Source organism: Phasianus colchicus, chromosome 27 (assembly GCF_987193195.1).
Source record: "Phasianus colchicus chromosome 27, bPhaCol1.hap1.1, whole genome shotgun sequence".
NCBI lineage: Eukaryota > Metazoa > Chordata > Aves > Galliformes > Phasianidae > Phasianus > Phasianus colchicus.
This window is the reverse complement of record NC_143462.1, coordinates 2,650,396-2,707,018: the sequence shown is the minus strand read 5'-3', so window position 1 is coordinate 2,707,018 and position 56,623 is coordinate 2,650,396. Positions and strand designations below refer to the sequence as shown.

Genomic DNA, 56,623 nt, shown 5'->3' with positions numbered 1-56,623 from the left:
GACAGGCGGACTGTTGGACCGGATGATCTTGGAGGTCTTTTCCAACCGCGGTGATCCTGCGATTCCCTGCAGCCGCGCAGCTCGGCGCTCTGCTGCCGCCCGGCGGTGCCGGGGCTGAAGGCGGGCAGCGCAGCTCCCGGCGGGCGGCGGAACGAACGCGGTTGACAAAACGCAGCGGCTGCACTTCGCTGAAGCTTCGGGCGGCTCTCGCGGAGAGGAACACAGAGGGAACCACGCCGCCAGGACAGAGATCAGTAACGGAGCTCGGTGCTCAAATGGAAGGAAAATAATAATAATAATAATCCACGTGCACAACAGACATCCAAAATGGCTCAACATAATTTATTTTTTATGTTAAAATGTACAGAGTTCTTTTGAAAGTACTTGCTAGAAAGGGGAAAAAAAAGTGATATTACATACAAGTAGAGGAAGGGAGACCATCCAGCCAGGAGCATGACATGGAGAATTACAAAGGCATCTAGGCACCCCTTCCCCTTAGCTTACAAGTCACCATGAACGAAGTACAAAGAGATTACAAAACAGGAAAAGCAAATATAAACAGACAGGAATAAACTCAGCTTCATTTGTACATGCGGCTTTTAGAGGCATCTGGAGCTCCTATTCACACACTCTAGAGATCTCTTTAAAGAGAATTTTTTTTTTTTTCTTTCTTAAAATAGTTTTTAATATTCTACAACAAAGATAAAAAATTTTGAAGATGGAATGAAATGAAAAAGCTCTTATTTTAAAAGGCATCAAAGTCACTAACAGTGAGATTTTTTTTTTAATTTCTTTTAGAAGATTACCCAAGTTATCTTGCTAAAAATACATTTATTTATTTTCTTTTTAAACAGAAGTGAAAAAATGGTAGGTACCAATATTACTGTGTTGGATAATTTCTTTTTATATATAGAAAAGAACTTCTTTTTCTACAATAGTTCTACAGTCACAAAGGCTTGTGGAAAAGGGAGCTGCCCAATTGATTAAAAAATAAAATAAAATAAAATACAAAACCAAACCAAACGTAACAGCAAACAAACTAAATTCATGGCCCTCATCTCAACAGCTTCTCCTCCTGTCTCAGACCCATTCCACCCCACCACCCAACCCCAGCAACCAGGAAGCAGCGACGCAGCTGAAGATCTAGGAAGGAGAGGGCAGCACAGTGTGTGCTTCCTACCTGGGTTATTTGGAACTGGAATAGTATATACAGAGAAATGGAGTCCTACACAGCCTTGTACATGCTCAAAACTAAAGAGGAAAAAAACAAACAAACAAACAAACAAGGAAGTCCTTTGAATTCTGCCTTTTATGGTTAGCAGTTATTGGAAGAAAGTCCATTTTAGTGCATACGAAGAAACCCAACTTGTAGATTCTTTTGGTTTTTTTTTTTTTTTTTTTTTAAAGAAATAAGAAATTAGTCTTATTAATGTGTATTTCTGCTTCATATACAATAATAATAATAAAAAAAAAGATCTCTACATTAAGGGGTGTCCCTTTTTGAACTGGGTGACGTGCCAGCAGGTGCTGTCTCTATCACAGAGCAGTATAGCCAAAAAAGAACACAAACTGGATTATGCAGTAATAAAACAGCAAAATCCTGCCACCTGCATCCTACTGCGGTGCTTGGACTGTTTCACTCCTGTAAAACAGGCTGACTCCCTTCGTTTCCCACACTAGATCAGAAGCGTGGCTGACAAAACGGTCTTAAATAGTGGAAGAATCAGGGAAATGTTCAACGTGAGTGAATCCCCCTAACAGTGGCACATTCAGCAACTGCCCGTGCCACACCAGGAATGGAAGAGCGACAAGGACACCACAAGGCTCTCACCAAGTCACTTAAAACATACATTTTATCTTGCAAGATAATTGAAGTATAGAGACTAAGAGGCAGATCACTGCAAACAGATGCTTTTGAGCTCAGACCGCTCAAAGGTTCAGAACAAGACCCTCAGCATTTCCAAGTACACACTAAAGCAGAGTTTGGGATCTCAGAGTTGTGGTTGACTTGCAGTTCACCAGAAGAGCCTGCAACCCTTTTGTTTTTTTGTCCAATAATCATCCTACCCTCCTCATGACTGCACGATGGTTACGAACAGCTCATAGATGCTTCCAGTAGTTGAGAGTGACGTGTGCACGTGCAGACGTGCATGCCTGGGTTGTAAATGGGATCATTTTAAAAGTACATTATACTTTCAGAATGAAACATACAATTTCAATTAACTCATCTACAAAAACACCAATGTGAATAGTTTGTTTACATGTGTCTCCAAATTTTACTGAAGGCGAGAGTCAGGAAAAGCTCCAAGCTAAACTGTTTTTCCTGACTTGCAGAAATAAACAGCTTCATTTATCCTCTGTGTCCCCTTCCACTTCTCCCAATAAGTGCCTCCTGCTTGAAGTAGAAAATTCTAAGTGGGGTTTGGAGGGACGGGTTGTTACTCTTTGAGATGTCAGACATTTTACATTACTGCAGCGCTAAAAAAATGCATACGGAGGGACACAGGGGGAGGGAGGAGGACATACATTTGAAAAAAAAAAAAAGTTAGAAAGATGATTTCACCATTACACATATTCTGTCCACATGGTCAGCAAAGTAAGGCTCTTTTTAAATTATGAAAACATTTTGTGCATGTTTTCCCTCTAAAAAACATCTGTAAATGATTTCAGCTGTAAAATGTTTCAGGATTGTGAAGAAAACAACCCCTCTTTCCCTCCCCCACCCCATCCCCAGAAAAAAAAAAAAAACACAAACAAAAACAAACAAAAAAACCCAGAAAACCAACAACAACAACAAAAACCACCAAGCTTTCTAAAAAATAAAATAAACCAAAGAAAATCCCTCTAAATCTACAGCAATATTTTAACTGGAAAAAGGTCCGTTTTCTCTGGTTCGTCAGTATAAAAGGTTCCTTTATTTATATATTTAAGTTTTTTGGATGCAAGCTCATCTTGCTCATCTTCTCATGTACGGTCCATTGAGAGACTGCTTGGGCACCCCAGCAGCATTCATGTAGCTGTGATGGGAGGGGCCAGTGTACATCATATTTCCATGAGGATTTGGCTGCATAGGCTGCTGGGTATAGGCCTGGCTCCCCATCATTCCCATCTGCATCTGCATAGGATACTGTGCTGTCTGGTTCATGTAGGCAGGGTTACTATGGTAACTGCTGTTCATCATGGGTTGTGTCATTCTGTAGCTGTTCATGGCATTAAGGGTGTTCATATTCATGGAATTAACATTGTATGGGGTGGTTGGCATTAGGTTGACCCCCATGTTCATACCTCGCTGAACAGCCAACGTACGAGGGCCAGCCTGCATGGCAACAGCAGGAGGGCTGCGGCCATAGAGTTGCTGCTGGTGTGCAGTTGCAGAGGGCAGGGGTGCTGATTTAGAGCGAATGGAAATATGCCCCTTGACTGGCATTTGCCCCTGCAACCTCTGTGTATGTGGAATGCCAATATTGGTAGCAGACATATTACACTGAAGCAGAGGTGACGTGAGGTTCATGGTAGTGGATGCCAGGTTTGGTGGGGGCGTCATGGTGGCTTGTGCTTGTGGTGTGCCTGCTAACGGGTGAGAGGGAGCTAGCTGAGCCAATCCTGTGTTGGACAGAGAAACACTGGTTGCATAGGAAGTCACAGCAGGAGAATGGCTATAAGGCATGGCATGAGGGTCCATAATGGTGTTCGTCAGCTGCTGCAACTTGGCTAAACTGAATGTGGCCGATGGTTGTGAATAGCTCCCAGCCCCAAAATCCCCTGGAATCCTCTCATAGATACTTATGTTACCAGTGGTTCCCGACTCAGGTATTTCCATGATCATAGGTGCTGGGGTGAAGCTGTTGTTCATACTGCACTGGGACAGTGAAGGTTGCTGCTGGGGTGGAGGTGGAGGCTGTGGCTGCTGTGACTGAGGCTGCTGCTGTTGTGGCTGCGCTGCTGGCTGCTGGTTACTTGGAGGTCTTTCTATGACACAGCTCTGAGGTGACTTGATATTACAGTTTGCTGCAGGCTGGACAGTGCTTTGCTGCATCATGCTGCAACTGCTGCCAATGTTTGCCATTTGCTGAGTGACAACACAACTGTTCTGCGTGAGGCTGCTGGAAGAAGACAGTCCCCCATAGGAACAGCTGCTCTGAGAAGAGTTATTTCCACAAATGCTGCCTCCCATAGTGGAGTCATAGCTGCTCGGGTTTTCGTAATTCTCTGTGGTGCTCTCAATGCTGCCAAGGTCACTGAAGCCACTATCCACCACCTGCTGAGAGTGGTCTGATACTGAAGGCACATCCATCATGGGGCTGGTCTCCATGTTCTGCATAGAGGGTGCGGACAGGGATCCTTGTTCAGGGCTTATCTGGGTGTAACTGCTCTCCAGAGCAGGCACATTTGGGCTGCTGACAGAACGAACAGACTGGCTGGGGTGGGACTGAACAGAGGATATTGGACTGTTGTGTTCTGAGGCCTGGCAATCTTCAACCATTGATATCTGAGGATCCTCTTCAGTCTGGGTGTAACTCTGCAGAGTTTGACAAGCCGCAAGAGTCTCTTCACAGTCCTGGTAAGCTACATCATGTTCATTGCCTTCCTCCTGTGTCAAGGACTGGACTGCTTGAACAGTTTCAAGATCTAGTTCACTGTGAGGAATCTCTTCCTCTTCTTTTAATTCAATTAAACCTTCTTTATTACTTGGATCTTCTTCACGATCATCTTCAGACCCAGGAACATGCTCTGAGCCTGCTGATGTTTCATTGGAAGCCTGCTCTTCCTCAGAATCTGCCTCTGCTTCATCTTTTCCTTTTGCATCTTCTCTACTGCTTGGTATATTTGTTTCTAAAAAACATTCCTGAACATCAGGTTCCTCCTTCACCCCTTCTCTTACAGGCTGTTCCTCCAATTCTTTTTTCTTCACAGACTCCAGATGACCATCATCTTCGTCATCAGCATCATGGTCTTCATTCTGATTTGCCACTACTGCAATTTCATCATCTTCCTCGTGGTCCTGCTCAGGTTCATCCAGCTCTTGCTGCTCTTCTTCTGATTGCCTTTGCTCTTCTAATACTTGTGGTTTCTCCTCCACCTCCTCTTCTATTTCAGGTTCTTTAACTTCTGGCACTGGACTACTGCTGCTGTCCACTGGAGAAACTGCTCTTACTTCACTGCTGGCTGCATCTTCCTCTTCTCCTTCTCCAACCTCTTCTGCTTCCATATTCGCATCTTCCTCTTTCCTTTCCTCATTAAGAGGCAGCTCTTCTTTTTGCTCAACATTTTCCTCTTTATCTGAAATTTTGGACTTACGCCCTGTTTTTGAATTAGCTATCACTGCATCAATTCCCTCTCCCTGAACTGATGGTGGCACTTTATCCCGGTTCAGTTTAAATCCTGGTTTTCGACCGGGTCTTTTCTTCCAATGGACTGGTTTTCGGCTTTTGCCTTTTGGCCATCCCTTCTTCTTTTTCATGGGTGTAGAAGTATCTGGATCAAGTGAAGAATCATTTGCTTCACACTTTCTCAGCATAGATAATGGTTTCAAAGTTGGAGTATCTAAAAACACAAACAGAAAAATGCTGTTCACGCCGAGCATTCATGGAAACTTTCCCAAGCATTCTACCATGCTTAGGAACTTAGATATCTAGCTTAGCATTTTATTGTTTAGAGTAGCAAGAAAGATCAAGGTCTGCTCATCAATTGCAAAGCATACTGCATTTTCAAAGAGCAATGCTTTCAGGATGTTGCATGGTCAAAGATCTGAGCCTTCAATAAACAAGTCAAATTAAACACTAGGCTACAATAAAAGTTATGTTTCCATTTGGATCTGTATTTTGTGCATCTGCTGCAGAAATAAGATATTTTTACTTTGTCCTGGCTTACATTTCTGAATGCCTACAGAAATACACAGATGACTGAACTAGGCTGTTTTTAACCTAGGAAAACACTTAAAAGGAATCTAAATTCCTCTCTCATCTGACTTTTATTTGATGAACTATTATTTTGCATTTCAGTAACTTTCCAAGTACTATAATAATTCCACAGCCTATACTATCAGAAATAGATGCTTAATGAATTTACCGAATACTGTAAGGCCTCCCCCTTAGTAATTCTGTTTTGAACTTGTCCATTACAATAGTCAGTGGCATTTCATACAACTGCTGAAAAACTCTTGCACGGACACTAGTCAATATTCACACTTTATCATCTGATTTTTGGTTTTCAGACACTCAATCTTCTTAATCTGCTTTTGTGTTAGTTTTTATTTTGTCTGCTGGACAGAGAATCATTCTTACCAATTAACAGTTCTCACATAGGTAAACAAAAGTAGTAAGTTGCTCTTGCCTCTGCTTATAATCCAAGGTGACTGAATTCTTTGAATCTATCGTAATAGAAAATTTGTTTCAGTGCCTTTATCAACCCACGACTGTTCTTTGAAATATTTCAATTTATTGATACTCTTATCAAGTGTGAATAAAAGTAAAGACAGCAGTAGTAGCTTCACCAAAGATGACAAGATGTCTCTGCTCCACTTGAGATTTCCCCATTTATATACTTAAGGATCATCCAAATCTTTGAGCCATGCTCACTTTGATACCATGCTCACTTGATTACTAGATGTGAACTTCAAATGCTTTCTCATACACTATGTATGCCACCGTGATGTCCTTCACTTCATTTACCAAATCCTTTCTTTTCTTGTCAGCTGCAACACTGTTTCTTTAATATTTACCCATAAAATAGTAAACAAAGCAGACTCGACAGCCCAACTCAATTCCAGTCTAGGCATTTTCCAAAGAGAGCTGTTGTAAATCCACAGTTATTCCAAGAATTCAAAAGGTAACACTAAAAGTGTTCCTAGTAATAAAAAAATTCATCTTAAGCACCAATAATTTGTCAGCTGACTTATTCTTGCCCTTTGTTCAACTTTAACCCTGCAATTCTGTGAACTGGATGTGAACAGTGTTTGGTGTCCCCAGAAGTTACTCAGTCTGTTTACAAACAAATTAATCCATGGTGAGCCACATTTTTTTTTTTTTTTTTTTAAGTTTCAAAGATGCTATTTATTCCAAGTTAGATATCCACTAAAAACTACATAAAAGAAATTCTGACAGGTATTTATCTTCAATACCTCACACCAGAAGCATACTAGAAAAAATTCTGAATATGAAGAATGAGCTTAAACACTGAGTTCAAAGTTTAACAATGCCTTGAAGTCATCCATTAAAAAATATTTTGAATGTGAATAAAAGAAAGAAAGGATTTGCCAGATGAGATGAGGTAGGAAGAAGAAAATGCTGCTTTCATGGTATTTGTTAAAGCATTAACATTCAAAAATTTCCAAATAAATAAATAAATAGATCCATGTCTTTAAAAAAAAACATAGAATCTATTTCTCTTCTTCTTTGCTTCCTATTTACTACAGGAGATTAGCTTTTACTAGTTCTTTAGTAAAATCCTGTACTTTTATCTGTACTGTCGTTGATTTAACAACATTAAGGAGGAAAAAAAAGTAAATGATTTTATGATGGTTGGCTTTCTGTAGAGTAATTTCATATTAAATGTGTCCTGTTCTAGTCTCCCTCATACATGAAAGATATGGACATACTGGAGAGCGCCCAGCAAACAGCTACAGAAATGACTAAGATGGAAGCATCTCTCCTGTAAGGAAAGTTTGAAAGAATAGGGACTGCAGAAGGCTCAGGAGGATCTTAATATGCACAGATACCTGAAGAGGGGCAATAAAGAACATGGAACAAGACTCTTTTCAGTGGTGCCTAACCAGACTTTTGAAGCTTACCACCAAACATACCATTATTGTCATCAGACTCCTCCTCATCTTTGGACTTCCTCTTTGAAGAGGGTCTGTTCCTGAGGGTGTCTTGTGGGGTTAAGTGCTGAAAGTATCCACTGGACAAAAGTTCATTCTCCTCATCTTCCTCGTCCTCTTCTTCCTCTTCCTCCTCCTCAATTTCAAATGTAGGCTCTAATCGGGGCATTGGTCGTTCAGCATCTGAGTCCTCAAATGGTTCATCCAGCACTTCTGTGGTCTCCGAGATTGTTTCAGTAACAACACTGCTGTTGTGGTGCTTACGCTTACGTACTCTCCTCTTCCGATGAAGAATTGGTTTCTGAGAGAAGATGGAGGGAGAAGATGTTTTATTGACTGCAGAAATAACACACTTAAAACAAAAAACACAAACAGCTGAGTTTTACTTCTTAATGCAGCATCCCATGAGGATTTTATTTGTGTTGACAGGATTGACCTCTCTATGGTTAATCACTTCAAAGACTTCATGCTGCCATTTTATTTGTTTAGATAGTATTTGTATTTTGAAAGCTTCTTTTAAAAGTAGGAGCATACCTGTTTTTATTTTGACTGAATATAACTTCAATAACCAAGCCAGAAAACATCACAAGGAAAAAATGGGAAAAAATTACCTCTGATGCAACAAAAAAGACCACTAACTGTAAGATAACAGCACTCTCTGGAGTTCTAGAACACTGAGCAGATGCTACCTGTACATTTAATACCTATCTCGTGAATTGCAATGACCCTCAAAACAACACCAGCATACTGACAAAACAGGCTGCATAATATAATCAGAGACAACAAGAAGAAATAAAAAAAGCACAGACCTTTCGTTTTAATGTTGGTTTGGTAAGAACAGGTGGAGAGCTTGATCGGGGACTCACAGGGTCATCATCTTCCTCTTCGCTGCTCTCACTAAAACACCTCAGAAGTGTCCTATCACTATCGCTGTAGCAGTGGGGTAATCTTTCACAGTCCTCTGGGAACCTATTCTTCAGTGGCTCCGTGTTCTTTTTCAGCTGTCCTCTCCACCTTTCCACACCTTCACTATAATGCTGATGGGGAACTGCAGATTTTTCATTTTTGCCATACTGCACTTGGGAAACCACAGATTTTTCCTCATCTTCAGCATAATGGCCTCTTGGGGTTGGAGACTTCTCTTCACATTCACACCTTTCCTGCAAGGCTGATGACTTCTCCTCACATTCACTGCACCGGCCTCGTGAAGCTACTGATTTCTCCTCGCATTCGCTGCATCGTTCACTGGGAATGGCTATTTTGTCCTCAATGGGCAACGTTGGTTCCTTCTCACAAAAGGGTTCTCGAAGTTTTTTGCCCTTGCGGTTCCATCGACCTCTTCGTGATGTTTGACTGTTTGCTGGAAGACTGTCCAGTGAAAAAACGTGCTTGTTCGGCCGCGTGGAATTGACGGGAGCGATGACATCTGGCTTTTTTTCATTCTTTGTTGGTGAATAGGGTTCTTGTTCTTTCTTCTCCCATGACACAGATTTTACCATCTAATAGAAATAAAAACAAACAGATTTCATTCTTTCTATTTGACGCAGTGGAAACTTTTAAACAAGAAATCATTGAACTGTAACAAGGACAACCTTACAGAATCTGAGAACAATTGAATTGACCTGTACAAGGTTGTCACAGCACCCACGGCCACTCCTTCCCCCTACTACACAGAAGTAACAGATTCACTCTTACACTGGACTCTGAGTCTTTATCATGTTGTTGCTCTTCATTTTCCCCATCCTCTGTCTCCTCTTCCTCATCCTCAGAGACAACAGAGTTGGAAACTATAACAGGTGTCCAACGCAGACACTCTGCATCCACATCTATTGGTCGCACATTATTTCTAAGCTTTGCCATATGTTCTTGGATAAGCTTCTCTCGACGAATGATGACAAATCTAAACAATAATGATACTGATTAACAACAGGCTACACAATATACATGTTGTCATGTGGCACAGGTACTTTCAATCAATGTAATCTCAATGTGAGTAACTTTAGAGAGTTAAATTCTTAAATTCTTTCCGCTTCTTGTTAATGGTGAAGTCATTATCCTTACATGGGTAACATTCAGTTGGAGAGCACCACTTTTAACATGTGTTAAATTGGCAGAGGGTAAGCTACTTCGCTAAAAGGCAAAATGAAACACACACAAAAAAATAGGCTGCTTTGAAAAGTTACATTCCACTACCAGTGTGGATTTTATTCAGCTGTCTGGGAGTAACATCACTAATTATTTTTGTATCAAAGTAGAAAGTATCATAATAATACTCTAAAGTTTAACACAAACTAAGACTGAATATTATCCCACTTCCAAAACAGCAACTGTCTGAATTAAGAGTAATTCCCAGAATTTCATTTGACTGGTACACAGTACTGGCCAAGCAAACTACCTCTACTCTATATCCAAACACAGTGATCTAGCCCATTATCTAAACAAGTTAATGACACCTTGGATAAACATTGAAAAAGGGGAAACAACTAATCAGTGTCAGGAAAATGAAACATACTTCCCTCTAGAGATCTTCTTTTGCTCCATTCCAGAGGTTACTGATTTCTTAGAAGGACTTCAAGAGAACATGGCCAAGAGACCAGCTTGCTTTCTTTCAAAGATGCAGATTACTTGGAAGTTTCACAGCTGCAGAACTCTACAGACAGTAATCTGGTACAGCTTTGGCACTGAACAAGTCTTCCATCACAAGAAAGCATCATAGATCTCAACAGACAATATTTGGACAACTAAACTTTTAAATAAAATTAAGCTTATTAGATGTAATTTGCCTCCAGACACTATTTAACTTCCTTCGAATACATATGAGTCTACCTGGAAATGGAACAGAACAATTGTACTCACTGATCACTACGGAAGTCAAGCATTCGGAGGTGATGCAGAGTGGAAGTGATATCTTGAGGGCAGATTCCAGTCAGCTTACTCAATTTCTTGATGCTTAACTGCTTGTCATGTTGATGATAAAGGCACTCCAATATTACGCTTTTCCAATAAGCCATATATGAGAGCCGCCCCAGGTCTGACAGGGGCTTCTCTGGTGATCCTGCTTGGCCCTCACGCTTTGAAAGCAGATAGCCTAAGGAAGAGCAAGAAAAAAGCATTGATTTCTCAAGACAATTCACTGAGCTGCTTTGTTTCAGCAATATTTTCAGGAGAACAACAGATTATACACACAAGGATTTTTTTAATTCTAAAACTATTCTACTATAATTAGATAAGGAAGATTTTTCCTCAGGACATTAACTCAACCATTAGCATATCCATACAGAGGTCTATGTCAGCAAAATGAGAGGTACAGTTAGAGCAGCAAGTTTTCCAGTGAACATGTGGATTTACGTAAGAATATAAGAACATTCAGAGAACATCCACTGCTCAAAATCAGCCATTTTCATTGCTCTTAAAGCTGAATTAAAACTTAACTATGACTACATTCATTTAATCAAGCTGCTAAAGTTTCGACAGACTGCAGTTTTACAGTTTGCTTTCTGTATAAATAACTACATACACAAGGTAAGCTTCTGCAAAAACTCTATCTATACTGACATGTGCCTGCAGTTTCCACAATAAGCTGCTTACAAAGGACACGAGATAGAAAAAAAATCATTTTTTCCTTCAGAATTTAAGCCTTTCAATGAAGAGAGTGAGTTAAGTTCAGATGACTGTGAACTTCAGTATCCCTCTCCTGAGATTTTTTTTCAATTAAAAACAGATAAATATCCTCTTCCTGAGATAAGCTTCTATTTAAAATGTGAAAGGAAAAAAGAGTTAAAAAGCAAAACAAAGAAAATTCCTTACTGAAATCAATGAGGAACCTGCCATAGCCCTTACGCTGGTACTGTGGAAGAATCATGATACAGGAAACATTGTATTTCTGTTGGCAGTGTTTTTCCTGTTGAGATTTAAAAAAAAAATAAATAAAAAAATAGTAGTACATTTTAAAAATAAAAGAGCAGACATAAATACCAGATGTTATTCCGCACAACTTCATAATTACTTTTAATGAAAACTGAGATAGCTACGAAGCTTCTTCCAAGTCTGAAGTATTAAAATACTTGCCTTGGAAAAGTAACCAACAAGGTGACAACCCTTGACATCGTTCTGTGTCAGCACATAGAAAAGAAATGGTTCCACATCATAATAAAGAGTCTTGTGGTCCAGGAAGAGTTTGGCTAACAAGCACAAATTCTGGCAGTAGATAGTGCTGACATTGCCATCGACCTACAAAAATGAGGAAAAGTTATGTCACTCCATATGCTGGCATACAAGGAAATGCTTCATGTGGGTACCCCCATACATTTGAAACACCTAACACAAAATGAAAACTTCAATGCCACAGGTAGAATCTTATGAGATTTCAAATTTTACAGCATAAGGGCCCTGGCCAAGTATTAGATTCATTAATTTAAAAGAGAACTTAAAATTCTTTTCTCTAAAATGAATACGCCTTCTCTTATTACAGACTGTTTATCCATTAAAAAAAGGTCAGCAACTGCTGCTGGCTTATACCTCTTCACTCTTTGCATGTGAGTGTTTAACAAAATGAAGATTTTGAGAGCTACAGAACACTTATCACACCACTGGGTACTAAAAACTGCTTTAGAGATAACAGTGAGAGGCTTAGTTTCTTAACTTACCTCAAAGACTGAAATATTGTTTTTTCTATAAATTTCATTGGCTGGAGGATGGAACCAGCCACATTTTTTCATATGCTGTTGGAGAATAGTTCTGCTTTTCATATACTTTAGACAGAATTCACAAAGGTACAGCTTGGGTAGCCTATAAGCAAAGGTAAAGAAAATCAAAGATTGAAGAAAAAGCCTTTCATACAATATTCCTCACTCCTGAAGATAAAAAACTTGATGAAAACAAAACCTGTATATATAATCACAGTTCTATGACAGAGCAAACTTTTGTGTTCTACTTGTACAAAAAAGAAACAAAAAAACACAAAACAAACACCCATACCGTGCTTAAAGTCACAGCATTTACTTATTCTATAGTAAATACATATTAAAAAAATAAGTACTTAATATCCTACCTAACTAGTTTTACATTATAGCAAATGGTATGGCAGTGGTATACACTCCTGGGAAATGGATTATAATGTCATCAAGCTCTTTTAACGTCATTTTTCATATTATATTAGCACAAATAATTTGAATGCAAGTATCCTGATATTACTGTGATTTAATTCCATTTATAAACACTAGCTTGGGCAGATCTACTCTTCTCAGTTACCCCCAATGCCTTTTGGAAAGCTAGAAGAATTCCTGATGACAGACCACACATTCTCATTATTCTACCATTTCTACCACAGTTTTCTTCCATTTTCTCTCTCTAGCTATGGCCCTTGAAAGTTATTCTTTACGTCCCAACTTTATGTTGGGAGAATTTACTGTTAAGACAAGCTTGCGAAGTTATTCATCAAAAGAACATCAAAACATCACAGCAACAACCTTTGAGACACCAAAACGTAAAACATTTATAGTTTAGATGTACTGAACACCAAACAGCATAAAAATAATACATCAAAAGTGATTCATATTAAATTTCAATTTATTTTTTCTCTTTCAAGTCCTGAATGGCATACAGCTCTTCTTAACGAGCTCATTTAATAAGCAGTTAACATCTTATTACCTCAACAATTTTATTATTTTATATCATGATGATGTCACGTGTAAAGAACTACTGTAGTCAAATCAAGATACTCTATCATGTAGCTGAGGTTGCTCTCTCTGCAGGGCAGTAAATCAAACTTTTGAGAATCCATGTAATTTGTACACTCCTATGGCTCATAGTACATACAGGTTGTTAGAGAGTTTAAAGCCTTTCTGACTCTGTCTAAAAAACCATTAAGACAACTACCAGCTAACATGAAAAGTATCTGTATTATGTATACTTTTCCTCTGTCCTACACAGACTCTTACTAAGAGTTCCACATCTGCTGGAATACAGCTTTCCCATAAACACTGAAGCAGAACAAAGGAGAACATTCAGTCATACCTCGAATATTCTTGTGGATATGGGGAAGAGTACCAGGTCTGAATTTCATACTTGCCAAATTCGATGACAGAGGGGCATCGAACTTGTGGATCAGGAGGTCCAGTCACCCCTACTTTCTATGCAAGAAGGAAAAAAAATAAATAAATTTTGTGATTTGCCAAGTGAAAGATTTCTAAGCTAAAACAAATTACAACACTTATATAGCTTCAATGCAAACTGTCTCATCTGAACTCCATATTCCTCAGTATAATTTTACCTCTTTTACAAGTAAGATCCTTTCCACCAAATCCTGAAAAAGTAACTTTACCTGCAGTGCTTGCTCCTGAATATCTCTAAACAATTCCATATCTTTTTCAGTTAAGACATCCTGGCTTCCAAAAAAGCGCTCTTCATTTTCCTGCTTTCCATCCCAGCCATCCTGATTGTCTGTAAATAAAACAAAAAAGAAAAAATTGCCATCACCTGTAGTTACAAAGGAACACATGCTTTTTAGTGCAGCATGAAGCAACCTCTATCTGCATTCAGTCACTTTGTTGAGTTTCATAACAAGGTTTTCCACTCAGACTTGGAACCACATAGGAATAACCATTTCTGGATTTCTGACCACGTGAGAAGGAATGTCAGACATTTAACCAAAACTCATCACTTACGATTTCATGTTACAAATGTCATCATGGAACTAAAGAGACCATTGTGGATAAATGGCTTACCACTTCTCCTCTCACAAACAAGAATCAGTATTATTTAAATGCTATATTTGCTACAACTAAAATCAGGATGCTTATCACTCAAGCAACACCCTCCCACAAAAAAAAAACAACAATCAAAAAACAACAACAAACAAACCCCCAAGCCAACAACCCCAGCAAACAGAATAAAAAAAACCAAACAAGCAAAGTAGAACTATGTTCAAGGAAGGGATGCTCTCCAGCAGAAAGACAAACATTACATGAAACAAGCTCCTCTACGGGAGGAAAAATCAAGAAACATTTGCACGCAAACCTGATCAGAAAAAAGTCTTTCAGACATGTTTTCACTATATGTTTCCCATTTCATACTTCTACCATGCTGATCTTAATTGCATTGATTACACCCTATGTTATTTCTTTCAAACATGACGTTATTTAGCAATTTTATTTGGGTTATCAGTCAGCTCCTCATTATCAAAAGGGTATTTTATCTGATGGTAATCATTTAGTCCCTAATCACATCTTGTCATCATAAAGTGGCAAAGGTCTCCTCTTCCCTTTTCCAGCTGCTACAATGCACCAAAGATGACTGCATTTGAGTAACTTTCCAGCCTCCAACAACTCTCATCACTTCAGCATCCTAGCTTTTGTGAACATCTTCCTCAAGTACAAAGTACCTGCATTGGCAGAGTGAAAAATCTTTACCTGTGGGCCACTCTGAAGTGCTAGATTTTCTGGTACCCTTTTTCCTGATCCTATACTGCTGAGAATAGTCTACCACTTCCCCTCGAGCTTTCCGTCCATCAGGGGAGGGAGTGAAGAATTTAGTAAGGCCATCTATAAGCCCTTTGGTTTTCTTGTTAAACTTCAAGGTAGCACTGCCTTCTCTGCAGTAGTCCAACATATCTGTCTGCTCCAGGTATCCTCCTTCTGATGATGCTGACTGGCTGGACAGAGTTATCTTACGCTTCCGACCCCGACCAGGGCCAGTTCGAACTTTGCTGAAGGTTCCTTTTGATCTAAAGAAACAAAAGGAAACATATGGTAAGAACTGGTAAAGTGGTTTGGTGGTGGTGGCTAACAGAGTAGATTAGTATCTTTCCTATTTATTTATCTATCACACAGAAATTAAATGTGAACTAGTTCTAAGCACCTCAGTTCTGCATGCTGAACAGTATGAGCAATTAGTTTGAATATCAATAACAGATATTCATTGAATAAACGAAATTACAGAAGACAGTAGACAGAATGAATACACAGAAAGTTTCAATTGATATTTTCCAATTTATGTTTCTCTAAGCATCAGAAACAATGCAAAGCAAAGCTATTTTATCAGAAGAAGTAGCCATTCAGAATAACAGATCTGACACAAACAGCAAAATAAATTAATGACTATAAGGAACAGTTCGTTAGAAAATGGGAGCTATTACAAAGAATAATAATAATTAAAAAAAAAAATCAAGGCACAAATAAACTCTGTGAAATTACTTCATTCTTTTACATAACTCTTCAGAAATTCTGTATTAAAGAAAAATGAAAAACTCTTCATTGTAAAAAAAAATCTCACAAAGTAGACATGACACTTCAAAAACGCTCACTGTACAGAATCATACACTTCATTCCTTTTTATAGAGAAACTTACGTTGCATTTTGATTCTTTAACCTGTTTTTGGGACGTCCTATTGGATTAGCATAGCGCCGTTTTATCTGTGCTGCTTTCTTGTGTAAAAGTTTTCTTCCTTTCTTACGTGGCCGACATATCTGACATATCCACATACCTATAAAACACACAGTCTCCACTACTGAATGCAAGGAACATCTACATTGAAGAAAGGTAGAACAAAAGGCCCCAGGCTTTCCAAAAGAAAGGGTAAGGATTGGATCAAAGGTCCTCTCCACAGATACACATATAAGAAAAGTTATGCATAAACCAGCAATCTAAATTCATATTTGGTTAATTCCCACTCCCTCATACCCCACTATGATATATTTCCCACACCCATTTAGGAAACCTCTTTAACTGGTAGCATTGTCAGAAAAATGTAAAAAAGTAACATTTAATTATCACACATTCTGATCACAAATAAACTAATTCCAGTCATCTTTTATAGGATTTTTTTTTTCAATTATCAAAAAGAACCTTCCACAGGTAACCTGTTCTCTGGTGGAAATGAGAAGAAATGAGAAGTTTGGTTGTTTGGAAGTTTGAACAGTCTATTGTCTAAACAAATATCATTTCAGAAATGTACAAGATAACCATACACAACTATTCACTCAAATCAAAGCTGATCACTTTAATCTGCATGGATCAATTTTATTCCCTCAGTTCTTGAAGACTTTTTTTTAAATACCTGAAAAGCAATAATGTAAAGATCAAGTTAAAAGCAACTAAAAAAAAATAAAGTGTGTGGAAACACTTTCTAACCACTGATCTTTTCTTACACATTAAATCACACCTTTCATCACAAACTCCTCACCTTTTGGCATCCTGGTAAGAGGGGGATCACAGCACTCCATGTGAAAGCCACGGTCACATGAGTCACAAAATAGCATGTTATCCTGTTGAAGACAGATAAATTTAATCTCTCTTTAACGTGCATCAATCCCTCCATTAAAATTTGTCACCATCTGCGAGAATACACACATAGTTCTCAAACTACTGACACTGTATTTGACAGGTGTCAGAAAAACTATAAAACAGAAGCTGCAAATATTTAACTCAAGAATTGTTTTATGTTATATTTTAACAGAACATTCACAAGGCTGCTGTCATACTAAATCAGTCCATACTCCACTGTACTCACAGCATTTTTGCCCTGATCTCGACAGGAACTGCAGGTTTTGCACTCAATACATTGCCACCGCAAGGCTTTGACTCGAACTGTCAGCTCTGGTGAGAACTTCAAACAGGAAGGATGACCTGCAAGAAATGGAGAATGTGACACCAGTAAAACCACCCTACTGCTGCTAATGATCACAGATAGCTCACAGAGAGTTAGCTTTGTTAGTCACATATTTCCATGAAGAAATGTGATTATCCAGGTACTCCTGTTTTTAGGTGCCTCTATCCTTATCCACTCATACACAGCATCCTAGAAAGTAGATGGCAGGGCCATGTTCAAAAGCACACCAAGGTATTTTTTCATAACTTAATTGAGTTACGCTAGTAATCATTACTAGATTTTTCAAGAAACTTCCAGGCAGTAAATGAACTGCTTGTGTGTTAGGTTAATTTAAGTGTCTCCTCCTAGAACCAAAAGATTCAGTTCAGCTAACCATATCATGTCACACAAGCATACCCCCAGTACGTATGGATCAGTATCAGTCACTACACTAAATTTTTCTGTCTCAGGTGACTGTATTATTACCAGCAGCATTGGAAGTGGTCACCTACCACTGTTGCCACAGTCAGCACAAGAGATGAGCTCTTCAGGTTTCTTCTCCCGATTTTGCTCTTTTGTACCAAGGCAGAAACTGCAGATTGGAATTGGTTCAGCAACCGGCTGTGTGGGAAAAACAGACAATAAAGTCACTCAGTATTATCAAAGCAGCACATTATATAATACACCTAATCATGCAGGCATTTATATCACATGTAAATAGAATGTACTGCACATTGTGTTGCTTCTCACCTCACAGTAAATACTGCATTAACACTGTAACCCAAAGAGAAATGAGAACACTGAAGATAGGAGAAATAATCCCAGGCACAAAGGGAAAAGAGAATGGAATTCCAAGACTAGAGGAAACTTGGAAAAATAAGAGCAGCAAATTAATACGTAAGAGAAAGAAAACTAGAGCATGTTGATGTCTTAATTTGTCACCGAATGAATGAGCTATGAGGTGACACACATATGATCCTAGAACAGAGTAATCTTAGAAATTCCCATCACGTATCCAGAGAGCCATCATGTCAGAAGTGTTTGTGATACATTAACTGAAAGAAAATATTTCTTATGGAACAATGACAACTACTGCAATATCATTAACATGTTTATGAAAAGTGAAAATAAAAGGAAATTCTCGCACAAGAAATTATGCAAGTGTCCTATTTAGCACTCAGAAGCAGCACACAAAAAGGTCTGTCCACTCAGGAAAAGTTCAGGTTAATTAAACATTCCCTAGAGAAAAAGATATTTAAGATAAGGAACAACACTTGCAAAACCATAGCTAGCTATTAATTACTCAGCAATACTTTTAATTTGTAGAGTTTTTATGCCACAGGATTGGCATTATGTAACAGCTTCCTCAAAGAAGTAATGAGCACAGTAAACTGGCTGGTTTAAATTAAAGATATTTGATCAGCTAATGAGAGGGAAAGTATACCTTACCTCCAGTAACACTTAGTGCTGGATTAGGAATTTCTTTCTAATCCAATTCTGCATTTTCCAAGAAAAGTCTGTGAGTTACAGTTTTAAGAGCAAAGATACAAGTCCAATTGTGACTTGTGTGAGCACACAAAATAAAACCATTTGTTAGAAACACATTTAAAACAACAGAAACATGAAAAAAGTTAGATTATGGCACGTTTCCAGGCACATAAATTTCACTGCTGTATCACGTTACAGATTATAGCAAAAGCTACATCCAGAATGGCTTCCTAGAGAATCAGCTTGTTTTATATTGCTCCCCATTTACACAGAAATGGGAAGTTTCAAGCTGGATCCTTACACTGCTACAGATCCAGCATTCTTACAGGCTGAGGTGTGCACCTTACAACAGCCACTAGGTGGAAGCAACCTGAATAAATTCACTGTCAGATCAAAGCCACACAGCAAGGAATACAGAGAGAGTGGTCAGGTACTGGAACAGGCTGCCCAGAGAGGTTGAGGATGCCCCATCCCTGGAGGTGCTCAAGGCCAGATTAGATGGGGCCCTGGGCAGCCTGGTGTAGCATTAGGTGGGAAGGTTGATGGCCCTGCATGTGGCAGGGGGGTTGGAGCTTCATGATCCTTGAGGTCCCTTCCAACCCTGGCAATTCTGTGATTCTGTGAATGACTACTTGGAAATGAAAGCCTAACATCCCACACCCTGAATACCAGTATTTACCCTAACCTTTGGTAAGTCACAGAAGGTGTTTATATGTATATTATTATGAAAACACCTGACAAACTCTTTCAATCTGAAACACGTTCATAGGTTTAGTTAGTAGAGAGATCACAGTTTCTGCTGAGAAAGAGAAAACCAAACACTGTAGATAGTTATGCAGGGCATAGAGTCTTCAAGTGGGTGAGGAAAAGACAGCATCTTCACTTCCACAGAAAGTCAGGAAAGGATTCTCCAGCCATAGTCATCTCAGAAAACATTGACCAAAGCCTCCTGTTTAGGGGTCCTTCATCTTTTGACACAGAAGTGTCTCAGTTACTCTGTGCTTGTATTTGCAAATGACTTAGTATCATTAATCAGTGCTTAATTTCACTTCTACTCACACTGTGCAAGCTCCTATCCAACACCACTGATACAAACTTTATATAGCCATACATAACATACATAAACAGCAATGTTTACAGCAGCCAGAAGAAAACCTAATTTGATTAATTACAAATAAAGTTCATTCAAATGATCAAGTAGCCAAACCTTCATGATACTTTCAGATTGCCACTCTGGAAATGCAATCATGCACTTCCACACTGCAGCAAGGTGATTGTTAGAACACTTCCAGTAGCTGTAATATAAAATACTTTGCTCCTGGATTAAAAAAAACAGCCCTACGATGGTCTGCAGACTTGCATGTAAGTTATTAAGAATTTGCTGTACTACCAGTTCACATCTGAATAGTTTCAGTTTAGATAAAGTTTTCAAATGATTATATGTGCTTTCCAGCTGGGTGAGTGAGGTTGTTAGGAAATGCCTACATGACCTTAATAGCTGCATATTCCTTCCAATAAAGATATAGAGAGAGAGTCATGAATAATCCTACCTGTTATGTTTTTCCCCATATCTTATTTTTCTATAATTTATTGACTGGCAGAACTTTGGGGTGAATTTCATTAGCTGTTCCACAAGTTGAGTTTTTCCCTTTGAATATAAGCAGTTTTCTGCAGACTGGAAGAGGATAAAGAACAAAGTATTTCACAAAAAAAAAAAATTCCTCAAACACAGCTGGCCTCATTTAACAGTAGCTATGTTAATAGTTTGTGAAAGCAATCTTCTAGCAAAGCTGCAACATTCACACAATTTTTTGGGAAAGAAGTAAAATATTTCATGTATTTTCTGCAGGAAGTTTGAGAATAATTTATTTAGTCAAAGAGAATTTTATAGGGCATCTGTAAGGACAACAGCCTAAGCTAATCTTTTTCAACTCTTCTAGCTGCTATCCCACAGTCCTTCAAATCTGCATGCCCACATGTAATCACTGTCTACTCTTTGATCCAATTCTTCTAAACCTAACCTTCACAATTCTGATGTTTTCCTGCGTTTGCCACCTAAGACAAACTGCAAACACATTTAACAAGACTTACAAAACAAAGAGTTCAGGTTTGGGGGGGAATTAGGTGCTATTAGAACTCAAAATGTTTTAGCATAATTAATTAAATTGAAATGATGTTGAATAGATATAAGACTGCTATTCCTCTACAGCTTTTCAGTGAAGGGCGTTATGCTAAAGATGGGAGAGACCTCACTGCTGCTCTGTTTGTTCAGCAAAGAACATCCTGGCAAGTGAAAAATGCAAGCACACAATAAGAATGAAAATAAGACTGGAAGCAGCCAGCTCAGTTTCATACAGCAAATTTTTGGCAGACTTTCAACTCCTTCTGCTGTTTTTCTCACAAGAGCATCCATCTGCATGATGTCACCAGACTCAGTGAGGGAGGAAGCCAGAATAAATGAGACTGACAGCATCTTACAGCCTGCCAGCCTCTAAGCACATGTTGTTACTATACAAAGGATGTCTACAAACCAAACATGCTCTACACAAACCATACCCTCTCCCTTTAGGAGACTTCAAAAAAGTATCTAAGGGGGAGAAGAAACAAACAAACCCAAAAAATCAGTTTTGGCCAATCCATCTGATCTTGTCTTCTTAATTCAGGAAAAATGAGTTAGGAAGCTACTCAAAATTGACAGATAAGCCTTCATAGCAAACTCTGCAGCCCGTGTTGTCAGTGGTAATCGTCAATAACCTGAACACACTACCTTCTGCAAACATTTTAGTACCACCAGAGACTCACTAGATACCAGGACTGTGTTTGCTCCATCATCACACATCTGCTTGTAGTTGTGTCTGTTGTTGGCATCGCTTCAGTGCAAAGTCAAAGCAGGAGTAAAAGAAACACACACACTCACCCCTCATCCCCCTTTTTTATTTTTATTTTTTGCTTTGCTGTTTAAAACATCCTGCATGTTAGTTTGTCAGTTCTGCAGTGAAACAATCCACCATAATCAGTACTTACAGAACCAATATCACTACAGCATAATAGAATCCTAGCTAGAAGTTACTATCTAGGAGCACTGACAGATGGCTTCTTAGAATTCATGCTAGGCAATGGGTTTTTGTTAGTCTCTGTCCTGGTTTTGGTTGGCATAAATTTTCTTCCCAGTAACTGGTGCTGCTTTGGGCTGGGTTTCATGTTACCAAAGCTCTTTTACAGATAATGCTTTGTTGTTATTGTACGTAGTGGGGAAAAAAAACCCAAAACAAAATAATTTGGGAAATGATATTAAAGTAATCTTTGTGCTGAAGAAAACAAATCTAAACTGTAATAGCCTTTTGTGTGTCTATTAAAACAACATACGTGTGTTTGCCTGTGGAGACTTTCTGTCTCTAGCTCACTTAGCTGAGTCTTGCTTAGGGAAGCATATTTAAATGGAAGAATAGACAGCCTAAAACTTGAGATAACATCAAAATAAGTGTAGGAGAGAAAAAAAATAAAGACAAGAAAAATATGAAATGCATATCTCTTAATAAGAGAAACAAAAGAGGGTCATTAGAAAAATTGAGAACATTCAAATCAAATTTTTTCTTGTGCTGTTACAGAAAGAACATCTGAAATGCTGGTACAAGAGCAACGTGGAGGTTAGTAGTTCAGATAGTACAGTGTATACAGATTGAATTATATGTGGTGATTATGACATCCATAAATCTATGGGAACAAAATCACTGAGGATTTGAGGCTGGCACTCAAACTAAAGTAAATGCCTTGCTGTGATAAGAACTTCACAAAATGTTAGTTTGAAATATTTAAACACTACATCATTAAATAAAATTCCCAGAACAACTCCTCTCAAAGGATTAAATCGCTGCAAGATTTGTTTGCCAGTCAGAATCACATCACAAGGCTTCCTGCCTGCAGGATTACTGGGCAGGGGGAAAAGAGAGACCCATGGAGAGAGATCCAAATTTCTTTATTTGCAGCCCAAAAGCACTCACTTCAGCTGACCATCCGATTCAAGAACCTGGCAGTTCAAGTTACTCCCCTTCTCTTTGCTCAAAGCTTTATCTTAAAAGCTCCCTTATATCCTCTGTTCCTAACTTTTAATTTGCATTCCATGATCTTTTGTTTTTTCACAGAAAATAAGGAATTTCAGTAATAATTTTGGTTTCTAACAAATAACTATTTTGGGGAAGAGACCTTTGTGAACACCCAAGTAATTTCTGTGCATACAATAAACAATTATATCTTTAGATACTATACCCTGCTTTCCTTCAGCATCAGCTGCATCCCTAAAGGCAGGGGAAACAGTTCAATTAGAAAACTAATACAAGCAAATAGGAACATCTGACACAATGCAGTAGCCCACATAAATGTGCTAGCAGAAAAAGTACGAAAAAGAACTGTGAATGAGAACTCAGTGCACATTATAAACACCTGACAAAGGGCTGCTATCTGTAGTTCACTCAGGATAACCACACAAGTGGAACTACAGGACTGAATTCTACCCTTTCTTTTTGAAGCTGTAAGGCCTCGAACATTAAACAGACAAACCAACAAAACAAAACAGAGCCCAACACTCTGCACGTAATTATTCAATACAAAATATTCTGCTCAATGTTTTACCATATTCATCACAGTAGGATTTAAGAAAGTTCCAGGCTCTTGACGCACAGAATTCAGTATTTTCAGGTATTTAGCTGTGTAGCAAGAGAAATAATTTGTTCTAACCCATTTTTCAACACAGTCCACTGATGTAGGCATTGATAATAATTAGTAAGTTTGGGTGATTCATAGGTCTTCATAGAATCATACCTGGAAAACGCAGTACTTTAAACCTGTAATTCATCATTCATGCAAGTCCACAGAGTACTTAATTTGTCTTCAATACTAAACAAGCAAATAGATTATCAATGGGATTTCAGATGCTATGCACAAAGACTGTTTTTGGACACCCTCCTCTGTCCTTTCCTTTTAAATCTCACTAAAAATCCAGGTATAGCACAACAGCAGCAAGAATGGAAAGACTGTCAGAATCTTGAATAATGAAAAAAAGCTACAATTTCTCATTCAATGCACAATGCAGTATTACTTGTTCCAAGAAAAGGCATTCTACAGTCAGAAAAATTGTTGAGTCTAGGGAAGTTAAGGCAGATACACCCAACAAATAAAGGAAAAAAAGTAAACAAAAAACCTAAACAGGTAGAATGAAGACTAATATACCACACGACTCAGAAAGTTTAGCTTTCAACTCTCAAAGGAGCAGGCAGGAATAAAACATACTTACCCACCTGCTCCACGAGGACAGAGTTCAAAGGACTCAGCAGTCTGTCACACATAGGATTTATTTAGCAGATTTTCTGCTGATTGCATATTTGTACTTACTGTAAGAACATGGAACCTGCCTTTTGACAAAAGTGATGTTACTTCATTTCATGTTTATAATTTTAACTGTTTTATTCTACCATCACTTTGACATGAGATAAAATTGCTGGGAAACTAGGGAAAGGGCAGAATGACAGCAGATTATTTTCTTTCTCCCTGTTGTTTCCCTTCTTACACAACGCAGCTAACTCTGGAGTCAAGCTGTCATTTACTTAGCATCGTTCTCCATCATCCATCCACCTTGTCTGTCCATGCTTCATGACTCTGCAGTAAACAAGATTGCTTTAATAGCCAAACTTCAGAGATGCATCCTTCCACTTCTGTTAACAATCACCACGACAAAAAGAACTACCAACAGGGATTCAGCCAACACGCTGATCTAATCTCATCCTTTTTAGACAGATATTCTGTATTAATCTTCTTCTGAAGGTGTGTCAGCACATACCATTACAAATACCTTCTCCTCAGCAGTACCCCACTGACATCACTCCACCACAACATCTCATGTCTTCCCACAGTCACAAGCCTTTGCTCAAGTTACCAATTCTCCAAATTCTGCCTGATTCCCTCTTCTATCATCATGCATCATTTCATCCTAAAGGCATTATTTCAGAGCGTCCACTTACAGTTGCTCATGACAGTAACATTTCTGACACGCTTACATTTGCTCTATTATTATGAGCTACTTCACCTGTTCACTAATCAAGCAAATCAATTTCAAGGTAATTTTTTTAGCACTCGAGTTTCCAGAGTTACAGAGTACAGATGGAGACCATCTGTTATCAACCACAATTATTTAGACAGAACTACAACCTCTCTTCCAAGGAGCCAGCTGGAAGAGAGAGAATCCTAATCCTCCTCCAGCTGGTAACCAAAGCTTGAAGAGCACCTGTGGAGAACAGGGGTGAGCTCTCAAAATGTAATGACAATGCTCCAGTTGCAGATCCTTTTTGTACTCCACCCAGAACAGATCAACCCAGAAATAACTTCCTTATCAGTACTGGGCCAGCTCTTTGCTTTAAGATATGGAATTAACAGGTATTTACTTAAGGCAGACACAACGTAAATACAACAATTGTATGTTTAATTCCTTCAAAACAACCACGGTGCCCTTTAACCATAGAAACTTTCTGAAAAGATACAAGAAGTTTGGCTTCACTAGGTAAATACCATGATGTAATAAAGGGATTTAGACCTACTGTTTGCTATAGGGAAAGCCTACAGGATGCTGCATTTATAACAACCCCTATCTGTACCAATAGGTACAGATAGAACCATGCAGCTGAGAAACAGACATGCCATAAGAACATATGAAATACCAGCACAAGGAATCCACTCTAAATATTCCTTTTATTTCAGCTAGAGGCATAGTCCTCACTTTTTAGTTTTCCACTTTCTGAATGTTTTTTTTTTTTTTTTCCTTGCTCTTGGCTGCATTGCAGGACAATATTTAGGTATTTACATCAACTACATCCCTATCTAGTTTTAAATGACATAAAAGGTAGTATCACAGTGCAACTGGAAACTGCACTGTAACTTTGGGATTGCGTTATTTAGAATCTAGCTTGTATTGTTCTCTCCCTACAGATGTGGGAAGAAAAGCCACAGATGAATAATTGCCTCAGTGTAGAATGTTCTTTGCTCCATGCTTACCATCTCTTTGGCTAACCCAGTATGAGAGGCCTGCCATCTACACTGCCTCACATGCAGATATTCTGAAGAGGTGGTGTCTGCCTCAGCAGCAACTCAGCAGTCTTTTCTTTCCTTTATATCTAGATATTGCAACAATTTGCCATTCCCTCTCCTATCTTCTTCTTTTCCTTTATGGGGGTAAGCACTGTGGATCTTACCAGTTTATTATTTACCACACAATCAATGCCAAACTCAGTTACAGTCAGAAGAAATACTATGATACAATTAAGTGCAATCCCCATTCTATCTCCTAAAGTACTGGAAACTGAAAGAAAAAAATGTTACTTCCTTAAAGTGAAGTTCACCCAAGACAATGATTATTTTTTTTTAACCAGCCATTGTCACTAACAGATAAGCCAGTTTCTGCACTGAACTCTACTCATCAGCAGGCTTTGTTCTATTTGCTTGTTTTCATCCAAGTTGTGTCTTCAGGCTAGAGATATCAAAACATCACTGCTACCTGATGAACCATGACAACCTGCTAGCAATTTTTGCCCTGAATTCTGTGATGTGGTATTTGCATAAGTTGAGGAAGAAAGATGGTGGAAAAAATAGTAAATAATACTTATGAAACAAACTTCTATGGCACCATTTTATATTAATTTTATTTGAAAAGTTTAAACGTCAACTTTCACACAGGCAAATACACATAATTGAATATTCACTTTCAGGCACCTAAACAAAGTGACACTATTGTCAAACACAGACAGGTAAGCACTTGCAGCTGAGTAGAAAATGTATTTCTAAATGAAACAAAGAACTATGACACCCTTAAGAATCATAAGTTTGGACATGAATACATAAAGAGCTCTCAAGAGGATGTTAAAGACCAAACAGTAACAGGATAAAAGAAGAGTGAATATGAAAAATGTCATTAGGATTTATCAGTTCTGGGAGACCAAGGGTTTGTTTGTCTTATTGCCAAAACCATTTCAAGAACCAAACTAAAGAAACGTGGCAGTGATATTTCTGAGAAAGCTGTGCTGAATGATTCCCTTAAAGAAAACAAACAAAACAACCTCAGCACTCTCAAGCACTCAGCAAGAAAACTACTACACCTCAGCATGCATCTGCACACACCTAACTGGTTGTGATGCAGTAAGACAGTAGAAGGGAGGAAGATTATCACAACATCTGCATAAAGAAAAAAATGTGTTCAAAATCCTGTAGAAGAGGAATGATCTTTTGGCTTCCACTGACGTGCCAGTTAACGCTGACAGAATTTCCATAGATGTTTTCATACAATATCTTCAAAATTACTCAAGAAACTAGCATGAAACTCAGCATGAGTTACACAGCACGGAGATAGTACAGGAAGAGTAGAAATGTGGAATCTTAATATAAAAGATCAAAAAATAAGTCAGAATTTAGTGAGGAAACCTTCTGCAATATTTCTACTATAGCTAATGTTCAAAAGCTTACAGTAAGACCTTCTAAACCTAATAACCATCCATGTTGTGTTCAAGCTCCTCAGCCTTGAGCAGGTAGAGAAAAAACAAGTAGAATATATTACAGCCTAAACACAAACCTCAAAAGAAATTCAGTATTTATGGTAGCCCATACTATCAGTGACCAATCTGATATATTCTGTTCTGTGACAAAAACAGGGAACACTTCATCTGAAAGAATATCAGACTGGTGCTGGGTTTTGACAGATGACTGATTAGGCTGTGAAACACACATAGCTAATAGTAATATGCACAGCAGGTATATCCCACTCTCAGTCCAGCTCACACATGTACCAGCCTTGTTTATCATCAGTTTTCTTTACTGATTTCATTACAGATAGAGTTGGAGAAGGAAACATATCAAGACGGAGAACTTGAAAAAGCTACTGGAATTTTCAGCATATTATTACATTCCACCAAACTACAACACAACTCTATCAAGTACTTCATCCACAACAGGACTCCCACAATTAAAATTTCAGAGAACCTTTACTGGTATTAAAACAGCTGTGCAGATTTCTAAGGAAGAAGATTCCTACAGTAGTTTAAAGTCTTCAAATCTTAAGAGATCATAAACACTCCCTCTCCCTGCAGAGTGAAACTGATTAGGAAAACTGTGAGCAGGATACTCAAAAACCTCCTCACTGGTCAACAACAACAAAAAAATCCGTCCAAAAATATATATATTATGGATAGAAAAAATAATTTTCAAGTTGTTGAACTCCTGCAGACGAGTAATACATAGATATGATTAGTGGCAAATGGATGTTGAATAAACAAAGACTTCAGTCTTACTCTGCTTCCACAGCAGCATAAAAATGATAGGAAAGATACTGCCTGGGTATCAGTTTCAATCCAACAACTCGATCTTGAGGTTTGACTCCTTAGTCAAAGACCTCAGGCACACAAAAAGATGGAAGAAAGGGGAAAAAGGAAACGAGAAAATAGGAGAAAACAACAGAAAAGTGCTTTGGTTTATATAACAAGCTACATTCAAGGATGGGTAGGAGGCACACAAAAGAGTAGTAGCTCATCACAGCTCATTACAGCACTTCCTATGCTCTCCACATCCTCTGATTTCACTCCTCCTTTCAACTGCTATAACCTACGTACCTTCTCTTCATATTTAACAACAAAGCTGTATGAGGACAGAAATTGAATTCTTCACTGTGAATGCTTAAAGCCTCTATGACAATATTTGGCTCATCAGTACTTCACAGTGTTATCTGTATTCAGATAAGCTTTTAAAGTAGCAGTCAAATTAAAACACAAAAATGAGATAATCTCGAGTTTGCTTTACAAATTTACCCTATCTTAAAGCAACTTTAAGTGAGGAGGCTCGCTTGCCTAAGTTTTGCTACTGTAACCATGTGGTAAGCCTGACATGTTTCTATACAGCAGAATTGAGCACATAAGAGGTAATTTCCCCACAGTACTTCATTTGCAGTTCCCAGGTCCAATGTACAAATTGTCACCTCTATTCAAGTTTCTCTGGTCACACTCAGAAATACGAACAGAGGATCCTTAAAGTACATTTGCCATTTCTATTTTACCAGATGCAAGTTAAACAAATTGACCTCAAATGTGACTGTGTAATGAAACGTTTCACCAATGACACAAAAATGCCTACGTAAATTGGGTCTTACCTTATCCTTTTCATGGGGAAGGAGACACACCGGAGGCAGACAGGAAAGAGACTCAAAACTCTCCTTCCCATCAGCATTAGTGGTTGCTTTAGTGTTGAGCTGGTACAGAGGTCCGTCTTTAAGGAGCCTGCCATGGCCAACTGCACGTTTGACAGCTAATCGTAGTTGCTGGTGAAAAACGGAGGCAGCACTACCTCCAAATAATGCAGACACATCTTTCTGACCTTTCAGAAAACGCTCAATGTTCTTCAAGGATGAGCCACTGGACTCACCCAAGCCCTCAATTGCCCGTTTGATGAGTTTATTCCAGTCCACATTTGGTTTACCATCCAACTTTCCATGGTTCCGAGGCTTCGGAAGTGCTATTCTCCCAGGATTATCAGGATCCTTATAGGAGTTGAGACCCTTGTTGGAGACTTTTAAAATAGTTCCATCTTTAACGCTCAACTCTAACTGTTCCAGAACAGTTTTGCGATCTAAGCCATGTGATGAAGACACTGCATTGCATATCCTCTCTTCTGAAGGACGCTGTTTTTGCTTCTTTACCTTTTTGATTGCCTCCAGAATCCACTCCGTATACAGGGGGTTGGCGAGTTTTACCATGGTGAAGACTTCTGTATATCCATAGAGTCGTTATCCTTTATCCTGATGCTGAACAAGTTTCACACAATGGGAAAACAGATTCTCGGATGATGGGAAACAGCTAACCATAGCATACACGTTTTCTGTTCTGAATTATTTCTCCTTTCTCAAACATTAAGTGTCGTCACACTGGGGGGAAAAAAGCAAAACAATTAGAAATTTCCTAATTCTTTCCAATAAATCCAGTAACAGCTACACAAAGCTTTTCCACTAAGATGTAAAGATTTCAATGTAGCTCACCTCAGCTTTTGGTCTGCACGCTCACAATTAAAACAACTGTAACATCACACCTGGAAGAGAAAGAGATATTTGCAATTAACAATTACAAAAAAAAAAAATAACAGCCAACATTAATTCATTGCACACACAGAGCAAAGTTTTAATCTGTTGCTACAATTGTTACACAGAAGTAACAATTAAGGTTCTATCTTCATTGCTAATGAACGGTGGTTTAATATTGCAAAAATTAATTCTATACAGCCTTGAGGATGGAAAAAAATAAATAAAAAGTGTGCTCTTCTTGTTTTAATCTATAAAGCTAGCATGAATTCTACACCAACTTTTATATCAGTGCTGAGCACAACCTACACTAACATTAAAAACATACGTATGTCAAGGATCTACAAACAAAAAAAACACAACCAAACAATATCAACCCAAGCCAGCAGTCCTCTTCATTTCTGCACACAGAAGACACTGCCTGGAATTTGAATAGAAAACAGTAGGAATAATCAAGAGTCTTGAGCAAACAGCGAGGAACTCTCAGAACTCTTCTAGGAGCATAAATCATAGACCTGACTCCCTCCTGCTAAGAAAAGCTAAGACAGTTGTTCCATCAGGTAAAAAAAAAAGTGAAGAAACACAGCTTGAGATTGTCATTAAATGTGCCACCGCAGAAAAGACTACAAGTGTATAATCCTCCATAGATGAAGCACACTTGAGGACAAAGTAACAAGCGATCATATACAAATGAAAAAGGAATACTTATGTCGCTGTTAATTAAAGATGCAGATATAAGGGCAGGAGGTTCTATTTTACAGTCTTCAGTTCTCTTCAACGAAGACTTTTCCTTAGCGTGGTAACAGCGTGCGTGTAAAAGTACACCAACCCTGAAGAATTCACCATCTATTTATTAAAAGGGATAACATTTTTCTGCAAGGTAGGCTTCATTCATAAGCCAGGTGTTCCCTCCATTCTCTTCCAATTTGATTTCTAGCAAGTATTCAAGAAGTTATCAATGCACCGAACGTATTTACATACAGACATCAAACCGCACGGCTCCAGCACTAGAAGGACTCACAACTACCGCGCTGAACAGAAGCGTTAAGCTCCGTGCTTGGAGTTCTCTTTCTTTTCACCAGCAATCACGAGAGGCACGGCTCCGGGCCGTTACATAACCGGCTCAGGACCGTCCCGGCGCCGTTCTCTCAGCACGGCCCTGCACCTGCTACGGCTCAAGCCCATCCCTCTCCCGGCCGGGCCGCGCACACGGCGCCCCGCCTCAACCCAGAGAGTCGCACCGGGGAATCTGGGGCCGCGTGCCCGTTGCAGCCGGGCGCCGCTCGGCTCCCCACCCCCCGCGGCCGGGCAGCGCACCCAGCGCCCGCACCGCTCCGGCCGGGCCCGCGCGGCGCCTCATCCGCGCTGCTTCGCGCCACAGCCGGAGCGCGGCCCGACCGCGAGCTCGACCGCGAGCCTCGCCTCATCCGCGCCCTCCCGAGGAAAGCGGCCGGCTGGGCTCGGGGCGGCGAGCGGCGAGCGGCCCGGTCCGGGCCTGGCGCAGAGCGGCGGCGGGGCCGGAACAGGCCGCGAGCCCGGGGAGCCCGGCGGGCCTTCCCCTTCCTCGGGCCGCGGGGCCCGCCGGCCGCCCGTCCCCGCGTTACCCGGCACCGGACGATAGAGACGGGGCGATCCCGCCGACGCTGCTCACCGAACGCCGCGAGAGACGGGAACCGAGAAGCAAAGGCCGAACGGCGGCGAAGCCCGAAACTGACACGGCGGCCATCTTGGGTCCGGAGCTCTGCGACGGGGGGAGGGGGCGCGGCAGCGGAACAGCCCGCGGCGGGCGGGGGCGCCGCCCGGGAACAGCGCGGCGGGCGGCAGCGTCGGCCTCGGCCCGGGGCGGCCCTGAGGAGCGGCGCTCGGGCGGGAGAAGCGGGGCGCTCGGGCGGGAGCCGGCGCGATGTCGGCGCGATGTCGGCGCGGCTGGGCTCCCGCCCGCCCGGAGTCGGCGGGAACGGCACGGGCGGACCGTCGTGCTGTGAGAAGGCGGCTGCAGCCCCTGAGGTAGGACGGCTTTCTGCCCCCTAGGCTGAACTCAGGGATGGATGAGGTGTTTCGGCTCGCCCTGCCTGCCCTCGCTCAGTCGGGCAGTTTCGGTGGCTTTCTGACGTCTTGGATTTCTGCTGTTAGGTTTTTGCGGTACAAAAGCAAATGTTCCGAGTGGGATATGAGTGTAATTTCCAGAGAATAACGGCAGCGGCAGAGCTCGCCCGTCGCAGGACGGTCCGGTGATGCTGTGGCGCTGCGCTCACACGGGTTCGCCTCTGCACTCCGTTCTCCGAATTTACAGGAGGCTTTTTTCTGGCAACCTCTCAGAATTATTTCTTGTTGTAATTTAGGAACAAAACGCAGCTTGCTTTCTTCTGCTCTGTTTTATTCTCACGGCACCGGTAACAGCGGAATCATCAGAATTCTTTTATTTGGCAAACTGTGGAAGAAAGGGATTGTTTTATGAAGGCAAAGCTGTTGCCAAACCCTGCACTTTTTTTCAGCATTGATTTTTGCCCCTGAGGATTCAGCTAGCCTTAACTGCTTTCAGGCTGTCAGGAAGTGAACCAGCAGTGTGGAATTACTCTTCTTGCTGTACCTTCTGCCGTGTCCTCCTTTACATTTCAGTTTATACAAACTCCTGAGCCACCGTGGAGAAAAGCACTTAATGGCTTTGAGAACAAAACACGATCCTTCTGCTCCTGATCCTCCAGTTTGGAAGCAGATGGGCCACATTCCTGCAGCAGCAAGCAGCACTGCAACGTTAAATTCTTCTCAGCAAGGTATGGGAAAATTCTTAGGGAAGTTTAAAGTTCAGATTAGCATCCCAGATACACAGCAACTCCTCAAAGGCCAGTGATTTTGACAAGCTGTCTCTCACGGTTAGTTCTTCGTAAGCCTGTAAGATTGTGAGCAGAAATATATTCCCCTTCTTCCCTCAGCAGCCTTCACCTCAGCTGTGCAGGAAGAATTTATTACGCTGTGGCATCTTTTGCATTGGCTGCAATGTTCTTGATGACTAAAAAAAAATAAATAACAGCATGAACTGGTTGAAATATTAACACTCTCAGTGAGAAGCACAAGCAACCAGAACAGGCTGCCCAGAGAGGTTGTGGATGCCCCGTCCCTGGAGGTGTTCAAGGACAGATTGGATGGGGCCCTGGGCAGTCTGGTGTAGCATTAGGTGGGATGGTTGGTGGCCCTGCATGTGGCAGGGGGTTGGAGCTTCATGATCCTTGAGGTCCCTTCCAACCCTGGCAATTCTGTGATTCTGTGATTCTGTTTTCAAACAATGTATGTATGCTACAGGGAAAACGGATTGGTGTTTTATGAGACAAGAAGTGAACACTCATATTGATAAGAAGTATCTCATGACTGTAGACTTTAATTTCTAGGTTAAAAACGGAATGGTTTGAGTTTCTCAGAGAAGTTGGCAAGTGCATAAAGGCTTTCTGTTCAACTTAACCGTGTGCTGCTGCTTTCTATCTATGATGCCTATATGATTTCTGATAGCACAGCAAGAGCCTCTTAGCAGTGATGTTAAAACCATACATAATTGTTTAAATTTAGAACAGCACACCATAATTAAATGACGTATACCTCGTTGCTGCTCTCAAATATGTAGTTCATTGCAGTGTTTTGAATTAGACATTAAAAAGAAAATCTTGCTGCTTAAAAACTCACTTGAAAACAAATCTTAAGTGTAAATGACAGTAAGTAGGTCAGTTCTCCTTTCTGCTTTTGTAAAAAAGTTAACCTTTTGCATGCTGGATTAATAAAAATGTGACGTAGGCATGAACAGCCTGACCTCTGCCCCATTTTGGGGAGAAATAGTTACAACAAAATAGGGAAATCGGGGGGAAATAACTACGAGTAGTTGCAACAAGGTCTAACTTAAGCTTTAAACAGCCCTGTGAAGAACAGGTGGCAGCAGACTCTGATCCAAGCCCGCCAGTGCTTTTGCAGCAGTCCTGACCAGTAGGCTTCCTTCCACGCAGTGAGAGCCTTACACTCATGCAGTTCTTTTTGTGCAGCAAAAGAGGCTGCTTTTCTTTTCCTGTATTGGAGCAGTTGATCACAACCAGGTAGAGGCAGCAGTGCAGCAGATGTCATTTACCTGGACTTGAGCAAGGCCTTTGACATGGTCCCCCACCACATCCTTATCTCCAAATTTGAGGGATGTGGATTTGATGGGTGGACCACTCAATGGATAAGGAATTGGTGGAAAGGCTGCAGACAGTGGGTGCTCATCAATGGCTCTTTGTCCAGGTGGAGGCTGGTAACAAGTGGCATCCCCCAGGGGTCTGTCTTGAGACATCTTTAGCATCTTTATCAATGACACTGGTGATGGAATTGAGTGCACCCTCAGCAAGTTTGCTGATGACACCAAGCTGAGTGGTGTGGTTGACACAACGGGATGCCATTCAGAGGGACCTCAACAGGCTTGGAAGGTGGGCCCGGGTAAACCTAATGAGGTTCAACACAGCAGAGTGCAAGGTTTTGCACTTGGGCCGGAGGAATCCCAGGCATCCATACAGACTGGAAGGAGCAGCCCTGCAGAGAAGGACCCGGGGATCTTAATGGATGAAAAGCTTAATATGAGCCAGCAATGTGCTCCTGCAGCTCGGAAAGTAAATGGGACTCTGGGCTCCATCAGAAGAGGGGTGGCCAGCAGGGACAGGGAGGTGACTGTCCCCCTCTGCTCTGCTTTTGTGAGGCCCCATCTGCAGTACTGTGTCCAGGTCTGGGGCGCCCAGTACAAGACAGGGGCTTCTCTATACAGAAATCTGTGTCAAGATTGTCATATGTATCTCTGAGTAAAACTGCATATGCTAACATAAATGCCATAAATCTGCTTTAGGAACAGTTGGAATTGACTGCTTCCAGAGAAGTCTGTATTGAGAAAGGATGGTTGAGCACTGCTGAACAAATGGGTTAACTTCTATTTCTTTTAAAGACAATATTTTTTTTGCTATTGGAGTTCCTTCTGGAGTACTGTGTCGAGGTCTGGAGTGCCCACTACAAGAAAGACAGAGAGCTGTTGGAGAGGGTCCAGAGGAGCCACAAAGATGAGCAGGGGGCTGCAGCACCTCCACTATGAGAACAGGCTGAGAGAGCTGGGCTTGTTCAGCCTGGAGAAAAGAAGGCTGTGGGGTGAATCATTGCAGCCTTCAGTACCTAAAGGGAGCCTACAAACAGGAGGGGAGTCAGCTCTTGGAAAGGGGAGATAACAGCAAGACAAGGGGAAATGATTTGAAGTTGAGAGAGGGAAGATTGAGGTTGGATGTCAGGGGGAAGTTGTTTGCTGAGAGCAGTGAGGTGCTGGAACAGCTGCCAGAGAGGCTGTGGATGCCCCGTCCATCCCTGGAGGTGTTCAAGGCCAGATTGGATGGGGCCCTGGGCAGCCTAGGCTGCTGTGAAATGTGAGGTTGGTGGCCCTGCATGTGGCAGGGGGTTGGAGCTTCGTGATCCTTGAGGTCCGTTCCAACCCTGGCCGTTCTGTCATTCAGTGCTGGCGGAGCGTGATGCCCTGCGCCCCCTGCTGGCGGAACGTGCCCTGCGGCGCGGTGCGGCGCTCCCCCAATGGAAGCCGTGCCGTGCCGTTCTGTGCGTCATCACCAGCGCGCCTCTCCTCGGCTGATCGGGCTCTGCTGGCCTCGGGTCGCTCCGTTAGAGCTGTCGCTGCTAAAGCTCGCCCCGTGGGTTGCTTTCCTGCCGTGTGACGGCGCAGTCATGATCCACAGCCTGTTCCTGATTAACGCCTCGGGGGACATCTTCCTAGAGAAGCACTGGAAGAGCGTCGTCAGCCGCTCTGTCTGCGATTACTTCTTCGAGGCGCAGGAAAGGGCTTCAGAAGCAGAGAACGTACCGCCGGTCATCTCCACGCCGCATCACTACCTGCTCAGCGTGTACCGCCACAAGATCTTCTTTGTGGCCGTTATCCAGACGGAGGTGCCGCCTCTCTTCGTCATTGAGTTTCTGCACCGTGTCGTCGACACCTTCCAGGTTTGGCTCACGTGGAGGAAGGACGCAATGGTGTTTGGTGGGTGCTGGGAGGTTAGGAAAGGAGAAGCCTGACATCGCCACTGTTGCAAAGGGTGACAGTGATAGAGAGGAGAAAAAAGGGAGTCTTTTGAGTTTGTGACAATTATTTTTTTCTCTCTCTTAACTCACATCCTGTACCTGCAAGGATTTAGAGTGTGCGCTTTTTTAGTATTAAATGGGGAGGTTGGTGGCCCTGCCTGTGGCAGGGGGTTGGAGATTCATGATCTTTGAGGTCCCTTCCAACCCCATTCTGTGATTCTGACTGCTTGCAGTAGCTAGGAATTAAATTCTCAGGTTGATGATGGATTCGAGATAAATGTTTGCTTACAGGAAGGAGCTTTCAGCAATCAAGAACTGCGTTTCTGTTTTGCAATCTTGTATCTTCGAGGGGCTGCGCCTGTGAGACCCAACTGAAGTTGGTTTCACAAGTCTCAGAAATTCTCAAAGGAAATTCTGCAATTTGTGTACCTTAGTCTGACAATCTACCTGCATGTTTACAGCACAGTGTGTCTTGGAAGGGTACCTTGCTAGCCAAAGAAGTGTTATAGGAGTTGCCTCAGAGCAACTGCATTTTCTCTCTGCTGACACGACTGTGAGTCTATGGTGGATGTAGAATGCAGAACATATCTCTCTACTGCCTGCCAGTAACAGGCAGGATTGTATAGTCTGGGTTTGAATTGTCTTGTGATCAGCATCCTGCTGAAATACAGGAAATGTTAGTGCTTGGTCAGATGAGCATCACATGAACTTTTCTTCCAAATGCTGGTCAGAATGCAACAGTAGGCTCTGAATTATGTTTCATCAAGTTCAGAGTGTGATTGACTCTTTGTTTATCCCCAGAGCTTAAATCCAAGCAGCTTGTTTGGTTGTTTGGGGGTTTTGTGTGTGTGTGTGGATTGTGTTTGTGTGGATTTGACTTTCTTTTGGTGAGACCTGTTATCTTTAGGTTGCCTGAGGCTGATTCTCACGTTGTGCTGAGCTATTTGGCTGGGTATGGCTTGAGTGGAAAAGCAATTTAATTGGAATTTCTAAATAATGTTGTCGCAGGTAGATTCCCAACCATCGTTCTGTAGTGTGGTGGTTTTTGTTTGTTTTTTTGAAGGCCATCAGTATTGAAGTAACTAAGTAAAAGTATTATTACAGTCAAAATCTGAATTACTTTTATTGATATGGAAATATTTTGTTTCGTATTCAAGCCAAAACATTCTTCAGGAAATTGTTTATTTTTAGTTAATATTGCTACTTATCCAGTTGCACTAGAGCTGCTCTCAAATGCCAGTTGAGAACTCTCTTGGCTATTAGAGTGAACCCCATTATATAGAAAGGAAATAGATGTATACAGCAATGCAGTCATTTGCCAGCTTTCTGGGGCAAAGCTGGAGGTATGCTTAGAGTTGTGCTTGCTCGTTGGAGTGTTCAGTATGATGTGCTTCTGTTAATATGTGGAGTATCAGTGCTGTTTCACCTGCTGCAAGGAGAAGCTTGATTGATTTATCTGTGGGAGAAAATGAACTGAATGGTCACTCATATTCTCCTCTAGAAATTAAGTAATTATTTCTTTTGCACAGGATTACTTTGGTGTCTGTTCAGAGGTGATGATCAAGGACAACGTTGTGGTGGTTTATGAAGTGCTGGAAGAGATGCTGGACAATGGCTTTCCATTGGCAACAGAATCTAATATTCTTAAAGAACTGATAAAGCCTCCAACTATCCTGCGAACAGTAGTCAACACCATCACAGGTACAAGGAAACCAAAAGTAGATAAACTGGTGTGACTTTGTGGCAGTATTTCTACATAAGTCAAACTGGACATAGATGAAGAAAGTATATGTTGTTCCATACCCTTCTAAACCATAGCACAGATTTTTGGGAGTCTCATGTTAGTGCTTGTGGATGTGGAGATGCTAATTGTAGAATACAAACAATGAATAATTGCTCTCCCACTAAGAGACAGAGGTTTCTTGGAAATTAATTGCAATCTAGTTAGGTGAGGCCAGGAACTTGTTCTGGAGCATTGACTATGTTCTGTGATTGATGTGATTACTATTCTTCTTCCAGGAAGCACTAATGTGGGCGACCAGCTTCCTACTGGACAGCTATCAGTGGTGCCTTGGAGACGTACTGGTGTGAAATACACCAACAATGAGGCATATTTTGATGTGATTGAAGAGATAGATGCAATAATTGACAAATCAGGTATGGAAGTGGCTTTTTGCTAAGACCAGGGTAACTTGTTCTAGTAATTTTTGTTCTCCAAAGAGGTGCTCCTTTGTGTAAGTGTGGTTTTGTTCCTCTTCTTTGAAATGTTGCAATGTTGTAGGTGCCATTCAGTCAAAAATTTTAGAGAAGTATCAGAATTTTCACTTGTTCTTCTCCTCTGACTGTTCATGAGGTCTTGTAAACAATTCTGTACAGGGAAAATAGAAGGTGACTAGAAATTCTGTGCAGGACTGTCTCCTTAGTTTTAATATATCTTAGTCTTACCAGAGTTGGGAGCTACTGCTGTTGCCCATTCAGATGGGCCTTATGGATGTCAGTGTTTCTTGTTTGTATACATCTTTAGAAGTGTTTGGAAGTGAGAAATATGTTGAACAGGCAGTGTAATCTGTGGTGACACTTTATAACACTTCTTCCTCATTAATAATTTTTTCATGTTGTGATGGCTTTTAATAAGGTTCATATAACCTCCTGTGTTTGCTTTTATTGTTGTAGGTTCTACGATTACTGCTGAAATCCAAGGAGTAATTGATGCTTGTGTCAAGCTGACTGGGATGCCAGATCTTACCCTTTCCTTTATGGTAAAGCTCCAGGATGTATCTCTACTTAAATATTTTGAAGAGTTTCTCAGCCATGCCACTAAGATCTCTGGTTTACAGTGATGGTTTCCAGTACGTCAGAACTTATGTATACCAAAGAAAAATAATTGACAATGGAAACTCACAATGAACTTCAACAACTTTGAGCCTAAAGGTTTTATTTTCAGGTTCTTTATTAAAACTACTGCTCATGTGTTCTCTGGCTAAGTTTCTGAGATTTGGTGTTTAGGCAAATATCCTAAAGAGGTGTCTTTTTATGAATGTGCATCACTGTAATTATTTGAGGTGACTGAATTTGCTAAGATAGAATAGTTTAGCCTTTAGGGCTAAGCAAAAGTTAAAGCATATTCCTGAGGGTGTTATCCAAGTGCATCTCAGATGCTAGCAGGCACAGGGCATGAACAGCCTTTCTAAGAAGCCACTTCCAGTGTTTGACCACAGTAAAGGGATTTCCCCTGATATCCAGTCTGAATAGGACTAAGAATATTGAGTACAGCTATGCACAGATGTAAAAGCATCAGCTAACTTAACATGCCTCAATGTAGATATGTTCAGATGGGGACAGTGTCAAACGGTAGGCCCTTCACAGACAGAAAATTGCAAGGAAGAATTCAAGCAGTTACTTCAGCTAGTACTGCCTTCATTAGCCTTTCTTTTATTTCAGAACCCTCGGTTATTGGATGATGTCAGTTTTCATCCGTGTGTGCGCTTTAAGCGCTGGGAGTCAGAGAGGATACTTTCCTTCATTCCACCTGATGGAAATTTTCGTTTGCTGTCTTACCACGTCAGTGCTCAGAAGTAAGTGTTGACTTTAGAGCTGCAAACTGTAGAATTTGGATCTTCCTGACTAGAAAGAAGGAAGGGCTGAGGGAACAATAAGAATAAATTTGCTTTTAAAGATGAGGTGGCTTGTTGTGCCAAGTGAAGTAGGAGCACGTGGTAACTTGTGCTTTTTTAAAATGTGGTGTCTCATTGTTTGGAGCAGTGATTTTTTGTCAGCCTGCGTTTTTTCAAAAGCAAGTAGGTGAACAAACTAGAGTGAGAATGAATTAGACAGTATTGAGTAAACAGGCTGATAATTACCTGTATTTATAAAAAACTTTAAGATAAAACAAAATAGTCTGATAATCCTCATATATTTTTTTTTCTTTCTTATGTCTTTCTTAATAGAACTAGGAATTCTGAAAGCAGGCTGACAATAATTGAGGTTACAGATGCTAAAGCATTTTGTTAAATCTTATCAGACTTAAGTCAGTGAAAAGGAGCAGGGGAAAAAAACAATTTGAAAGCAGACAGTTGAAGTGCTGCTGCGCTGTTTGGAACTGCTTACTAGTTTGATGATGGTATGTGAGAAGATTCTGCTGTCTACTGCTTGTTTCTTCCATTACACTGGATGTCTTCACTTGTCTTGGAGGAAGTAGAAAACTAAGATGTGGAAAATTTGGTTTAAAAAAGAAAAAGTAATTCAGGCTTCAGGACAGCATTCTGGATTTGCTCTTGGATTAATAAGACTAGGATGTCCTTCTCCTTTAAGATCACATTTCATCCAGTCCTTCCTTGTATTTTTTTAATTGGGAACAGTGAAAACCAAAAATGAAGGCGAAAAGTTAACAAGGACTCTGTTCTTCTTTTTATTCCAGTCTTGTGGCAATTCCTGTATATGTTAAACACAACATCAATTTCCGTGACAGCAGCTCACTGGGACGCTTTGAAATCACAGTGGGACCAAAGCAAACTATGGGGAAGACTATAGAGGGAGTGATGGTTACCAGCCAGATGCCAAAAGGTGTCTTGAATATGAGCCTCACACCCTCTCAGGGTACACACATCTTTGATCCAGTTACAAAGGTGAGAGAAATTAGATTTTTTGTTTGTTTGTTTAATTTTATCCTTTCAGCAAACGAAGTTGAACTGCTCATGCTCATTTCTTTGAATGTTGATGCCATGAAGGCAGTATCTTTTCTTGGGATGTGAACTTAATATAGTCCTGTTTCTTGAACACGTGCACGCAGGAGGTTGTCTGAAGCCACATGGCAGATAGCTGAGAATGGATTGTACTTCTGGTTTCTTGATGTGTGCAGGAAGTCAAGGATTGGTATTGTACAATGAGGCACGAGTCTAGTGAAAGGTTTATAAATTTCTGCTTATCTGATTATCATGCTTCATACTGCCTGCCAACATTGCGAGCGCTGAGGATTTGTGTGTGTTAGTGGGTTTTGATTTTCCCTCCCAACACAGGCACCAGGATTCTTTTTTTTTTCTCTTTTTTTTATTTCTGCAAGCTGTAAGGTTAATCCATAGTAGAGCATCAGGCAATACTGCTTCAGCCACATGGAAGGGAGGTGATTCTGCATTAATTATGTCACTCTTACCCATAGGAAGTAGAACTCATGGCACAAACAGTGGGAATACTATTCACGATATGCTTTTGAGAAACATCACTGGAAAGATAGGAGCAGCTGTCTTTGTTCTCCCTAAGTCTTTGCTGTATCTGAAGTGGAGGGCTCTGGACTTGATCGAGGAGTGGATATCCAATATGAAAAGGAAGATACTGAGTGTAGTGGAAATGCTAAGTCACACTGACTGATGGGAAGGCAGGGCCAACACAGGAAAGCTCAGCTGCATGCAGTGCAATGCACCTGAGGGACTGGACAGGCTAGAGCCAGGATCCACTGCTTCCAGCCCTCAGTTAAGGGTTGGCAGTGGAGGTAAAGGTATTTTGCTGGAAATCCCAGCCTGCCTGAGGCCTTCCAAAGGTAAGCTAGTTTTCTTCCTTTGTTTCTGCATCCACAGCTGCTGCGTTTGGGCTTGTCCTCATTTGCTGCAGCCTAGGACTTTGCCATCTTGCTATTATTGGTGTACTTTCCATCACATTACAGCATTACACTGAGACAAAGAACTTTTTTCATAGAGAAACAATAGAAGTTGGCATTACAACAGAGTTCTTTAGAGGGTGTTACTGCTTAAATTGTGGTATTTCTGCTTAACTGCTATATTTGCTGTTACTTGAAGTTGCTCACGTGGGATGTGGGGAAGATAAACCCCCAGAAGCTGCCAAGCCTGAAGGGTAGCATGAATCTGCAAGCTGGGACGTCGAAACCAGATGAAAACCCCACTATTAACCTGCAGTTTAAAATTCAGCAGCTGGCTATATCTGGTAAGTGACCGTCAGATAAAGAAGCTGAATGTTTTCTGCTCTGCCAGTGCTTACTCTGCATACAGCTGATGTAGCTCTGCAGGCCTTCTGAAGTATATTCTGACAGAATTGTATGCTTAAGCAACAGTTAAATGAATTTTTTGGATTTTTCTCTCTGTTCTGTGAAACAGCCTATCTACATCTTCTTGCATTTCTTATGACCCCATAAATAATTTCATAATATCGTTGTGTTTGTAAGAATAATTCTGACAATTAATAATTGTCAGGGTTTTTTTGTCTTCCTTTTTTTTTGTTTTCCCCCTTTTTATTTATTCTCTGCTTATAAAAACTTTACCTATGCTGTCTGCCTTTCTAGTTTGGTCTTCTTTTCCTTTATCCAGAAGGTCTGTCTGCTGTATTTGTGGCAACGGTCAGTCTTATTCTGTCTCTATTTGTTTTTAGGACTGAAAGTGAATCGCTTGGACATGTATGGGGAGAAGTACAAGCCCTTCAAGGGGATAAAATACATGACTAAAGCTGGCAAGTTCCAAGTCCGAACCTAGAGGATCATGAGAGTGAGGAAAAACACTTTCTTGTTTCTCCTGTCCCTGGCTGCTGGATACAGCTTCTCCCTGGTCTGTCTATTTAGGGTTACTCCCTTTCCTTTGGTAGCATGAGCAGGATAGCCAGTGCTTAGATGCTAGGGAGGAGGGAAAATAAGTTGACCTGAGACTATCTCATCCTTACCTGAGCCTGAAGAATTTGCAGCTCTGGCAGATGGGAGAGGACTTCAGGTCCCTTGGGACCAGCAAGTTTGTATCACCTTCATCATTCTGTCTTAAAGGAAATTCTAGGGATTGTTTTTCCAACTCCCATTCCTTATATTTTGGCTGTGTTTTATCCCTTTGTAGATGATGTGAAGCTCAGTTTCCACAGAGTTCAGCTGCAGAGTGATGGTGTGGCATCAGCCCTTCTCCATCACTGGATGTTAGGTTGGAGAGCTATAGCTTTTGGCAGCAGTGAAATTGGCTGACTATTGTCCTTTGAAGGGGCTGACAGAAGTGGAGAAGTAGATTGTCTCAACCAGGATGGGATTTTAAGAAGCATGAGTTTGGGGGAAGTAACGTAGAGGGAGGAAATAGAAAAATTGAACTCTTTTCCTTAATATTTCTTAATCTGTCTTGGTCACTAAGTATCTTAAGGATTTTGGGATAGGCTGGAAACTCACTCAGATTTTAATATGAAATCCTGTGGAGAACTGACTGTAGCACTTGTCACTAATGGGCGGTGATACCTGAATGTAGTTCTGTTTCTATTCTTATGTCCTCCGCATTTACAGGTAATTTTTTCCAAGTTTCTTTGGGTAGTTTGGGCAGAGGCAGGGGAAGAATTTGTGTGGAGATGTAGCACTCTGATGGAAGCCCTTTTAAATTGAAACTGCAGCAAAGTGATGATGGTCACTATCCTGTAGCATGTTGGAATCTCTTTTTCTTTCTGCCTCCCTATTATAAATGAAGGTGATACTGCTGTTTTCCTGCTCACTGGTGTCATTATCTCAAATAATTCTGTCCTGGTACCATTGTAATATTCCTGACTGTACTTCATTCCAGTTCCAGTCTCAATTAGCTGCTGTGATAATTGGTGGATTCAAGCCTGATTTCTCACTGAGACTATCTCTTCTGCAAGAGTTGTTGTTACATATGCCCATCCCAGTCTGTGCTGCATCTCTGTAAAGCTTAAATATGAAATGAGAGGCATGTGAACAGTTCTGTATTGTTTGTAGTGTGCTCTTTGGCCACTAGATGCCAATGTGTTAATTTCTTGATGACAGAACTGGTTCATAAACCGCTGTACTTGTGATTACAGCATTTATCAGGTGGCTGTCTGATCCAGCATGCGTAGTCCATGCTTGTGAACAGAACAGCATGGCCCTAAATAAAGAATAATGTGCTCTCTGTTTTTCCTGTGACGGAAAGTAGCAGTGGATGAGTGGCATTTTGCTTTTGGAATTGCATTTTCAAGTGCAACTGATGAATGCCACAGCAGTTGACCTCAAATGGGGAGCATGTTCATTGCAAACTTCAACAAAAGCATAAATAAAGTTAATTTTTACTTCTCACCCATGTCATTTCAGAGTGGTTTGTGTGGGCTTTACAAGATACACAGTTGAAGTTTTAGAAGGCATCTGTTAAAGAATTACAACTGTTAGGAAGTACATAGACACCACTTAGCATTGCATTGCAATGTATTGCATGGCAGTTGGAGTGCAAGTAATGTTTGCTTAGTGTTAGTTATCAAGATTCTGTTTTGTGATGTCACTGTTAAACTCATCCTGTTTTCTGTTAAAGGATAAATGCAGCCTTTGTGTGATATGATCTTTACTTTTAGATAGATATATGTCTAGCAAGCACTTGAAGAGGCTACAGTTAGACTTATCCTTCTGCTTTTGTAACTGATGGTAATGCATGGACAGTCAGTAGTCAAAAAGTGAGTGTTGATTCTGTGGCAGGTAAGGCTGTGTTATGATTTTTACCTATTATTTGTTTATATATTTGGCTCCTGTAGGGAGGAAAAGCAACAGCAAGAACAGAGTGTCCTAACAAGCCATTCTGTTTTTGCTCAGATAACTTAAGCTTAGTCTCTGCTAATAAATTTGTTCCAAACTGAAAAAGCAAGTGGTACATTGATAAGGAAGTAAGCAGCACATGCCTAAACATTTGTTATTTCTATTAGAGTTGGAAACCAGCTTAAATAACCAGAGTAAAACATCATAAGGACAGAGCTTAATCCTAACTAGAATTATTCTAACATGCATCCAAATAAGAATTAGCATTTTTATTTACAAATTCATTGTTAATACTGTGTTACAAAGAGTGCAGTTGTAAATTCAGTGGAGCTAAGTGTGGATTATTGTTTTGCTGGACAAGTTTAGATCTGTTGGTTGTTCTTACAGTGGTGGAAATTCTACTGTTAAGCCAGACAAGTACAGAATAACTTAAAATACCTGCATGGTATTTCAACAACAACAAAACCAAAAAAGCACACCTTTGGAATTGTAAAGAAAAGTACATTGAAAGACTTATTCTCCCCTCTTCTCCCCACACACACAAGTGTTACAGCAGTGTGTTATTTTGAAGTGGACATTGCACAGTGTGTTATTTTTGCTATGTGAGACCCAAATGGGGATAACCCAAGCTAGAAAAAGTTTATATAGAGTAAAGGCTCAAGCTCAACCCTTCTTTGATTCACCTTGCTACAGGCAGTTGTATTTTGAGCAAGAAAGTATGTGTATTTCCATTGCACTTCTTTTTTTTAATGATGGTTTTTCATATGAGTTTGTGAGACTTTCTCATCTGGCCAATTGTTCGTAGGGAGATATTTGTCTTGTGGCTTAAAAGCTAGAAAAGAATATTCTTCTAAAGAGGAGGGGAGAGGAAGGGGTTTGTGGGAATAAATTTGAATGATGAACATATTTCATAAAAGAGATTGTTTAGGTATGCCCTAGGGCCATGTTAGAGAAGACACATGTCTGTGTGTCTCTTGAATCTTGGTGATCTAAAGAGGGAGATGAAAGTATCAGGAAATGAAATTGGTCTCATTTGCCTTAAGTTCACCCCTGTTCCCAAAATGACATAGCTCACATTTTGCAAGCCAAAATTTAGTTTTAGTTCTACCTGTGTGATCTGATGGAAGGAGAAAACTTAGAGGTGCAAGGGGAAAGAGCAAGAGCTGTGATAACCTGCAGTGAGAGAAGTGGAATACTCTGAGAAACTGCCCGTACCACACACAGTAGTATGTCTTCCTCTTATACTGAAAGTCATAAGCATCTGGACAGGTAGGATGTTCTGTCAATATCCTTAAAACACCTCAAAGCAAGTTGTAAGGGCACGCTCGTGGGATTATGGATGGTTACTTTCTTCCTCAGGATTTCATGTTGTTCTGAATCCAGTTAAGATAACGGTTCACATTTGTATAAACACCAGGTATGTCTTTGCGGCCGCAGCCAATTCCCCAGCTGATGATTCCTATTACATGCATGCGATTATCCTTCATGCAGACCAAAGGCCCTCCAGAGTCACCCTGCAGAAAAGTTGCAGAAAAGTACCAGGTTAGTAAGAACCTCCTTTTTCATGTGTGTGTGTATGTTTTGTATTGTTTCCCTATTCAGTGGCTACATGCCACTCTCATGTCTTCTTAAATACTCTGTGCAGCATTACTGACAAATGAGGAACACCATGCTTCCAGTGCTCCCAGTAACAGCACTTATGTGAATAAGTGCCTTCTGTGTTTCAGACAGAATTCTTTAGTGCTCCTCTCATAGCAGAGGAAAGACCCCAAACAGTCTAAAACTAAGGTGCCTACCCTTGTATAGAACACATTTATGAAACGTGAGGCATTTTTGTTAAGAATGAGACAAGAAATAGTTTTGTTCAAACTCTAAAGGTCCAAGCTGCTTTATGCTATTGTGAGTAAAGTGTGATTATTGAAGAGATAGTGAAACTGAAAAGGTGCTGATTTTTATTTAGGTATGCTTGCTCACAGAATAGAAAATAATAGGAAACTGCTGAGGTGGGGTTTCCTTTTCAGTGTTGTGGAATTTCCTGTATTTAGAATTTCAGTGTGTATTCTGGTTTGCTTGACTGAATGTAGCTTGATTTCCTAATTATGAGGAAAAGATGGACAGGGAATTAAAAAAGAAAACCCAACAGATAAGTGCTGTTAAACAAAAGTTCTCTAGAATTTCCATGTAGTCAGATGCAGGACTTCTATAAATGATTTTTATGAAAATTTCTGTTTAGTTAATTATGAAGAATAGACCTAGGGGGAAAAAAAAAAAAAAAAAAAAGAGGAATAAAACTGGCTTTACCTTACAAGCATCATCAAGGTGCCTTGTGTCTCCTGCACATAACATATTGTCTGTAACTGTCCTGTTGTGTAGATGCTTTGTGGTGCACCGACTGGCTGGAAATAGTCTGACGTGGCCTTCCTTCAGGTGCTCTGAATAAAAGGGAGAAACTGAAAGGGAAGTGAATATATATGAATATAAGAAAAAAAATTATATATATATAACTTCGCAGTTCAGTTTCTGCAGTTTGGGAGAGAGTACATTAACTAGTGGCAAAAGAGGAGAGTGGTAAAACTAATATTTCCTTGCCAGGAGTCTTTTTTTTAATTATGGGGGTTCTGCTTTGCCAGTGAGAACAATTTAAATACAGTTCAAAGACAATTTTGCTGCTTCAGCAAGCTTAGAAGTTAGAGATTTTTACAGGGTGCAAATTGCTAGGTCTGTTTGGGGGTTGTCTTTGCATGAGTGACATCAATCTAAATGAAGTGCATCTAATAATCACTATGTGTATGAAAAGGGATCCTGTATTAGATTTGGGTTAGTTAAAAACAGATGTCTTGTTGTACAAAATACTGAATAACTAGATAGGAATGCATACTCATGTTATCTTGGAATGGAATTGATTTATTTCTGCCTTGCATGTTGATTTTGTTCTTCTGCACAGTTGCAACTGCACGAAGCTGAAAATTGGCAGGACAGTTTTTCAGTTTGGTTTTGAATTATAATTGCACTGCCCTTTTGCTCTGAAGGAGGTAACTATACTCTCTATGGAAAAAGCTAAGGACTAGCTTTAGCTCTTCTAGAACATTCTGTGATACGCTTGTCTGTTAAAGTTCTATCTTAAGTCTGTTCCAAAAGCCTTAATAGCTCAAATCATTATTTGCCCTTGTTATGATGGATGCTTCACAGTCTCTACCTCAGCATTTACAATTTAAAGATAATAGAAGTAAATGCCAGTAAGGTTAGAGCTGCTTTTTCTTCTTTTTTGAAATACAGGTTAGTCTATATGTACTTCCAGACAGGTTTTATTCCAGGCTTTTTCTTGGCTCTGTTTTTTAAAGTAGCTCTGTTTTAAAACCATTCCTGCTGAGAGGGTTGATACTGCATGCCTGTCAGTGTTCAGAAGGTATTGAGAGCATAATCAGAATACTGTAATTTAACTTCTGGTTAGTCCTGAAGCAGGCAGGCAGTTGGACTTCATGACCTTTGTAGATACTGCCAAATTGAACTATTCTGATTAATTTGGCTGACCTTTCAATATATATCCAGGACTTTTACATACCTAGCTTTTTTTTTTTTTGCTAATAGCTGTACAGTCACTGTGTATGTTTTTGATTAATGCAATTACCCACAACTGCATGGTATATTAAATCTTGACAGAAATGGATTTCTGTGAGAATGACAATTTCTAAGCTAATATTTAAATACAATAAATAGTATAGCAGAAATGAGGGAGCCTTGACTGACAAACTTTATCTTATTCATCATGCCATTTTCTGTGTTCCTACTGTTTGAGAGTTTCAAGGAAAACTCTGCTAACCCAGACAACTGACCGATTTCAGGTGAATGAAATAAACCAGAACTTGTTTTTATGTAAGTTCCACATACAGGTATGTTTTGGAGTGCTAAAATAATTCCATTAAATAATTCAGTCACAGATTAAACAGTGCTAAAAGCTTGAATTCTTTGGGGCAGAGGACATAGATTTGGCCACAGTGCATCTTCTACTTACATTCTTCATTTCTACCATAACCAGAGATCTCACATTCAGTCCAATCAGGCAGCTGCAGGTCTGGTGTTGGGAGGCAGGCTGCTCGAACATTATCTGTTTCAATAGCACAGTTTTCTGTGTCTGAGTTCAACTGCAGCAAAGCTGAACAGTGGGGAAAAAAAACAAGAATCACCACTTGTCTAACATCAAGCTTTAGCAAACCACAACCCATCAAAAAGAAATCCTTACCAATGTCATTGTTGTAATTCTCTGAGTCATATCTCTCGTGTACAATGTAGTTCTTCACCTGAAACATTTGTTCCTTCTCCTCTGGAGTTGCTCGAGAAGTCCTGCCCAGCACAATCTTCAGCTGATTGGTACTAAAACTTTAAAAATGAAAGCGTATTTACTTTCTTCCATTGTTAACTGGAGTAGAGAGCCTTACCTTGAAGATGTGCTGTTGGAGCTTCTCTTATTTTAGTATTATTACTACTTCATCAGTCAGGTAGTTTGATCTCAGATGTCCTGTTTGCTTTAGTTTTTGCACTAATTGCTTAGAGCCACCATGGCAAAGCTCCTCTGTAAGTCCCTTGCTGTTAGCAAGTTTCAGATGGCTCTGCATTCTGTGCTGACAGCTTTGTTCTTTAGCTATTTGATATTCTGCTGTGGTACCTCAATGCCATACAGCTAGTTTGTCCAGTAAATGCCTGTCTGTAATACTGATCCCATTTAACTATAATTCATTACTGTAGAATGACCTAGTGGAGTAAATGTCTTTTTCAAGTCTTTCACTCTTCCAGTAAGGCTAATACTGGATGCTTCAATTTTCCAGACTTTTTTTTTTTAATCGTGATTTCCCAAGAAGTACCAAATCCTCAACTCACCCTTCCTCAAAACAGTGAGCAGCTGACAAAACCCAGCAGGAACTGATCAGAATTCCTCCGCAGAGGAAATGTTCTCCGGGTGCTCGGCGATACTTCACAAAGATGGCAGCTTGCCATGGGTGAGCTTCAATGTCTGCAAAGGAGCCAACTTTAATCCGGTACTGGCGTGCTCTCTGCTGCCGTAGACCACAGCTGGCTGTAGATGACAAACACAGAAATAGTTTTTTCTGTTCAGAAACTCTTGCAGCGAGCTAAGGTCAAGAGTCTGTTGGTTGTCAGTGCATACTGAGGCAGCCTGACATGAACTGTTCAGTATCTGACTCATTCCTGTTTCCTAGGAAACTTGTATTGATTTGAAAAAACACAGTAAAGAAACCCTGTCTTTCTTATTTCCTCGTTCTGTGATCATCTCATCTGGCAGAGGAGGTACTTTGTGACAGCTGAGGCATAGAATCCCTTTTTATCCTAAGGAGCTTTTTTTCCCCATCTCTTATTTTACTATAAGAGGCTTGCAACATACAGCACAGTAATGCTGTGAAGGAAGAGAAGAATCAGGAGTGTTAGGATCCTTACAGCAAGTAGGCACATCGCAGTACTCCCATGTGAGCTGTTTTCCTTTCAGTACGTGGCACCAGGGCTTGCTGTCATTGTCAGGATTCCTGCAGTACAGGAAGGAGAAGAAAAACTTGTGTCACCAGATCTGCAGAGTTTAGGCAGAAGGAGACACTTAGGGACAGCAGATGGGGCTCTGAGTGTACTCTTTTTGATCTTTTTAGAGACACAGAGGGCACAAGGGCATGTTAAATTTTCATTTATGGAATCTGGTGTTAGAGAAGTACAGGCAGACCAAGTGGAATGAAAATGACCATTGGCAGTGAGTTTGATTCCCAGCTGTAACATCCCTACTTTGCTTTGATAACTCATGTAAACAACTAGAGCCCTGCCTCAACATTACCACAAGGAAACTTGTTTTTAAGTTCATTGCATTACTGAATACATACCTGCAGAAATTGTGACTGCCAAGGCCTAGCTGGTAAGCATCTCTTCTCCAAGCTGTATATAACTTGCTGACAATGATTTGAGAATTCCACCTCAAACAGGTTGCTCCAGAAGTGGTAACACTGTGACTGCCTCGGTAATCTGTGCCTCTTCCAGTTTTGCAATTGATGTTTCCAGCTTAAATAAGAAAACTGCATGTTAAATGGTGCACGTGGACCATCAGCTGTTCCAATTGTGATTTTTGTAAGGCTTCTATATATTAGCTATCTCTCTTATTTCAGGCTCTGTAATAAATATTAAAATCTTAAATATGATTTAACATGAGAATATCTTAATCATTAATTTTCACAAGGCCATGGAGAACTCTTAGATCTGCCATGACTCGCTATATATCTAAAGCCCATTCTCTGCCCTCCTGCATGTACCTTTTGAACAGGAGGGCACACTGCAGTGTTCCCAGGTGTATTTTCCCCCTTTGTAGACATAGCACCAAGGTCTGGAGTCCTCATCTGGGTTTCTGAAAGAGTTACAACATTATGCATTGTTATAAAGCTATAATTACTAGTCTCAAGTGTGCCATCTAGTTCAGTAACTTGATTGTGCTTAGCAGCAAAGGGGTGAAGCGAACCTGCAGAAGTCATTTGTATTCTTATTTTAATTATAAAAGCATGGAGGTAAGGATGAGATGGCCAGTAGCAAGAGTGGATAGCTTGTTTGTGCAGTTTAGATCATGTGCATGAAGAGTTCTGAGGAGTGTCTAGATCTGCATCAAATGTGATAGGAAACTGGCTTGCAAAGGGAGTTTTTAACACTAAGAAAGCAGAAATGGGCACAAGGGCTATGGAGTGAGAGGCATGCATTTTGTAGTCTACCAAACATCCACTCTTAGATGGTTTAGAAATAGAAATCTATCAGTCTGCTCTTGGACTGCACCATGTTTGCACCTATTCACTGTGTTCTATGGTTGGTACTAGGCTGCTGCAAATGGCCTTTTTTGCCCTAAGCTCTCAGAATAATCAGATTCTTACAGCTCTAATGTGTTCTGTGAGCCCCTCACCTGCAGTAGTTGTGATTGCCCAATCCCAGCTCAGCAGCATCCTTTCTTCGACCACTGTATTTACGGTCCATCAAGCCGTTGATATTCCAATTCAGGCATTCAGCCCCACTCTCTGTTACACTCCATGTACCTCTGTATGTTACTCCAGCATTTTTGTAGCACTTGACTTCAGTATCTAAGCAAAAGGGAACAAAAAAGAGCATCACAAATTCCGTTTCCTCTGACTCTGCTCTGTTTAAAGTTGGCTCCGGATGCCTTGTCTCATAAGTCAGTGAAGCATCATTCCAAGCAAGTTCTACATATACACAAATTTCTTTGTCTTCAAAATTTAGTATTTTATCAAGAGGCCAGAGAATCATAGAGTAGCTTGAGTTGGAAGGGACCTTAAAGATCATCTAGTTTCAGCTCCACTGATGTGGGCAGGGTTGCCAGCCACTAAATCAAGCACTTGATTGGGCTGCACAGGCCCCATACTGCTTGGCCTTAAATATCTCCAGGGATGGGGCATCCATACCTTCTCCAGGCAACCTATTCTAATACCTCACCACTTTCTGAGTGAAAAATATCCCCCTAACATCTAATCTAAACCTCCTCTCTTTTAGTTTAAAACCATTCTTCCTTCCCCAATTGCTATTAGTCAGTATAAAAAGTTCTGTCTCCCTTCTGTTAGTACTGGAAGCTGCTATAAAGTACTGAAAGGCTGCAATGAGGTGTCCATGGAGCCTCCTCTTCAGGCTGAATAAGCTCAATGCTCTTATCTTGTATTTTTAGGAGAGGTGCTCCACCCACTAATCATCTTTGTGGTCCTCTGGACTCACTCCAACAGTTCTACACCTTTATTGTGCTGGGGGCCCCAGATCTGGATGTTATATTCCACCTGAGGCCTTACGAGACACAGAGAAACCCATGTGTCCTTTTCTAAAGTTGTTTGTAGCATTAGCTTTACCACAAAAAGAGGGAACTTAGTGGAGAGACCCCTGTACAGCAGCAGTTTCTGAGTACCTCATCCTTCTGCACTGCATAGCTAAAGCCAGCAGCATTGTTCACAATGACTGGAGCAGCATGCTTACCTATTTCACACTGCTTCCCAGAGAAACCACGGTGACAGAGGCAGATGAAGAGCTGTGGTGAGTAATATGCCTGTGAACACTGGCCCCCATTGTAGCATTTATTTCTAGTGCAGGCTGTGGAATAAGCAAAAGCCAGGAAACAATTTAAATTCACAGAAGTAATGTTAAGTAAAAGACAGATGCCCATCTGTCCTCCTCCCGTCAGTCTCGTTTAGCCTGTTCTTCTTTCCCCTAATATGTGTATGTAGTGTTAAACTCTTCCTTTGCTCCATTCTCTCTATTAACAGTATATTAAGCTTTTCTCAGCCTCTTGCCCATTCCTCCTTAGTTCTGTCTGAGTCAGTGTATACTGATGCTTTCATTTCAAGCCAAATTTTGTGTGATAACTCTTTCCCTGACAATGGAGTTTTTCTTTAGGATGATTAGATGGATAATTTGTCATCTCCCACCCTTTCCATTCTTTTTCTTCTTCATACTCACCTCTGATGGGCACAGTGTGGCAGTAACTCCGACCACTGTCACACCTACAATATTCTATTCTGCTCCCTGAAAGTCTCAGCCAGGTCCCCCTGTGCTGGTATATTTGTCCAGATGAATAGTCTGTGCAAATGGCTGTAATTGGAGAAAGGGAACCCTCTTTTAGAGATTCATGGAAAAGACCTTGCTGAGCAAAATAACTCTCTCTTGCCAGGGTAAAAAGTATCCACAAAGGGATAAATCAGTCTAACAGGCCACTCTTTCGTATTCCCAGACCCAAGCTATCACATCTCTGTCACTGTTATCTGCTGAATGTTCTGTTCTGCTAATGACCATCCTCATTATGACTCTGAAGAACAGAGAGAGAGGAGAGCACTGCTTTTTAAGGTGTGGATGTTAATACTCTAGTATTTTGTCTTCTGAATCTGCCATTCTCAGGGTTGCCCCCCAGCCATGGAAAACAACTTTCAGGCTCCGTTCCTTCAGTGTCATTTCCTTTCCTCTCCCCTGTTTTCAAAGCCTCTCGGTCATGCAGCTGTAGTTTGCCTGGCTTACCTCTAGATCTGGCTCCCCGTTTATAACGCATGTGTAAGCCCTGCAAATAGAGAAGGTGAATTCTGTGAGTAACTGTTCTCTTAAGAAAACTGAGAGAACAAGTGCCTTCAAGAAGCCACGCCACTTCTCGACGTCTTGAAAACCAGGAAACAGTGAAAACTGCGTTAAATATTTCAGCATGAGTACTGAAAAACACCAGATAATTTAATTAGCACGGATTATCAGGTTACTGCTTGTCACTTGAGTGATGTGAACCTGGTGGTGTGTTGTACTTGCATCATTTGTGAAGTATTTATGTGCTGATGGAGCACTCCAACTGCTAACTAAAGCTTGTCAGCTTTCTGTTATTTGCAGGAGATCCATGAAAATAATTTGCAAATGTGTAAATGTGAACAAGCAGTTGTTTTTGCTCAGCAGCTTTTGCTTGCAGTTCCCCTGTGAGTACTTTGATTAACTTTCATTTTTCAGAGCATGTGTTAATAACATTAGTCATAACAAGAGCTCAGCATGGACTGGACGTGTATGCAATGATGTGTGATCCTTCAGTGCAAGACTTTCACTTGCTACCCATCATATTTAAATACTGAAAGTGGGGGTGGGAGGAAGGAGCAGAAAGGTACAGATGCATATCCTGCAGCCAATTATTTTTCTTCCCCTGATTTCTAGCAGTAGACCTAGATCCCACCTTTGTCTGCTACATATGGCTGGAGTCAGTGGTAAGAAGAGCTGCTGAAAACTAAGTTAAGTGTCTGAGGATGGCAAGAACATTGATGTTGTTCTTGATGTATTACCCTCTTACCTGGCACTGAGCAGTCTTGATTGCTCCCACCAGCAGGAGGAGACTTAGGAGCTTGCCTTTCATTCTGAGTGTTTTCCACATCACCTACAGGTCTCAAGTAATCTATGGAGGTAAAAGAAAAAATAAACTGTTGAAAAGGATGTTTTACAGCGTGAATGACTTTCAAAGCTTCAAGTTTAAATAACGAGAATGCTTTTTACATTAAAATCCACTTTCTACTCCACAGTTCTCTGCAATTCAGTCTAGTTGTGAATCTGGATCTTTGCTCCACTCATCTCATTTGCTTTGAAAATCTACTTTTTCCCTCATTAGAAATTAACTTCTTGCCTGGAAAAGTTCCTGCATAGACCTGGTTACAAATAATTATAGGAAGGACATTTGAATACTGTGATCCTGCTGTATTTCATGTTACTGTTGCTTAGTACATACATGTATGGGCTTTGAGAGGGAAGTTTCTTGGCAGAAGCATGAATTTGGGATTCTGTTGCCTCTGACTGCAGGGAGGTAGATATGTTACAGTCTTATACTCAGTTCCCTTTACCCAGTTTGTTTCCTAACAAAGGAGGCAGATGGTTTCTTTCACTGAGGCTAAGAACTATTGTCTGAGTGCTGTCTGGTTTTGAGTACTCATTGGACAGAGAACACATTGTGAGCATCAGGGGACATTTTCACAACAGTGTCAGTCCTGGGTACGTGGAAATGTTATTGATGAAACTAAGCAATATATATTCTTTCCTTTGCTGGACAAAATGGCATTTCTTATCTCATTCTCATATCATAAAAATGCAGATGGTCTAACATGTATAAGTGGCCTGTAGTCTTTTGCTCTATTGCATCCTTTTTTCCTTTTTTTTTTTTTTTTTTTTTTTCATATTCCAGCTGGTTTATATTATGGTGCTACACCCCTTCTTTTCTTCTTCTCTTCTACTGTGCCTTTCCAGCCAGGGATGGTTTGTGTCCTACTATACATGGAAAACTGTTAACACATTTTGGCAGATACTTTTCAGTCTTGAGAAAGGTACAGTGTATGTTAGTATATTGGAATGTTCTGAGTGATAAGCCCTATCAAACTGAAACCACATAGCTGTTTGAAAAATACTATGTTTACAAAACTGCAAGTGGAAACCTGCCAGCAGTGTGCTTTCTGGTAAAGTTCTCTTAAGCAGTCACAGACCTTGAGCTGACCTAAAGAATGCTGCAGATGCACTGGTTTTACTGAAGCATCATTGTCAGTAATGCTTTAAATTACACGTTTCTACTATAATTTGTTAATAAGAGCTCTTCTGAGTAATGCTTTCTTCATACTATCTTACAGATATGACATAACACCTTGAAATTTTTTTTTTAATTACAGCTTAAAAGATCAAACAAAAAGTCATTGGTAGTGATTGAAAGTAGCTCCCTCTTCTGTTTACCCTTCAGTAACCTAGAGAACCAGAACTCCCTGCTGTTTCAGCCTGAGGCTGTTTGCCCTTTTACTGGAACAGCTTGAAGCAGCTGGAAGCTAGAAGTCTTATACAGTATTGTATATCTTCAGAAACTGAAAGGCAATAGCTCAGTTGGTTAACTGCCATGGTATTTTAGTAGAATTTATTAAAAGCATTTGATGATAATGCCAATTGTGTAAAAAACAGGCAATGCAATTTTTGAAATGGGTACAGAGTAGTACGTACCTTTTTTGCTTTTCCTCTCCTGTTTTCTGCTGCTGATTGGCTTCCCAGACCAGTCTGTTTTTATGTTTTCCACATCTCTGTTACAATCTCTGAAAAGCTCCGTCCTACTTAAAAACTGCACTGAAAGGGGTGGAGCCTAAAGAGGGCAGTAGGGTGTGCTTCCCACTCCTCCAAGATCAGCAGCCAAGATCTTGGGATGGTCTGGGACAGAGTGGCACGTGTCCAAACTGTGAGGTTTCTGCATGGGACAGGAGGAGAGCTGACTTGTGGATTTTACATACTGGATTTTGCAGCCAGTTTGCTTTGTTCATTCTTTATTCTAATCAGAGAGCAGATGCAGCCTTCAAAACAAACTTTTCTGCATTAGACACCTTAAACTTCAGCGAGACTGAAAATAGTATGTATCCCCTACAAAGAGCTGTCTTGTCTCATTGTGCTTCTAGGAATGTGAGAGAGGAACAGAGTAGGTAGCACCTCAAGTGAATGCACAGGTGTATCATTTCTAACATGACCAGGGGCTGCAGGCTTAGCAGTAATGCTGAGAAACTCCTGCTTTGAGCTGGAGCAGTGTGCTGT

At 40.5% G+C, this 56,623-nt stretch overlaps 4 protein-coding genes across 5 annotated transcripts; 2 read left to right on the top strand and 2 right to left on the bottom strand.

Annotated features, from left to right (window-relative positions):
- Nucleotides 1–321: 321 nt before the first annotated feature.
- Nucleotides 322–31,745, bottom strand: KAT6A (lysine acetyltransferase 6A). The gene is made up of 18 exons (XM_031602156.2): nt 31,640–31,745; nt 29,950–29,999; nt 29,068–29,838; nt 17,918–18,026; nt 17,328–17,443; nt 17,001–17,082; nt 16,166–16,301; nt 15,229–15,542; nt 14,142–14,260; nt 13,835–13,950; nt 12,466–12,607; nt 11,888–12,049; nt 11,627–11,720; nt 10,676–10,907; nt 9,515–9,719; nt 8,629–9,318; nt 7,802–8,120; nt 322–5,544 (listed from the first exon to the last, which is right to left on the bottom strand). The coding sequence occupies exons 3-18, from the start codon at nt 29,668–29,670 to the stop codon at nt 2,957–2,959; spliced, it is 6,027 nt and encodes a 2,008-aa protein (XP_031458016.1). The 5' UTR covers nt 29,671–29,838; nt 29,950–29,999; nt 31,640–31,745; the 3' UTR covers nt 322–2,956.
- LOC149914809 (uncharacterized) lies at nt 30,253–34,987 on the top strand. Its single transcript, XM_090125399.1, has 4 exons — nt 30,253–30,316; nt 31,028–31,995; nt 32,608–32,762; nt 34,249–34,987. The coding sequence occupies exons 1-3, from the start codon at nt 30,253–30,255 to the stop codon at nt 32,683–32,685; spliced, it is 1,110 nt and encodes a 369-aa protein (XP_089981525.1). The 3' UTR covers nt 32,686–32,762; nt 34,249–34,987.
- Nucleotides 34,988–35,562: 575 nt separating this feature from the next.
- AP3M2 (adaptor related protein complex 3 subunit mu 2) lies at nt 35,563–44,710 on the top strand. Its single transcript, XM_031602155.2, has 8 exons — nt 35,563–35,985; nt 37,593–37,764; nt 38,083–38,220; nt 38,737–38,822; nt 39,505–39,638; nt 40,481–40,688; nt 41,853–41,997; nt 42,439–44,710. The coding sequence occupies exons 1-8, from the start codon at nt 35,563–35,565 to the stop codon at nt 42,537–42,539; spliced, it is 1,407 nt and encodes a 468-aa protein (XP_031458015.1). The 3' UTR covers nt 42,540–44,710.
- An 86-nt stretch (nt 44,711–44,796) lies between these two features.
- On the bottom strand, nt 44,797–56,271 carry PLAT (plasminogen activator, tissue type). Of its 2 annotated transcripts, XM_031602152.2 has the most exons (14): nt 56,048–56,268; nt 54,375–54,476; nt 53,576–53,615; nt 53,024–53,155; nt 52,544–52,657; nt 51,474–51,648; nt 50,842–50,933; nt 50,419–50,593; nt 49,991–50,076; nt 49,418–49,613; nt 48,783–48,919; nt 48,555–48,695; nt 46,844–46,992; nt 44,797–46,056 (listed from the first exon to the last, which is right to left on the bottom strand). In XM_031602152.2, the coding sequence occupies exons 2-14, from the start codon at nt 54,453–54,455 to the stop codon at nt 45,898–45,900; spliced, it is 1,677 nt and encodes a 558-aa protein (XP_031458012.1). In that variant the 5' UTR covers nt 54,456–54,476; nt 56,048–56,268; the 3' UTR covers nt 44,797–45,897. The 2 variants fall into 2 exon arrangements, with proteins under 2 accessions (XP_031458012.1, XP_031458014.1); XM_031602154.2 differs by lacking the exon at nt 53,024–53,155 and having other exon boundaries at nt 56,048–56,271.
- Between the last annotated feature and the right edge of the window lie 352 nt (nt 56,272–56,623).

Bases quoted from the DNA above. Each gene is read 5' to 3' on its own strand.
- KAT6A (XM_031602156.2), bottom strand. From the start codon at position 29,670: ATGGTAAAACTCGCCAACCCCCTGTATACGGAGTGGATTCTGGAGGCA. The intron at 15,543-16,165 runs GTAAGTTTCTCT...TTGTTTCTTTAG, and splicing joins TTAAAGAATCAAAATGCAAC to ATCAAAAGGAACCTTCAGCA. The intron at 5,545-7,801 runs GTATGTTTGGTG...TTGTGTTTTTAG, and splicing joins GGAGTCTGATGACAATAATG to ATACTCCAACTTTGAAACCA.
- LOC149914809 (XM_090125399.1), top strand. From the start codon at position 30,253: ATGAATTCTACACCAACTTTTATATCAGTGCTGAGCACAACCTACACT. The intron at 30,317-31,027 runs GTATGTCAAGGA...CGCGCTGAACAG, and splicing joins CACTAACATTAAAAACATAC to AAGCGTTAAGCTCCGTGCTT. The intron at 31,996-32,607 runs GTAGGACGGCTT...TTTACATTTCAG, and splicing joins AGGCGGCTGCAGCCCCTGAG to TTTATACAAACTCCTGAGCC.
- AP3M2 (XM_031602155.2), top strand. From the start codon at position 35,563: ATGGAAGCCGTGCCGTGCCGTTCTGTGCGTCATCACCAGCGCGCCTCT. The intron at 39,639-40,480 runs GTAAGTGTTGAC...TTTTTATTCCAG, and splicing joins TACCACGTCAGTGCTCAGAA to TCTTGTGGCAATTCCTGTAT. The intron at 41,998-42,438 runs GTAAGTGACCGT...ATTTGTTTTTAG, and splicing joins TCAGCAGCTGGCTATATCTG to GACTGAAAGTGAATCGCTTG.
- PLAT (XM_031602152.2), bottom strand. From the start codon at position 54,455: ATGTGGAAAACACTCAGAATGAAAGGCAAGCTCCTAAGTCTCCTCCTG. The intron at 46,993-48,554 runs GTAAGTAGAAGA...CTTCCCTTTCAG, and splicing joins TTATGGTAGAAATGAAGAAT to TTTCTCCCTTTTATTCAGAG. The intron at 46,057-46,843 runs GTAAAGCCAGTT...ACTTTTCTGCAG, and splicing joins ACCTTGATGATGCTTGTAAG to GGTGACTCTGGAGGGCCTTT.